This window comes from Saccostrea echinata, unplaced genomic scaffold (assembly GCF_033153115.1).
Source record: "Saccostrea echinata isolate AGI-Se365-2 ecotype Australia unplaced genomic scaffold, CSIRO_AGI_Sech_v1 ptg000028l, whole genome shotgun sequence".
Lineage (NCBI taxonomy): Eukaryota > Metazoa > Mollusca > Bivalvia > Ostreida > Ostreidae > Saccostrea > Saccostrea echinata.
In genome coordinates, this window is record NW_026889777.1 from 8,850,142 (window position 1) to 8,922,230 (window position 72,089).

The 72,089-nt window shown below is 32.3% G+C and overlaps 1 protein-coding gene and 1 pseudogene across 1 annotated transcript; one reads left to right on the forward strand and one right to left on the reverse strand.

Moving 5' to 3' along the window:
* Positions 1–11,328: 11,328 nt before the first annotated feature.
* On the forward strand, positions 11,329–54,305 carry LOC133193979 (T-box transcription factor TBX20-like). Its single transcript, XM_061329891.1, has 8 exons — positions 11,329–11,726; positions 24,574–24,841; positions 38,622–38,821; positions 39,654–39,697; positions 39,914–40,012; positions 40,520–40,606; positions 45,224–45,325; positions 54,094–54,305. The coding sequence occupies exons 1-8, from the start codon at positions 11,329–11,331 to the stop codon at positions 54,303–54,305; spliced, it is 1,410 nt and encodes a 469-aa protein (XP_061185875.1).
* Positions 37,349–38,566, reverse strand: LOC133193859 (uncharacterized; annotated as a pseudogene).
* Positions 54,306–72,089: the final 17,784 nt, after the last annotated feature.

The window sequence follows — 72,089 nt, forward strand, 5'->3', positions numbered from 1 at the left end:
AAACACAGCTCCTTCTGGCAATTTATGATATAAACTTCGACAGAGTATAGCTGACAGGACGATAAAACCACGCCATGTGATCTATAAGTTTCGCTCTGACCTTCTGTAGACACATAATTGAAGCCAATATGTGACAAAATGAGTTATTTCCCAAAGAATTTCTTTATTTTATAGGAAGCGTGTGGAACTCACCTGCTTTCACATTCGCATGCGGGATGTGTGACAGGGAAATGATATATCAAACTTGAATAAAAAGTATTTCTGACAAAAACCTAATAATCTTGGGAATGGATTGTTAGGAAAAGGTGTATATACGTTTTACATCACTGCAAATAAAAATATTTTCCAAGAACTCTTTCATGTAAAAGATTGAATTTTTGATATAATATTTTCATACTGAAATAATAATTTCTAATTTACACTATGTCTTGAGTTTAAACTGGAGGTTAAGCACCTTGAGTTTATATACTTTGTACTATGTGAACTTTTTTCATAACATGTGCAATAATCTAAGTTTGTTTTAACAATACATCAAGGTAACGAGTCAGTAAGGATCATAATAATAAATTTAAAAAACTTTATCTTTTAAAACAGTTCTCAAAATTTCAGATTTCTATATAAAAGTATATCTTATCTCCTCGAGAAGGGAACTAGGCTTCAAAACTTCAGAGTTTCCTATAAGTGTACACTTTATAGCTTGGAAGGGAGTTAAGCTACCAAAAAAAATATCAGAGTTCCCTATAAGTGTACACTTATAGCTTTGGAAAGGGAACTAGGTTTCAAAAGCTACTTCTAATAATTGCTATAAAAATGATGTACTTGTACTTGGTGAACCTCAGAAATGAGAAATGATCAAGGGAATGTCCTCATTATCAGATAATAAATGTTACCATGGTTACTGATTTGAAAACATCTTTAATTCCTATATATTTAAAGGAAATGTACCACATGCTCATTTTCTCGCGTTAATTGAATGAAATAGGATATATATGTGATAATAAAGGCTTCTGTTTGTTGAGTAAATTTCACTCCTTACTGGTAAGTAATTGAATAGTGTTTTTTCTAAAAGAAAGAAAAAAAGTTAAAAAATAATTACATTTTAAAATTCAATTTATTATAATTACCATTATGATTTTAAGCACCTATCGATTAATCAGTTGCATATTTAAAAATTTAGATTAAAAGCCATGATAAGTCTTTATATGATTTACTTATTATGTTGGGAAGATTGGGAACATTTTGTTTTTTACCCTGTTTATTATTATTATAGTTATCATCATCATCAATTTATTATTATTATTTCTCTTTGTGAAAATTTGCGACATCAATTAACCAGACTTGTAAGAGATTTATTTGGACCCGACAGTCCAAACCACGCTTGTAGTATATATGTTTTGTGCATCAAGCAGATTGCAGTAAAATTATGCAAGTAGTTGTAGTGAATTTTGGCGGTTAATTAATAATCCGAGAGGCTCTCCTCATCAGGGGTCTACCTTATGAAATATGCTGTTTATTTTAAGTGAGACAGGATTATCTCGTTACCTATGTTCTCGTTCATGCCACAAGCAATAATTGATCAAAAATGAAATAGCGTTTTGCATTCAGTATTTATAAGCATGATATTCCAGTATTTCAGAATTTGTTTTGTCAATTTTTTAATACGAAGTATTAAATTTGGTAGCCAATTCTGTAGGGTTACCTTATAGTTGTTTTGAAATTCTTTTAAGTATAAGCTTTGAGCGATTTGTGTTGATCATTTCTTAGAAAGTAGGATTAATTTCTGAGATAGAGTAATCTCGCTTTGATAAGTGCGTCTTGTAATCGAGTTTTGCATTGAAATTAATAGGGTCAGTAGTAATACTTGCATGTGTAATGCATTCTTCTTAAATGAATCCTTTAAAAATAGCTGAACATTTTTATATGATGACATTTTTTCAAAGTCCAAAAAACATTTGTCATTTGTATGTAGAGGTTCTCAAGCATAAAAATGCTTTAAATACTATTCTCACTGTTATTTTGCGGATTATAAAACAGCGTAAACTGACCCATCCAGGTTATGCTCGAATAATTTGGCCAAGAATTAGAATCATTCCTTATAATTTAATTTTAAAATCATTAAATAACTATGGGTGTAAAATTTCGTTGCTTTTTATTAGTTCAAATTTGCCGCTCAATAATACAACCGTAGTGACGGAAGTAACGGAAGTGATGGGAAGCGAGGGGAGGTAAAAACTGATGCATGGGCCTAGCAGCCTTGTTGTTTGTTTACATGTGGTAAGATCGAATTATTGTTAAGTTAAAGGTACATTTATTAAATCTGGAATTTTCCATGAATCCCGAGGACTGGAAATGAGAGGATTGTATGGATACAGATGATTCAGCTGGTTGTCGGGGGGGGGGGGGGAGGAGGGGGGGGGGGGGGGGCTCGTGTCCCCATACCAAACCAGGTTATTCAGAAATTATTTGTGTTCCTTTTTGGATATTAACCAATCAGAGGCTAGAATACAAACAAAATTAAATTATATTAAAATAAAAGTATGAATATCTTGACAATTTTTGAAATGTTCTGATTCTAGTAGGTCAATGCTGATTAAAAGTAGGTCAATGCTAGCTATGCTTGTTCTAACCATGATTATGCTTGATAATGCTGATCCTGAAAATGCTCTTTTTAATTAAACTGCTGAAACTGATGCTAACTGGATGCTGATGCTAATTTGCTTATGATGATGCTGATTTATGTGTCAAAATTATTTCTCTGCACTGTATCTTGGAGGAGGGGGAGGGGATTTAGGGGTCAAAGACATTTCTACAAAAAATCTGGTTCCTACATCTCTTCTCCTACAGCTTACACTGAGACCAACCCTTTAGAGAATGGTAGGTTGTGTTCTGTTAATGTGCAATAAGGTTTCAAAGTTATCATTTTCATCCTTAGGGCTAATTTGGGGTGGGGATGATCCCATCGGCACTTACCCAACATAATTCTCAGTACATCTTGAGAGGTACAGCAAGAATATATAATGTTTAGGGACGGGGTCTCAACACTGTAAGACATATTTGAAAAATTATTTAAAGAGGTATGTGGATAACCCCGGGACATTTGTTTAACAAAATGCGTAATGCATCATGACCCAAGCAGCAGGAATATATATAGTAAAGATTCGGGGATCAACCTTTTCAATATATATGAACAATTACGAAATGAGAAGGGGGTTGGGATGACCAGTGTTCAATGAAATTCGATATAAGTGGCAAGTATATGTTTGGTTTATGGATGGGGATCCCAACCGTATAAAAATAATTGAACAACAATAAAATGAGGGACTTTGGATGGCCCGTGTGCGCCACCCAAAGGAATATCAAATGTATTGTGAAATAAGCAACAAGAAAATGCATATGGGGCAGTTGACCGACCAACCACTTCATGTATCTTGTCATAAGCAACAAGAAAATGTATGGTTTAAGGGTGGGTATCTCAAATTGTTTTGACGATATATATATAATGAGGGGTGGGAATGTCCCTAGGGGCACTTATCCAACCAAACACTTCATGTATCTTGACATGAGTAGGGAAAATATATATTTCGCCTAGGGGTGTTTTGTTTGTTTATTTTTTTGTTTATTATTATTATTTTTTTTTTTTTTTGCAATGAATTATTTTAACTAAATTGATTACTCCTAAATACAAAATCCATATATTGATATGGAAAATAGAATGTTACATTCAATAATAATAATCCAACATAAAATTAAAGTTGTCAAATAGCATTTTATATGTATGTTAGTACACTGTGGACTTATCGTGACTGGTCGAAAAGGGGTGCTTACTCCCCTTAGGCACTTGATCCCACCTCTGGATATTTCAGGGGCCAGTGTTCTATGCCCTTTTCACAGATATGTATTGTTTGTAGATTTTTTGACATCAATCACCTTTCGTTATTTTCATCTTTTTTTTTAATTAGAAAAACCATCACGCAAAGTTAAACGAAGCGAGGCAGATGGTGAGAAAGGAAATGCAACTCTTCTCTCTTTTTACATATCATTAGAAAATGAGAAATGTACAAATATTATACTTTCATGTAAATTTATTCATCGAGGAACATGTGTAAAAAAAAACAAAACAAAAACAAAAACTAACAAACAAACAAACAAATAAAACACTATTACCTTCTGAATGATTAAAGAACGCCCTCCGGTGTTATAGAATGTAGCAACAATCAACATTGTTTGACGATGCGTGATATTCCAAAAGAATGCTTACTGCGCAGAATTTGTGCGCGCACGGTTCATTGTTATATATTTTCAAAACAAAAAAAAAATAGTCAGTATAATATAATTTATATCATTATTACTCTGCTCGGTTGACAATGGTTTTCTTAGGGTGAAAATTTTCAGTATTACCCTCAATAACATACAGTATTTATATAATATCTCATAGAGACGAAAAGGTAATTTGTATTGAATATCAAAATACATGAATAAGACGAAAGGTGTATCGATTTCAGATTTAAAGGGAAGAAAATGGAAAAAAAGGGGGGTTCTATGCCGCGACTTTTAGTGGTTTACATGTATATTTAGCTGTTGTTTAACGTCCCTCTCGAGAATTTTTCACCCATATGGAACATGTACATTTAGAGTGGATTTAGAGTGGATTTTTAAAATACGTGGCCCAATGAAGTCAATGACAGCTGATTGATTGATTCGAACAGAATTCAACCTGTTATGAACTTCACTTTCGTCAATTTGTTGAAATCGTAATCGTAAAAGGTTTCTTCTCTAAGATTAAAATCCACAAAATGCTGTAATATATTAGGATTACATTGATGTTTTGGAATTCCAAAAAAAGTTTGTAGGACACATCTGTAAAATATGTATTAAAAGCACTTACTATATTCTGTTAGTCATCTACAAGTGCCTCATTAGTAAATACATGAGAGGGAGTTACGTTTTTGGAATTATATGATAACTGATTTAGATACTTCCAGATTTCTTTTGGAATGAAATATATGGAGATAACGAACAGTATTCAAGCTCAAAAGTCCATTATACAATACAAAATAGGAGCAGAGCAAACACGGACCTCCAAACATCAGAGGTGGGATCAGGTGCCATGGAGGAGTGAGCATCCCCTGCCGACCGGTCACACCCGCCATGTGCTCCTTGTCATGATCGGGAAATAACGGAAAAATCCTTAGACAATTCAGTGTGTAAATAATGGCCTAACAATTAGTATGAAAAACGTCAGTCAGCATTTGACTCAATGATAAATTGTATTTGCTGACAAGGTCAATCTATCGACCATAGAACTTACGAAATGATGACCGAATTAAACCATCTTCAATTGACGTTCTGAAATATGAGGATTTTGATTTATCTTTAAGAAGACCCACTTTGTTTACAGTTTCCCTTTTATCTTCTTTGTGAAAAGAGACATGTAAGTGTCAAGCATTACTGATGTCTTGTGTTAGCCATTTAGGTCAGATCTCCTCTTTACTCTTTTTTGTTTCAATTTTCGCATGTTGGTCTACTACAGTATTAAATAATAATAAAATTTTATGAGTCCTTTATTTGATTCATCAAGATTGAGGATATAATTAAAATCTACATCTTGTAGGAAGTTATTTTAACAGACTTTTTAAATTTTCTATATTGAATCACTGTGTAACTTTCTTGTTTTTCTATTTCCTTACATAGAGTACATTAATGATCAGAGATAGCAATAAAAGAAACATTAATTTCACAGATCTTGTCTATTTTATAAATGATAAAATAAAGTATAAAAATGATCTATAAGGATACTTGAAATCATAATTACTCAGGTTGGTGCTGTGATCATTTGCGAGAAACCAAACTCTTCTAGAGCACTAGAAAATACACGTCCACTTTATTTGGGGGTGGGGCGGGTCTTTGAATAAATCTCTATTCAAATCACCACCTCTTTTGAGAATTTTTGCATTTTTAAAGCATTTTATATCTTATTCAACCTAATTTTAGGTTTTCTGCAAACAAGATCATTGTGTGGACCATAGCATTTATTTGGTAAGTGTTGACTTTAAGACAATAATGTTGATACCCTTGTAACATCAGTTTTCCCCCTTAGTAACCAGCTCTTTGGTATCGAGTTAATTCAGAAGCATAAACATCAAAAGCTGCTGATACCGTATATTGCTACATAAATAAAAGAAATTAATTTAAAGTTTAATTTACATTTATCATAAAGATTAGTTATTAGTGTGCTATCAATGTATCCAGTAATTAAAACATCCAAGTATGAAATATCTGTGGACTGTGTGGTGTCTTTCATTGTGACGTCAGTGGGAATGTCCAATCAACGTATGAGTAAAAACAGATATTGTTTATATAGCAAGGGGCTTGTTAGTATAAACAGGACTGCTAATATAAGGCCACATTTAGTATCCAGGGGAATTCAAACAGATGTTGGAAGGTCCTTATCACCAAAGATTGCATAAATATTTTCAATGAGGAACTCAAACACGTGTTTGATGTTTTAACTTCAGAGTACTTCTGTGTAAAATCAAAATTATTTTTAACAAAATAAGTTCGTAGATGAGCAATTACAATATATGAAAATTTCTGAGTTCCATATTTTGATAATTCAAGAAGCAGGTGTAAGTGGTGTCAAAAAGTCTTGTCTTTAATTTCATGTACGGGTTTGTTGTAGAGAGTTATGAAAAGTGAAAACTTTTGCTGCTATTAATTTCGGCAAAATTTTTTGGAAAAATCCGTAGACAATATAATGTGAAAATAATGTTCCAACAAATAGCATGAAAAACGTCAGTCAACATTTGACTTAACGATAGATTCTATAAACAAGGTCATTGTATCGACCATAGTTTGCAAAATGCTGACTTTTCATTGGACTGTTGATATCCTTGTATGATCAATTTATTTGTCAATAACTTGCCTTGTTTTAGAAATTGTTTGTACGTAGAACATGCTCTTGTGTATCGAATCAACAGGGGTACATTAACTCCATACGCAGGTAATAATAAGGAAAGTTGATGATAGCGAAGTTTATCGTAAAGTTTTGATGTAAGTTTGCTATTACTGTCTTTCTCTAGTAAAATATCTAAAAATGAAACAGATGTCTCAGTATCTGTAGCGTCTTTTATTTTGAGATGAAGGGGATATATCAAATCAACGTAGGAATGAAGATGAAAATTACTAATTAATAAAACGTCGTCGATTGATCAAAATGTCGAATTGAAGGCCACAGCAAGAGACTTTTTTCAGGTAGATGTTTTTTGAATGAATTTTGCTTCATATGAATACAAAAATAGGTCTGCCACAACAAGAGACTTTTTTCAAGTAGAAGTTTTTTTGAATGAATTTTGCTTCATATGAATACAAAAATAGGTCTGCCACAACAAGAGACTTTTTTCAAGTAGAAGTTTTTTAATAAATTTTGCTTCATATGAATACAAAAATAGGTCTGCTAATAACGGAGCGCAATAAGTACCAATGAGAATTCCAACAGATTGTTGGAAGACTTGATCTACAAAAACTATAAACATAATGTCAATCAGAAACTCAGGGATCTTTTTCATATCAACTTCTGAGTGGTTGTGTGTACAATCAGAATGTTTTTTTTAACAAAATAGTTTTGAAGTTGGTCAATGACAAGGCATGCATACATGTATTTACGAGTTCCATTTTTATTAAAAAGCAGTATTCTATAATGTCAAAAAGCCAGAACTTTAATTTATCATGAGGAATGGTTGTATAAAGTGTTTAAAAGTCGTACGTTTTGATACTATTGATTTTGATAAATTTTTTTGATTTCAAATTTTCTGAGTGTCTTGGAGTTTTAAAGTAACTACATCTGATTAACACCACTTCTCGAGTATGTAGTTGTACAGTAGTCCTGACGTTTTTCCTTCCCTGCTGTTAACATTTTGGTGAGAAGTGAAGTAAGAGGCTTGGCAGAACGTTAACTAGAACCCGCTATATATATTTGTTTGTAAGGATTTTTATGTAGTTTACGAATCCAGTATAGCTATGGAGAGAACAATAATAGACATTTATGCCTGCTGTTCAATTCATTTCATTGATTTGAATAAACTACATTTTGAACTAATCCAATATAGCTATGGTAATTCAAATTCATACTTGATTGGTGAGAATATTAAAAATATTTAAAGAATTTTGAAGAATTTTCTCCTTACGAAGGGACCAATGAATATAAGTTTGATTACCTCTTGAAGAATTTACCAAGTTCCTCTAAACTACTATTATAGTAACGGGCCTTACAAAGACAATGTTGTTACCTGCTTTGCCAGTTGGGACCAGTATATATTGATTATTTTATCTTTCTTATTCTTTTTTCACTTCTGAATTATTGAAGACAGAAGGGTATATGGTTTTCATATTGCCCCTCAACCGTTTAATCGAGAATTCAACATCCATTCGATGCTATTAATTTTTGAAAAGTGTCAATGTCCTCTTTTTTATGTTTGGCATATGGAGGATTATGGTCAACATGGGATGCTTACTCCTCCTAGGCACCTGATAACTTCCCTGGAATTTCCAGGGGTCCGTGTTCTATCCCTAACAAAATAATACAATAGTTAACTATAGTTTACTATGGTTTGAAAGTTTTTTTACTATAGTAAATCAAAGTCGTTTTACTATGAATTTCAAATTGTTATATTTTTTGTACTTCAATTCATACATTCACATTTTTTATATTAATTGGAACTATTAATTATATGTGCACATATTATTTCCCAATTTTACATCAGTGTTACCGAATTTAAGAGAATATGAGCTTTGAAAACTCAAAAAAAGTTCTAGAGAAAAGTTTCATATTAAATCAAAGTATCAAAGTTTTTACCATAGTTAACTATAGTAAACTTTTCGTTTTATGCGAAAAGGTGTTTTCAGTGTTGGGCAATTAGTATGATAGTAGATCCATTTTAGATTTCTAACTTTCATGGACAAAATTGAATGATTAGGTTAATTAAAATGTTTGTAGAGAAGCTGCTGTCCCCCGCTGTTGATTTGAACTATATGCCCCGATATTCTTTTATTAAGTGAACCCTAGGTTTTACCAACATAAATAATCCCACAAAAGGTAGATTCTATTCTGTAGACAACATTAGAAGATTTGCAGTTCAATTTTCCCAAATTTTGGTATAGAAGCTTTTTACTAGTAAAAGAACACCTTGTAATCAAAACATCACAAGTGTTCCAGATTTTTGCAGGGCATTTAGAAATAGATCTAGATGAAAAAGGAAAAAAAAGACTGGCCCTTCATATTTGGGACGAAACAGTACCGAAGTTTTTAATTTGTAGTCTTTAGTGATCAGTATTTTCTTATACATTACTGAAGCAACAATGCTCATCTTAAAATCTCCAACGAAAAGTTATGATATTTTGAACATACGTTACCTCAATAAGGGTTATCTAGGGAAAACTTATAAATGTCTTATCACGTATATCGTGGAACTTGAAATATTTTGAGAAGTATGTTGAACAAAAGATGTTCAGATTAATGTTCTTAAAAACATCCGACTGAAATCAGTGATAAATTCTTTGTGTAATTATTTATAACCAAATATTGCAGTGCAAATCATAACATTTCATCAAAATTTTAACGGAAAACTCACCCATTGCTCACATTCGCATGTGAGTTAAGGCTAGGTATAGGCGTTTCTATGCAAATGAGCTAAGAAAAACGCATAAGAGGTATATTTATTATGTAGAGAAAGTTCTGATTTAGTTTCTTTAGTACCCACGATATGTTATAGCAAGAATACATTATGACGTCATATTATGACGTCACTGATCTTACCTATTGGAGGTAATAAAACACTTCAACAAAACAGCTTCGGCGCAAGGGATTACCCTATTCATTTTTCCATAAAAATTGTAAAATGCTAAGAAGAATATTCTATAGATTAATAAAACTGCTGCACAAATCACAGGCATTTCCTCATTCAATCGGAATTTGAGGAAACTTATACCGGACGGTACATTTTTACCCTATTCAACTTAAAACTTTACAAATAGAAATTATACAACTGAGCTGTTGATATTTGTGCAGCAATACCAGCAAACTTGAGAATATTTTGTTTCTAAATATGTCTTGTCTCAATTAAATAAAATAGAGCATGCCCTTGCTCCGAAGCATTTTTGTTGATGTCCATTATATTCTTGTGTAGTAAAGAACAATGACGTCCCTGCAATCATAATGTGTACTGGCTATCTCATGTCGTGGGTACCAAACATGTATTAGACAATAAGTTTTAATTTTCTTTGTATAATAGATATAGTCCTTAGGCATTTTAATTTGATTATTTGCATAGAAATGCCAATACCTAGCCTTAACTCGCCTGCGTTGAGATTGCATCTAGTAATTTTTTTTAACCGATTATGTTCCCGCGATTTTTTAAAAACGGCTTGACGGATTTGCTTAAAACTTTTAGATCTTATATATAATCGAAATATCCAAATTTTCCTTTGTTTTCATGACGTCATTTCCGGTCCTGAGATATTTTTTCTCTCGATTTTTTGGAGGTTCGGTTTGTCAAAAAGTGATCTCGAAATCATTTAAGATATCAAGTTAAAACTTTCAGTGATTACAGAAGTCTTTTTGATGTGTCATTAGGTATTGCCATTAATATAGTAATCAAAAAATGATGGGACTCGATAGGGCTCGAAAAAAGGCTCAGCGATCAGGACCAGTATTCTAAATATCCCCCCTTCTATCTCGAAATTGAGAGAAAGATGAAAGGCTGATCCCAAGCTACCAAGAGCTTACTGTATTTATATCAAAAAACATAAAAGTATATTTAAAACACGAAAAAAAAAAAAACAAAACAAAAGCAAATAAGTAAAAAGGTGAGGAGGAATAAGGACAAAGTTCTGCATGTTATAAGGTATTTTGGACGGACAAGTATAACCTCCATTACTTTAAATTTTTTTATATTGCATAAATAGTGATAGTTTAAAAAAAATGAAATAAAAAAATAAAAAAAATTAAAAATATCGGTTCTGTTTTATTATATAAATCATTGTTATAATTATTTAATCATTAAATGGTACTCCTTGTATTATCTAACGCAGATGATAATTATGGAAATATAAATTTATGCTTTTTTTATTTATAAAAAGAGAAAAGTTTTATTTGCAACAATTACTATATTTTTTATGAGAAACTTCTCTGCTCTCAGATATAGATATTTACCCTTTATTCAGTGTTCTTCTGCTCTCAGATATAGATATTTACCCTGTATTTAGTGTTCTTCTAAGATAATTTTGTGATACATGTATTATAAAATCTATGTTTTCCTTTCACATTATCTAGGTATGGATTGTCACAATAATACTCACCAAAACTCTGGAGAAGCAAATGCAAAACAGCAAATTTTGCAAAATGAAGGAAAGAAAAACTCAAATGAAAGAGTTTCATCAAACATATCTTCATCTCCTTCATCATCGTTCGAATCATCATCATCAGAGATGGAGATGAGGTCCTCTGATATGGACACCTGTCAACTGTACTCAATGTCCAGTGGCTCGTCAGCCTATTCAGACGTGCAGAGTTTGTCGACGGACGATGGAGTGTCCAGGGGTGATATTGCTGAAAAAAATGACAACTGTATTCAACTTACCAATGGACTCATTACGATGTCAATGACAGACGCAAAACTATGGTACAAGTTCTTAAAAGTGGGAACAGAAATGATTATCAACAGAAATGGAAGGTCAATATAATTTTTCTTTTTACTCTGTGTTTTAATTGAAGTATCAAAGGCATAATTTAATATATTTATACAACATTCCAATCTTGTATGCACAAATGTAAGGTTATGATTTCAAGGTCGATTGATTAATGTTAAAAGGTTGACTTAATTTCCCAAAGTTTGTGCATGTTGAACAATAATCAATGATTGGAATTTGTTTTACTGGATTACTTATAGTGAATGACAATCTTAACATTAGACAGTAAATGTTTAAATTTTACAAGATTACATGATTTACAAGATTAAATAACAACACCACCACCCCCCCCACCCCCCCACCCCCCAAAAAAAACACCAACAATAAAACAACCCATGAAGTCTTTTAAGGAGGGATTCTCGTCTGATTTTTGACTAGATGAAATATTCCAAGTATATTTGCTTGTATGTCCTATAAACTTAGCTGTAATGTATTTAAAAGATCATATCTTTCTTTACTCATCATAATTGTACAATTTTAAATAGAAATGGTAAACTGAGTTTGAAATCCATAAGGAACTACATTTTTGGTGCAACTGCAGCGTATGAAAATATCTCCTTCTCCTTATATATTCAATTTTATTTAAATTGTTTCCTTAGATTTTAAACTGCGATTAAAGACGATTAAATATATGTCAAATATAGTAATAGATATGTTGAATATTACAGTTCAACTATGGACTCATACAAAATAAGATTATTTTAGAATTTCTAATTCATTGCACAAAAATAGATTTAGGAAAAGAATACAAAAACGATTATACATAAAATAATCCAATATTAGTATCTGAATTCAATAAATTGTCAAAGATCTTGCTCTTTTTCTTTCTGTAAAATCGCTATATATCTGCGATAAATATTTTCACAAGCTTATTCAATCTAAGTGTTAAATGAATAAACAATAAGTCAAACATGAAAATAGAAATCGAGGATGTCGGTGATATTTCTTTTAAACAAGAAAATTCTATTTTAAAAAAAAATCAGCTCTAATTAAAGTTTTTTTTTTTTTTTTTTTTTTTTTTTTTTTTTTTTTTGTCCATCTAATGTGGTTTGATTTTATGGAATTTTTCTGAGTGAAAGCAAAGACAGAATTAATTAATTATTCTTCTTGTGGAAGTTATTTTGAATCGTTGAAATCAAATGATGTTTTAGATAAAAAAAAATAATTTTAAAATTATTTAACGTAATTTTCTAGGAGTAGAATTTGTTTTAAAAAAAGTAGGTGTCCGTTGCCGATAATTGTCATTATCCCTACAAGAAACGTGGAATAATTAGTCTGCCCCCAAAATCTGCGCAATTTACATAGAATATACAAGATGTAAACAAGATTTATACATATTGCCAAGCATCAGGTGACTGTGTCACGATTCGATTTCTAGACATTTATTGATATTAATGGATATCGGTATTGATTAGTCGCCGTGGTGTAATGGATAAGGTAACGGTCTATCAAATAAAAGATAAAAAATGGTAACAGCCTATCAAGCCTTAAAAACAGAGATCAATCCCAGGATTTGTCACGAATTTCTTTTTTTTTTTTTTAGATTCACTTTTATTCATATTTATTATTCGAAAATATATAAATTTGTTACCATTATAACAGGAAAAAGTAAAATAAAATTGCTAAGTTAAAAAACTAGTAGATTATTTAATAAAAAGGTATAATGAAGAGACAACAGAAAGGCCACTGTCATTCAATCAACTGAATGGTAACTGAAAGATCACAGAAAAGTCACTTACAGGCTCCTTTCAGTCACTTTTCAGTGACCTTTCAGTGAGCATTCAGTTACCATTCCATTGATTGAATATTTTTATTTCATCCTGTGCTTTAAGAAAATTTAAAATCACAAAATGTGTCTAAAGTTGGTGACAAAAATTAAAATATGAAGAGAAGGAAGAGTAATCAAGCTCAGATGTCCATTGGAACATAATACATTTATTGACTGGGTTCGAAGGTAACATGCGATTTGTCGGACCCAAGAACCAAACTGTTTGCCTGAGTAGGCCTCAGGCAAAGAGTTTGGTACGAGGGAAGTCAAAACGCATTTTACCCGAGAACATAGTCAATAAATGTCTTGTTATAACTTTATTTTTTTTTTCTTGACATACGGGTATCTTATGCTGGCTTCTTTGATATAAATTTCCTTTACTAGTATTCAGGTTAAACTCGGTCAATTCCGAACACCAACGAATACAAATGCTGATCCCGCCCATTGTGTGACGTAAGCGGGCCAATATCTCATCCGCAGCTAGGTTAAGTACGCCCATGAAATATACGCCTTAATATATTCAGAAAAAATGAATACAATTTTAATATTTTTTTAAAAATCATTAATTTTGATGAATGTGAATTGTGGTGTTGGCACTTGTACATATCGGGTCTCTGCTGAGTTTGGCCAAAGCGACATCGCTTACATCAGCTCTTTGTCAGGTGACAGGTTTAAAATTAGAACATATATGTATTACTACAAAGATCGTAAAAGTTCAACGATATGCTAGTCTCTTTCCGCTATTAAATTTATTCTGTTTTGTTTGAGACGAATTCTTTAACATGAAAAGTGCTGGGAGCAACTTCCTCCTGCTCGAGAATTGTGTAAAATTTAGCATTTTTTCATCGAGATTCATTTGTAATATTTTAATGTGACGTCATAATAACTTTCCCGAACCTCTGCATAGGCTGACATAAATATGGGAGTCCTTAACCTAGCTGCGTCGACATGTCCAATCTCTCCCTCCGCTGACAAACATCGATTTTTTTATGACAGCTCAGTAAAACATTGGAAATGTTAGACTTTTTTAAAGTAAGATTTATATAGGAACAATTTTTAAAGGTATAAGAATACAGATTGGTAGCAGAATAAACACGGACCTCTAAAAACATCAGAGGTGGGGTAAATTGCCATGGAGGAGTAAGCATCTACTTCGACAGGTCACACCCACCCTGTGCTCCCTATCTTGATTGGGCACACGGAAAAATCCATATATAATTCAGGGTGAAAATAATGGCCTAATAATTCGTATGAAAAATGTCAGTCAACATTCAACTTAACGATAGATTGTATTTGCTAACAAAGTCATTGTATCGATCGTAGAATTTGCGAAATGAGTTTAGACGGAACTGTTGATATCTTCTTTCATCAACTTATATGTCAACAGGAAAACGTTTGAATTTTCTACATTTAATTTAACAATTCCTTACAATAAATTAAAAAATAGGCTTTTTGAAATCACAGGTAATTGCTTCAGGAAATTCGGTTTCAAGGAATTCGGAACTCGGAAATTTTTATAACTTGTGATTGGTCAACAACAGAATAACTTTGTTAAAAATCACTCTCATTCTATACACAATTATTCTGAAATTGACATTAAAAGGATACTGGAGTTTCTCATTGACAACATCTTTGTACCAGGACTTCCAACAATATTATATTTTGGAATATTATTTGGTGGGCACTAATTGTGCTCCTCTATTTGCCAGAATCAAAGCTACAGGGTACCTGCTGATTAGGCAGGGGGCAGTGGCATACACCTGGATCCTTGGAATTTTATAGGATAAGACTTAAGCCTTTAAAGTTGACTTAATATTTTAGCTTGAATTGAAAAAAATAAGGGGGCGTCGGGTTTTCCGCCTTCCCACTCCATCTTTAATCTGCCACTGAAAATAAAACAGGCATTATTATTACCATTGATCAGATGAAGAGATGGGCGTCGTCACGTATTGTCTTATCTTAAAGAAGGATTTTCTTTTTACTTTTGAAAAGAAATTTTTTCAGGCCTTTTAGTGTGATATGAGCCCCTTAGTCTGTATAATTATGCTTCCTCAAACGAGGTTTGGGAGCATATTGTCTTTACTCTGTTTCTTATTAGGGTCTTCCATCTTCCTCTTGTATTATTCTACTGTTTCTTTTTAATATTTTTTTTAACAAATTTTATTTTGAAGATTTTTTATCAAGGCACTATCTATAAATGTAATTGGTTTTTAATCGGCCATGCATTGTAGTTCTTATGTGTATCTTGTTTTTCCTCAAAAACAACCCAAAAACAAATAAGAAATAAAACTCAATTTTTGATAATTTCAACCAATTTAATTTTTAACTAAATGTATTTTTTAATAACTTATTTATTAGTTAAGGTAGGTCGCGGTTCTACTACATAAAAATTCTTATGAGAAAACATATCCTGTAAATTTGATATAATGTTCTTTAGAATTTGCAGAATGTTATCTATATTTTTTTTTATCAAATTTGCCTACGTACTTTTAATATTATATTACTGTAAACGCGGTATTGTTTTTTAGAACTATTTCTACGATTTAGTATTGAAATATATAGGAAAATAATGTTTTAAGGCAGTTTTACGGAAAGAGTTTCTTTAAAAAAGGTTGGATAACTTTTTAAATAAGTAGACGAATGTCAGGAATTTCAAAATGTCAAGATGAGGTAAAATTAACACTATTGAGATAAAAAGAAATCAACATGTCTTCTCGCTAGTTTTTTTTACTAAACGTTTGCTTTTATATTGCCAAAATGTTGCGTTTATGGTGTTATTGATGACTACAACGTCATATGTTGAACGTAATCGCGTTGATATAGATATCTTTATATTTGCAATACGCAAGATCTAGAAGGTGACATAGATGTATACTGTAATTTTGTTCATAATTTCACAAAATGCAGAAGCATGTTAGGAAGGCCGGAATCTTATCTACAGTAGTAATGTGAGTATTCACAAACTGTCCACGAAGTCAGAATGAATGGTATATTGATACAAACCATTCTTCGTGTATTAGAATTAATATATGCAGCGACAGTGTTAATATATTAATTCATGTATGAATGTTCATACATGAATGTTTAAGATGTTCATGTTCATTAAGATTTCAGGCATAACACTTCAATTTCACTTCATTCGAAAGGGTGAAGAAAAAACACTCCATTACTGAAGTAAGGGGGGGGGGGGGATCGGAAATTTTCTTTTCATATCAGTCGCAAGCCAGTATATCGCCCTAACTCTCAAACATTTGTTAATATTTCTTTATCAAATTTTCATACGCATAATGTAAAATACTTGCATTTAGTTTGTACACTGATAACTTTTGTTATATAGAAAAAAATATACTTGATACTTGTATATTATTATCTGTCATATAGGTCCGATAGTGTTTGTATACATCTATTTCAATGCATATCACAATTTGCTAGCCTGCATATACATACTAGCGACTTCACGAAATTCAAATACAAAATAAACCAAAAAAATATTAATTATAAATAATACATGGAAAATACACGGAATTAAATTTCACCGGTTTCTAGTGTTGAGGATTAATTCCATCCTAAAAATATACAAATATTTTCGCTCGGTTTTGATTGACAAACATGGTCTAATATGTACATTCTCTTTCTACTGCAATTTACGTGCGCGCACTACTACCCTTCAAGTTTTGGCTAAGCAATTTACAATAACTTTCTTTTTGCATACCATAACTTTTACACTGACTCATTTTGATTTAACTTTAACAGTTAGTATCACTTAAGATATAAATATTCCTTGCATTAGGTATCGTATTTTATTATGTTTTATTAGTTTGTTCTAAAATATTACACATAATCAATGCATAATTCAGACTTCTTAAAAATAATCTTGGTTCTTACATGTACGAGGTTTACATGTACGCACAATAACTTGCACTGTGTATGAATATACGAATTACGTACGGACTATTTTCAGATAATTAAACGGGAAGCAATGCAACGTCGCCTTTGTGACATAACTGACGTCATAATCAAATATGCACAAAACAATCGCTCGAATCGTCGAAATTGTGTACCGAAATTGATGACAAAAGCAAACCTGCGACCTACCTTAAAAATTAATCCATGAAAAAATCAACGACGATGAATTATGGACATTGAATTAATTATATAAGTTTTATTTTGAAGCGGTGAAAAAGATGGCAATGAACGTTTTCCCCTTTGCGTGATAGCAGCTTTTTCAGTTTAAAAAAATCGCCTTGAATATCTCATTTTGATGACATGATTGCTTCCTTCTTTAGGACATGTAACATTAAATTTATATTTCTGATTATTTCTGATTAATTCTACACTGCAATGGTGTAAAGAAATCTTCCGAGATCGGTGGTTTACGTACATTAATATCCCATCTTTCTTCAGTAACAATCCATGACTATCCGTGCATATTAAAATTTTATGAGAAATTCTTGTTGTTTTTATTTTTACAACTTCTCTGCTGAAAGTAAACAAAACAAAAAAAGGGAAGTTTCAAATTCCGAATACAACAGGGGTGGGGTGTTTTTGTCACTCAGAAGCCTTTTCGCTCATGGGTGAACAAAGCAGTCCCAGAGACTGCTGGGACTGCTATTTTTGCTTTCTAGAGCAGTCCCCAGCGGTCCCAGAGCAGTCCCATAGCAGTCTTAAAGCAGTCCCACAGCAGTCCCACATTTTGAGAAAGCATTCCCAAGGACTGCTTGGGTGTCAGGTTGGGTCTGGTTGGTACTGTAACACAGACAACAGAACGTAGACATTCCTTGACATTTGTCGAATGGCAAGTGCACGAGTTGTGTGATTTTCGGAGCATGTGTTGTTTACAGCAATTTTGTGATAAAGTAACGTTGAGTAACTTTCAGGCTTTTATAAAAGAAAATTTACTTATTAGAATGAAATATATGGAGATAACAAACAGTATTCAAACTCAAATTCCATTAAAAAATACAAATTTTGGATCAGAGCAAATACGGACCCCTAAAACATCAAAGATGGGATTAGGTGCCATGGAGGAGTGAGCATCCCCTGCCGACCGGTCACACCCGCCGTGTGGTTCTTGTCATGATCAAGAGGAAATAAAATAAAATTCAGTGTGGAAATAATGACCTAACAATAAGTATGAAAAACGTCAGTCAGCATTTGACTTAATGATAAATTGTATTTGCTGACAAGGTCATTGTATCGACCATAGAACTTACGAAATGACGACTTTAAACGAGACTGCTGATATTCTTGTTTCATCAATTTGTCAATAACTTACCTCATTTTAGAAATTGTTCATACGTAGAGCATGCTCTTGCGTATCGAATCAACTGAGAGATATAAACCCCGTATGCAGGTGATGAAGGTATATTGCTGCATTATTACGGAAAGTTGACGATTGAAAAGTTAAAGTCATCACGATTATCATAAAGCTTGGTTGTTAGATTACCATTCATGCCTTTTTCTAATAAAATATCCAAATATGAAACAGATGTGTCAGACTCTGTGGAATCTTTTATTTCAAGCTCACCGGGATATATCGTATCGACATGAGAATGGAAATAACCATTGTTAATTGACAATACATCGTCGATATATCTAAATGTCGAGTTGAAGGCCACAACAAGTGTTTTCTTCTTTTCACATATAAGGTTTTGAACAAATTCTGCTTCATAGAAATACAAAAATAGGTCTGCTAATAACGGGGTGCAATAAATTATTATCGACTGAAGTCAATTGAGCTTTTTTTGAATATTATTTCAAGAATGCCAAATCTTAGCTTTATATCTATTTTGATAAGTTATTTTAAACAAAAGATGTTCAGAATAATTTTCTTTGTCATATGCAACCTTTTCATTTTCTCAATGAGGAGACAATGAGCAGCCCCATTAAGGACTTAGAGGGCTGGCTCTAAAATTTCTTTTCTAAATATATCAGAAACGAAAAGGAATTTCTGAATATACTTGTTAAAGAGAGAAAGTGTTCAAATTCATTTGAACTTTCATTTGATAACATGAAAAAGACACCGTGTCCGCGAATTAGGGGCCTAGAGGGACCAAAATCTTTAATCTATCCCTTATGAACGATCAATATTTTGCTGTACATTATTGAAGCAAAAATTTTCATTAATAAAACGTATGTTTATTAAAATTTAGATCATATTTTACGAAATTAGGCGCAGTAAGGGGCAAAACTGCTAAATCTTTGGGGGGGGGGGGGGTTATCTCTAAAAATGAGAAATATTTTGATAAGCAATATTGAACAAATGTTCAGAACAATGTTCTTAATTGTATGCAACCTTTTAGTTTTGCAAAACGACACCATTCATGACTTGAAGGGCTGGCCCCTAAATATTTCTAAACTATATATTTTGGAAAAGATAATAATTTTTTGAATACGTGAGGAACAGAAAGTGTTCAAAATTAGTTGAACGTTTGTTTGATATCAAGAAAAGGGACTGGCCTCACGAAGAAAGAGGGGCCAAATGTTTTCAATCTTTAACTTTTTATCAATAAATATTTTGTTATACATTACTGAAGCAAAACTGATTATCTTGATTTTCAATTATTTATTGCAATACTCTGATTATATGTAATATAATTAAGTGTTTTAAAGGCCCAGGTTGATAAATTGCTTATCCTTTCTGTCTCAAAACTGGATACATTTAAAAGAGCAATGTAGAATAAAAGTGTTCAGAATATTTTTAAAAAATCACCAATGTATTTCATCTTATCAAAAATTGGATGAAAGACCCACTCGTTGCTCGCAAGGAGATCGAAACTAGGTATTATTTTTAAGACAAATTTTTGTGTACGCGATATCTCGAAAACTGTTCAGTGATTTAAAGTTGATCAAACTTACAAGGATAATGCGCTATAAAATGAAGTTGTTACATTTGAAAGAAGTTTAGGAAGAGATTCAATTCCGGTTCCAATGGACAATTTCCTTTTTAAATGAAAATATGTCTGCACGAATCATCCAAAACGGCTAAAGATATGAACTGGAATAGAATAAATATGATAGACCATTACTTCTAGATGTGCATCATGTTCAAAAATGCAATTAAACAATACAAATTATAATTCTTATAAAACAATCATATAAAATCATGGGTTTATGTGTTTGTTGGTATATCTATTAAAGAAAGAGCGCTCGCTGTTTTTCACATGCTCGCCTCATGGCAGCCGATAACCAGAAGTCTCTGATGAGACTGTAGCTCTACTGGTCTGTACATATACATGCAACAAAGAAAAAGTAGCACTTGGACTTGAAACTTTGCAACATGCAGCAATAAATAGAATTATGTATCTTAATATAGTCTAGTTGTGTGCCAAGTTCAATTGAAATCAAATAAATACTGTAGGAGGTGTAGCGTTTCAAAAATTGAGATCAAATAAAAACTGTAGGAGGAGTAGCGTTTTAAATGAAATTCACAGAAATTTCTATTTTTAGTAACCATGGCAACATCGTTCATCGAAATCAAAAAGCTCTGAATTATGTATCTTAGTGTAGTCTACTTGTGTGACAAGTTATATTGAAATCAGACCAAAACTGTACGAGGAGTTTCGTTTTGAAGGAATTTCAAAGAAATTTCTATATTTAGTAACCGTGGCAACATAGTTCATCCAAATCAAAATCCGATGCACTAAATGATGTATTTTAATAGAGTCTACTTGTATGCCAAATCATATTGAAATCAGACACAGTCATATTGAAATCAGACCAAAACTATGGGAGGAGTAGAATTTTAAAGGAATCTCAAAGAAATTTCTATTTTTAGTAACCATGGCAACACCGCTCATCCAAATCAAAAAACCGATGCACTAGATTATGTATCTTAGTATAAACTACTTATGTGACAAGTTATATTGAAATCAGACCAATACTGTAGGAGGAGTAGGGTTTTAAAGGAATTTCACAGAAATTTCAATTTTTAGTAACCATGGCAACACCGCTCATCCAAATCAAAAACCGATGCACTAGATTATGTATCTTAGTATAGTCTACTTGTGTGCCAAGTTATATTGAAATCAGACCAAAACTGTAGGAGGAGTAGGGTTTTAAAGGAATTTCACAGAAATTTCAATTTTTAGTAACCATGGCAACACCGCTCATCGAAATCAGAAACTGATGCACTAGATTATGTATCTTAGTGTAGTTTACTTGTGTGACAATTTATATTGAAATCAGACCAAAACTGTAGGAGGAGTAGCATTTTGAAAAGTTGTTTACAGACAGACGGACAGACAGACAGACGGACAGTTATACAGACGGACAGACGGACGGACGGACGCCGGACACCTTACTATCGCATAAGCTCTTCTGGTCTCTGACCAGTAGAGCTAATTAAAAAAAAAAATCATCTTTTAAAGTGTATTTTTCAATACTTAATTACATGTACCAGGGCTGTTAGGAATTTATTGAGACATTTACTCCATAAAGGAAAGAGATAAATTTATGAAAATTCGTCAACACATCATCAAGAAAAAATAAAACAAATGTGCAAATTTCTAGTTTATAGGATCATTAAATAAGTTCCGATGATATTATAAATTTGCATATGCCCCTTGGCCTGGAGTAGCACAGCTACGTCATTTTAACGTAACGTCAGCCGTAGATTTTTCTCTCATGTTGAAACGATCAAACAGCGTTCACTCTTCTTTTCTGTCATCACTTATACAACATTCTAGAAATCAAGTTCTCTCTTTTCTTAAAAGATTCTTTAAAAAATAAAATGTGTGGTACCCCAATATAAAATTGCATAAAATCGTTTATACAGTTTGACTAGCATCATGCAGAACCGACGTTTGCACCTCAGGTCAACGTTATTTAGTTCGTAATATTTGATGGTTGTTCTACTCTGGTCGAATAATTTTTGAGGGAAAAATACCAATGAAAAAACAATCTCCTACACATGTTTCTTCGCATTGTTATTGTTATTGTTTTCGCGGGTCGTTCAGTCTGGACAGGAGTTCTCCTCAGCGCTACAAAAAAATATTTAAGTATGCTTGCTGCTCCGCCTTGATGTCAAATTCATTTTGCCGTCGCTACAAGATTTCTATACCGTCATGAAAATTATTTATGATCTTCGTATTTCTTTTCTAAATTCTATCTTGCATAAATAAAGTCAAAATAAAATTTAAAAATTACATACATAATTTAAATAATATTTCCACTTACTACGGGTCCATCAGAACTTAGTAAACACTTGTACATGTAGTAGTTACTGATTTTCATGGTCTGATTTCGTGACTGCCGGGTAACCCTACCATTGACTCATTAATATACCATAGAAAAGAAAAAAAAACAAATTATTTTTTAAATATTACTTGCTTTATTTATTATTAGTGTTTGTTGATTAAAAGTATATGCAATTTTTCGCCAAAAGACGTTCATTATATAGGAGAATAAACACAATGCCTCAATAATTTCCGAACAACCTTCGTATATTAAGATGCTAAATGATCAAATATTGGTTTGTACTATATTGGTGTGATAAGTTGCTGTATTTTTTCCCAATGAATAATGTCTAATGACTGGAGTAAAACACCATAATTTCATCTCGTACCCATAAAACCTACTTCCCCTTGGTACAAGATTTTCTTGTATTTCATTTTTCCCATTGTATGAAATAATAAGAAGATGGAAAAGGCGACGATTACGAAGTGTGGTCAATCTCAAAAAATCTATACACAATAGGACACCAGATACAGGGCAAACGCCGATCACTGACAACATCAGTGTATTAAAGCAATTAAAACAATTATCATATAGTCTATTTGTAGTCCCTATATAATCTATACAAAAGCAAACGGTTCATAACACTGCATATTTACTTTTCCAAATGCCTTTCACCGAGATAAAACTACAAATAAGGTAATAGCTTTATAACCGCATAAAGCGATTTGTTCAGCACGTCACAGAACTGCATGCTTTCTCTGTGTGTTACTTAGTTATACGCTGGGCGGGGCTTGCTAAGTTTTCTTATTTAAGGAATGAAATTAATTGCTACCCAATTTATGCGGTATAAAGTGAGTTGGGGCAGTTTACGCTTTATAAACCGCGAAGCGACGCGAAGCGGTTTATAAAAAAGTGTAAACTGTTCCAACCCACTTGATACCGTATAAATTGGGTAGCTATTAATTTCATTCCTTATAATTTAATTTTCATTCATTTAGTATAAGAAATGATCGCCCTTAAAAATGACTTCATATTGTACAAAATTTAAATGTAACGTCTGGCACATCGATACGTTTTTGACGAAAGTCATTGTGACGTAGGCAACCCAATTTATACGATATAAAGTAAATTTATTATCCAATCAAATGGCGCTTTACAATCAGAATTAAATTATTATTTAATAAAAATACTTTTTATTGAATCATGTATCGGGTAAAAATGTAGATATAAGGAAAAACTGTCTGGGATTCTTATTCATGATGATGAGCAATCAGTTTGCTAGCATTATCACTCGAGCAAACTGATGGATCACGTCATTAAACAAAAAAAAAACTAGACAGTTATTCCTTGAATATTCATTGGAAGCCGTATTCACCGGAGGGTTAGTGGGCGTGCAGTGGCGATTGTTACGTCACAAAAAACACCTCAAACAACGATGTAAACATTGGTAGCAACGGTTGGAGCGAACTGTGTATCTGAGCAGGAAAAATGTTTTACAAGCCTGTCGCCGGATTTTTTTCCAAACATTTCCATGTCTTATACACAACGAAAGGAAAAGACGGAAGTTATAACGTAATCGTAGAAGTTCGTTCATGAAAATCGTGTCGTCGTGAAGCCTGCAATGTCTTATTCATTCTATATAATAAAATAATTGTGGACTCTTTCGGTGGTGAATATGGTTTGTTCTTCACCAGAAAAATATCAATATTGACCTTCGTCTAGGTCAATGTTGTTATTTTTCTGGTGAATAGCAAACCATATTCAACACCGCAGATTTCCATAATTGTATGATATTGAAACAATATTGTTTAATAAGAGATTTTCTTGATAAAAGAATATTAGTTTGTTACCTTGTTATAAATTTCCAAATGCTTATGAATTTTCAGGAGGATGTTTCCATACGTCGAATTTTACTTAAGAGGCCTAGATCCTTTTGGATTATATGACGTCATTTTTGACATCATCCCCGCCAGCAACAAAAGCTTCAAGTTTCTCAACAACAAATGGATTCCGATTGCGAGAAAAAAAGAAGACTATAAGAATCATCCCTTCAAACATCCGGACTCTCCTCGGATTGGATCGGAGTGGATGACTCGAAAGATTTCCTTTGAAAAAATTAAATTGTCAAACAAACCAAGCACAAAGCCTGGGATGGTAAGTGATTTTTTTTCTACTTTGTAACATAATCTAACAAGAAAAAAGGCTAAGTTGGCATAGTAATGATTAATCGAACTAAGAACAGACAAAACGTTTTAAATCTTAATGGAACTTGTGGAAAAATTAAGAATGGAATATTATATAGTATTAATTTATTAGAAGGGTACGAAGGCAAAAGCAATTTGTCAGCTCCAATGTTAGAAATTGTCGTCTTCGTACCTAGGACTGTCAAAATGACCATTGCTTGAAGTCCCATACAATAATTGTTTTATTATACCCAAAATCAATCATGCTTAACTTCTGAACAGACCATTTATTCACCATCAACAATGGTCATTGCTTAGACATGTAAAGCAACAACTCTTGAATTGATATAAATTTAAAGAATAAACGAAATAGTAATATTTACATGTAGTGTGTTTAATTACATGTATAACTTTAAATCTATATCTTATTTTACTTTACTTTGTTTATGAATATGAAATCATACTTCGTTAATATTTTAATGTCCCCGTAATCGAAAATTCGGGGGCATATAGTTTTTGCTCTGTCCGTCTGTCTGCCTTTTTGTCCACACAGAATTTAACCTTACGCATAACCTTTGATTGGTAGGAGCTAGGGCTTTCATATTTCACTTGTGCATTCCTTTGACAAGACCTGTGTTTGGGTACCAACATATTTGACCTATTGACCTTAAAGTTAGACCCACTCTTGCAATATTTTAACAAACTTTAACCTTGGACATTACTTTTGAACGGTTGGTGCCAGGTCTTTCATCTGTGTATTCCTTGTGACAAGACCTTGACCATAATTCCTGAATAGTTGCTGCAAGGGCTTTCGTATTTCACAGCTGTATTCCTTGTGATAAGATCAATCTTTGGGAACCAACATTTTTTATCTCTTGATTGATTGTAAAATAAATTTTATCGTATTTAATGGTATATATTTCATAATTCTACGTACTTCAGATATATTTCAGAAAATAATTTACAAATGGCATCGATATGTATATTGAAATTGAGAGAATTATAAATATGGATTCCAAAGATTTTTGCATGTGTGACACTCTCCAGACAATGATCTGAAACTTGTAAATAGAGATTTTGGCTGGTCAGCTTTGACCGTCGTTGGTGTATGCCTTAAAACCTAAAAAAAACACACACTTAGTTTTACTAGTGTTCAAAATCAGCTGATTCTGGGAGTACCATGTTTCTATATTATTTACGTCAGAGGATATCATACTTTCCCTTGAAGAAACATTACTGTCTGAAATGTGCAAAGTAGTCTCATCGGCAAAAGTCAAGTATCGACAAATAATGGGAAATCATTAATATAAAAAATAGAGAAGTGGACTTAAAATTCATCCCTGTGGTACTCCCACTGTGACTAACTTTTTTTCCCAGATTTTATGTTACCAAGGTAGACACTCTGAAATCTACTGTTAAAATATGAGTTAAACCATTGTACTATTTTGGGGTCAAAATTGCAGCAATGTAATTTTTTGATCAGAATATCAAGATTAACTAGATCAAAGGCCTTACTAGAATCAAGAAAGGTTATGTCAACAAGTTTACCATTATCCATTGCTTGTAACCATTCATCAGTAAGTTTAGTGAGACCAGTTTGGCATAAGAGATCAAAATCTGACACAAAGTTACGAATATATTTGCGACATGTTTTACAATGATTTTTAACAAAGTGGGGAGGGTGGATATTGGTCTATAATTATCAGGGTCCAGTCTGTCTCCTCTTTTATATAGGTGTTAGTTTTGCAAGTTTTAGTTCATTGGAAATATTCCCGTAGAGAAATTAATATTTATTAAATGAGTGATTTATTTGTATATGACTGGCGCAGTGTGTTTTAGAAGACATGGACCAATAGTACATGTATCAATACCAGTCGACTTATTTACATTAAGTTTGTTCAATAATAATAACACTTCGTTTTCATGGGTAAAGGGACTACAAAATTTCTCATCATGTTCAAGTTTGGTTTAGTGTAAACTGCAATAATTTCTCACAATCAAAATCTTTCCTTCTCAGCGATATCCGAGATAAGTTTGTTCGATATATCTGTAAAACTAAAACGATTGTTTTGAGGACACCCAAGAAAATTATTTGTATACTTTTGTAAGGGGCATTGAATTTTTCATATGCGTAATTTTTTTTTTACAACTAACTTGCCAGTAATGTACAAATAAACACTTGGAGACTAGAATTCTGAGACTTCATATCAGTGATAATTTCCACAAGATCATTTTCAATAGCCTCCATATCAGGGTTGTTTCCGACATCATTTCCTCCAGCAAGAATAATTACATTAATGTAGAAGGAGACATTTATCTTAGCTAGTTTTGCACGTATATGGGAAACAGCATCCTTTTAATATCAACTTCAGAGTACTTATGTGTATAATCAGTATGATTTATACAAAATAATGTTGTTGATGACCAATCACAATATACCTAAATTTCCATTTTTCCATTAAAGTTCCATTTTTATAGAAGATTATATTTTCATAGAATGATAGCAAAAACCTAGTTTTTAATTTATTATGAGGAATGGTGGTATAAAATGTGTAAAAGTCATATGTTTTGATGATACTGACTTTTAAAAAAATATGATTTTAAATTTTCTAAACGTTCCTTGTATTTTTAAGAATCTGATTTATACCACTTCTAGAATATGTTGTAGCACAGTATGTCTGAAGCTTCTCCTTTACAGTAGATAATATTTTTGTGAGGAGTAAAGAAAGGGGCTTGGTAGATCACTTGCTGGACCCGGCAATGTATCTTAGTTTGTAAGGATTTTATGAAGTTTAGGAATCTAGTATAGGTAGGGTAGATCGGACTCACCTTCGTTGACTGAAATGTTAAAAGTATTAAAGACTGGAATACGATTTTCAAGAATTTTATCCTTTCAAATGAACTGTGAGTATAAATAGGATTTTCAGATGTAGAACTAAAACCAACTTCTAAAATTCAGTTATAATAATGAGCTTTACAAGAATAGACGATATTGTTACAAGCCTAGACTGCTGGAACATGACATATTTTTCATGTACTCTGTTTAATTTTTTTTATCACCTCTTTTTTAGTGAAAACGGAAGGATACGAGGGGTGATCAAAAAGTTCGCGAACTATCTCTATATTTAAAAAAAAACGCCATTCAGATCAGAATGCCATTTGGCACACATATAGTCAAACACATGTTCTATAAATAGCAGATGTTAAATAATGTTTTGCTCCGTGTTTGTGACGTCACAATATGAAAATGACGTCAGTATGTAGGTCACCTTGTGACCAAAAAAATGGTTGACTCAGTCGTACTCGAGCAACGAACGACTGTAAAGTTTAACGTATATCTCGGAAATTCCTTTGCAGTAGAATATAATAATTTGTACAAGGTTTATGAAGACAAAAGACTTACCAGATGTTCAATCATTAATTGGATTGATTGTTTTAGTGAAGGCAGGGAGATGGTTAAAAATTATGTTTGTTCTATTGCCCAGCGAAAGCAAGCCGGTAAAAAGATGTCTCCTTAGTTGATGTATTTGTTTTGAAAGATCACCAAGTTACAGTAAGAAAAAATAGTTGAATATCTGAGCAATAATATAATTAATAAATCCCTAAAATATCGTTTACTTTAGACTTTAAACATATGAAATATTATGAAAAAAGAAGGCGCCCATACTTTTTCCACATTGGATAAACGATGCTCCCAAGACAGAGGACGGGGGTTGTGATGGTCACCATGCTCATTTTGGGAAGGGATATTCTTATCCACCCATCCTATTGCGGAGATTTGGCCATTTCTGACAGATGGTCTGTTCTTGTTATAAAAAAAAAATACTTGCATGGTAAGAAATATAAGACTCAGAAAAATCTCTTAGCTTCTGTGAACAGACCGCCACGAAGCATGTCACGTGACTGCCTGGATCACGTGATTCGTGATTGGACAGAACAATGACAGATGTGCATTAAAATCGGACAGGACTACTTTAAAAAAATAATTAACACTGAAACCTTATTTTATTTCTTTTAAGGTAGTAATTCAATTAGTTCGCGAACTTTTTGATCACCCCTTGTAGATGTTTCGCATATTGCCATTTAACAAACACGACTCTTTAATATATTTCTAAAACACTTAATCCATTCTGACAAGGTGTTCAGGTCTTCTCCTGCATTTTCACTCAACGTCTGACATAATCTTCAACAGAATAGAAATGAAGTTCTGCTGCTAATTGAAAGATTTAGGCTTTCTGTATTAAGGATCTTTAAAATGATTGCTTAAAGGTCGTCATTTATATCTATATTAAAGATCTTGTTGCATGTTTCTCAATTACTTGGAATTAAAAGCGTATTTCGGTCCTCATGATCATAGTTTATACATTTTGTGTTTTCATTGTGGAAATACCGCCATAAATATACATTTATTGAGTCAAATAAAAAGCCCCGAAGTAAAAATCCAAGTTAAATTAGATAGCGATCACGTGACCGTGTGACGTCCAATGCGACAATGGATGATCAGCTGTTCACGTTAATCTTACTAAAATATACGCGATACAAACTGGTTTCTTCTGCGTTATGGACGACCAAACTGCCGAATCTCTGCTTTTGTCGATATGAGGTTGGATGTCCAACCTTATAAGTTTGAATTGTTATCAAAAGAAAATCCGCAAAATATGAAAACATGGTGAATAAACCTATTAACAGCGACATAGTAAGGGGGACGCAGCAAAGACGATACACAATACAATTTGATTCGTCGTCTAATAACTCGTATAAACCTAAGTTATTCACAAATTGAACATTACATTTTTATTTAATGATCTATATTTATTTAATAATGTTAATCAAATTATAGTATGAATAGCGACGAAATAATCGTTGAAATCAGAAAGGGGTGGGGGTAATTCAAATAATGGCTGCAGTTTGAAAAGGTGACGGGATCTATACTAATTATTTTTCCTTCTATAATCATAGAGACCGTTCACGGTAGCTCAGTCGGTAGAGCGCTCGCTTCGTAATCGGGAGGTCGTGAGTTTGAATCTCGGCCGCGACTCACTTAAGTCGATAAAAATGGGTAGCAACTGTTCCTTTGCCATGCGCTCGGCACTTTGAAGTGAAAGTTGCGGGTTCTTCGGATGAGACCTTAAAAACCGAGGACCCGTGTCAGGGCACGCGTTGGTACGATAAAGATCCCTCAGTGCTCAATGGCCCTGAGTGCCGAGTAAAGGTCAAAATTTGAAGTCCTTCTCCGGTATATGGTGATGTCTCTATATGAGTGAAAAAATTCTCATACAATCAACCAACCTATAATTATAGACTACAATTAAAATGAACACGCTCTGCTAGGCAGTACATTTAAGGTGTGCAATGGAAATATCGGCAATTTTTGTGATTTAAAATATATTCTTAATCAGAATGGCGATTCTTTTTAGTACTTTATTTATATCGGACGAATGTAATTATAGTTAATAAGTACATATTGAGGGCGATTAGATATTATATTTAGACTTGACAGGAGAATCGGCAGTCACATGATTTTAGCACATATACTTGCAGTATTGAGGTCACCTATGAATTTCAGTAGTGCAAGGGCATAACCAAGTTAAAATTCCAAGTTTAGTTTAAGAATATTTTCAACACGCATTGTAGTTTCTGAAAAGTGCTGCGATCCTATACAGATTCTGCTATTTCATGGTTAAAATCATATTTGTTTGACCGCACGCTGCATTTCAATGTCAACGGCATTATGAATATAGTTAATTCATTTTCAAGATTTCACCAGGATTGCAGTACTTTTCAGATACCTTAATACTTCTAGAGTTTATTTGTAAAAGCTTACTGTGATCCATTGAGTATATGCCCTTGCACTAGATCAATTTATTAAGACCCTTACAATACCCTCCCTATGTACTGACATACAAATACACGGCAGGTTCAATTAAATAGGAAGTGTACGGAAAATATATGTAAAAAAACATAAAGAAGACATTGCATTCAAGTTAATGGTCTCTTAAATATCCGTAAATAATATTTTCTTTAATTATAGAATACGCTTTTCATTGTGAAAATATTACTTAATCCGCCTCTCACTGCAGACAAACTGCGTCGTTTTACGAAATGACATCACGTAGACAAGTGCTTCGCGATCAGTGAATTGTTTATACCTTGCTTTTCTGGGATTTATCTAACGACAAAAGAGCATGTTATAGTAAGTTTTGATGTAGTTTGATTGTCTCCTACAGTTTAAAATAGCAGATCATTTCATTTTGTGGTATCTTAAAGAATTGTTGGCTTTGTATGATGTCATAGTTAATATTTCCCGTACAAATTAGGCTCCGCCCCTTTTTGTAGCTTTAACTGTGCTGCGTAGCTGTAAATTAGCAAGTTTCTTCATGCGTTATTATTTCTGTGTCTATTTTTCTTACTAATATGACTACACTATGTGCACCCACACCGTTGTCCGGTTACAATGCATGTATATTTATAACGTCATCTTGTAATCAATGTTAATACCTTATATTAGAACTCGTTCATATTTCTATAAAAATCGGAAAGCATGTAAGGAATTAATTTTTTCGGCACTTTTTGTAATCAAGTTGCATTTGTCGATGCAAAATCACTGAATTGTCGCATATGACGTCACATCAATATGGTGCCGAAATCCGATGGAAATATGCATTTCGTCGTATTTGAATTTCAACTCTAAATTTCTCTTAAGACATGCTTTCATCAACGTTTATTATATGCATTATTTTAATATACAGGGTTGTAGATGATATTTTTCATAAAATTACTATTTTTTAAAAGTATGCGACAAGTCCTTTAACAAAACCAGTAATGACTTATCCATTGGGACTGTAGTTGAAAAAATAGGAAGTACACATAGAACGATTTTGTTTAAGATGTTCAATATCTAGGCACTGTAAGGTTTTGTTTATAATTGAAAAGTTCGGAAGCAACAGTTTTGGAGTGTCTGTTGGAAATGCTGGGTGTATACTTCAGCTTGAAATATGGTGGAATGCAATGCTGCATTCCTAAGCGTTTTATGATTAAGAATGTTACTTGTCTTCAAGCATCTATTCCTTTGTTTGTAAATTTAAGTTTATACGAGGGTCCCAAGGGTTAGGGCGAGGCTACAACAGGGGATCAGAGATTTACAAGGAAATATGTAGGAACAAGTAGAAAATGAAGGTCGTGCTATATGTATATTAAATATATGTATGCAAAAAAATTCTTAAGTATAGTTGATTCATTTTTTAATTCAAATTATGGACCCTGGAGTTAGGGTTGGGCTAAAGCCGTATATCAAATTTTACAAATATATGCTATTGCACTGGGAAAAAAATCTATAAAAAATCTTTCAGAGAATAGCAAGGCCATGTTAGGTTAGTCCCATGTCAGTCATATTGATATTAGAGCATCTTAATGTTGTGTGGTTCACGCTAGTTAAACCATAATTCCATGAGTCTAAGTAAGGGACACAATATTGAATCAGTTTTTTTCTTTTGAGTAAAGAGTAGAAAAATCTTCCTCTTAAGAACAGCAGGGCTTAAATCACTCATGGCAGCGTTGTAGCCCATTGGTCTCTTGTCTATTTCTGTCATAACATATCATTTTATACGAATATTACACAAATGCAACAAAATTGCAAAAATTTATACTATAAAAATAAAATCCGCTGAACAATGTTGAAAGATGTAGTAACTGTGACATATTCCTTCATCGAGTAAGAAATGTTTTCAAGAAATCCAACTAAGCCTTATTGTGTCTGGGTTTTTTTTTCTTCTGAGAGAGAAAAAAGGAGAAAATAGATCTATAGTTCTATTGAATTTAAGTATTTCCAAGCAAGCATGAGAAGTTGGGGTTATACTTTTCCATTTACAATTCATGAAATGCTTATTATGTTCATGGCTCTGAAAGCAGTTGGATGAGAACTTTCATATCCAAAATTGATTTCTTCAACATTAAGAGTAATTAATAAACCACATGCATTTTGAAGTCTTTCTTTTAAATTAGAACATAAAATAACGGGAAAAGGACACAGGCACAATAGATGAATGATACTTTCCTTAATATCATAACAAAAAACCAAAATTCTACTTCAGCTAATTTGCATTTCGTAAGTTTTGCTGTTAGTAAAATTTACTTCTTACAAAATATTAAACTTTGTGTCATCTGTTATAATATAAGGTAAAGTGAAAGTCTTTCCATTCATTTTCAGGGATTTGTATAGAAAGTTTTTGCTCCCATTTTCTTAAAGCTATTGAACGTTGCTCTGCTATCTTATCAACAATTTTTTTTTTAAGTCCTTTGTTACTTTCAGATTTTTTATGAAGTTCAAGGGCATTTTCATTTTTAATTTCATTCAACTTTTATTGATGTTTAATCATTTATTTCCAGTGATTAGGAATTGTTGGTAATAATCCATTACATTCCATAAAATTTGTGTATAACGCATAGATATTTTGAAATTGATTGAAAGTCATTAAATCAGCATTTTCTGTAATTAATTCATTGGTGAAAAATTAACTTTCGTCATCCACTATCGCTTATAAACATACTCTTTTTCGACTTTAATATCATTATTAAGCCACTTTGGTTTCCTCTTTTTCGAAGTGTTTCTTAACTTCCTTCAGCACTTAGTATTTATATACGTGTTCAGTGATTGATCGCCCTTTTTGAATAGCAACTTGAACTACAAGACCTTTATTGTTAAAAACAATTGTGTTTGATACTTTTTCTTAGTACTTTCATATCTTTTTGTGATAGCAGGACGTTTTGCCTTTTTAGCCAACCACATCTTCACTGAGGTTCAAAATAATGTATCCACGATTCATCACCTGTATTTATTTCCGGCAAACGTCGTGCCTTGCATTTTTATAGATTTTAAGTATTTCTTAGACAATTCAACACTCAATCGTTTGCGTTTTTTTTTTTCTGTTAAAAGATGGGGTATCCGTCGCGCACTAACCTTTCGGAGGCCAAGGTGTTTGTTTAAAATTGTAAAAACTGTTCCAGATGAAATATCTACCAAATTTGCTGTCTGTTTAATAGTCAGTTGACCATCATTAATAATTATATGGGGTTTTTTTTTGCAAGTATTGCATTAGTAGAAGCCGTTTGAGCAAATTTAGGACGTTGCTTATCCTTCAGGTCTGTTTGGCCTTTTTTTGAATTTGCTCACACACCTGTAAACAAATCTTAATGACATACACTTCTTACTGTACACATCACATAATTCTTTGATGATGAAACGTGATCAGAAAAACGGCCATTAATAGATTATGAACTAAATCATGCGTAAAAAAATCCGAAGAATAATTGAACCCTGGGTTTCATGGAATCTGATTGATGACACTATTTATTGAACGCCCTCGTATTTCTTTCCTTATTTAGGAGATGAACTTAATTTTTGAAAATTCATGAGGACATGAACTACGACGCCTCACGCCTGCATATTTCATGAAGCGCGTTAGCTTCATGTGGGGGAGACTAAACATATAAGATTGATAAATATGTACCGTAACATTTTGATGTCATTTAAAATCTTTTACAGGTTTTTCTCTGTTTTAATTATCAGAATCTAACAAATTTACATCAACAGAAATCTCCAAAACGACAAAACTTTTAAAAAATTTGAAGCCAGGAATTGTTTCAAAATAGTTTTGGCAGAAAGTGTTGAATAGAGCATAGCTTTTGCCTATAAAACTGGGACTTACATGTACAAGATAAACTACGAGGGTTGTCCCAAAATTCCATAGACTGAGCTCAGATCTTTTAAAGAAATTTATGATTCTTTTTTAAATTTTCTGAGTGGATAAAGTTTGTTGTTGGTTGATAAATTACGAAGTTTTAAAATTATCTCTTAAGAACAGTAGTGCTATCGTTCCCTAAAACCCGGAGCAATCTCCGACGTCAAAAAAGAAAAACATTACCAGTTCAGATTTTTGGGGGAAATACACTAATTACAAGAATCAATTTCTTTAATTCATCATAAAGGTTATAGAAATAAATGTGAAATATCTTCATCATTATATGATTTAACATTAAAATATATGAACAAAGTATGTAAATGTACATGTATCAAATAATAATAATAATTTGAGAAACCTATGTTTCTATGGGTTTTTCGTCTGTCGTCTCTAATGGAGTTACACGGTGTCACTCCTGTCCAATTCTTTGGCCGGTCTCTTGTTTTTAGTTTCTCTTCTTTATATACTAAGAAAAACTGTTTCAGTCATTTTCATATACCAAGGACAAGAAAACATTGCCATGTGTACCAAATATCTATGACTTATGCGTTTCTGTAGGATTAAATTCAAGATCAGAACACTTGATTACAGCCTGTGTTAACGCAGCCGCCATTTTTCAACAAGTCAGATTTCAAAGCTGTGGATATAAAACGTTATAAAATTCATATTCATTAAAGCATATACACGAAAATATGAGGAAAGGTAGATAACAATATAACATTAAAATTTTTTATTTCGATTTCCGAAATACTGAGTAGTAACTACTTTTTCGTAGGATTTTAAATATAATATACCGATTTTTAATTGCAATTTTGGGGAACTGCGCCGCCATCTTAAACCCGACAATCAGATTGAAATATTTTATTCAAATTTGGTTAATCTGTGTAATTACTCCATGTTTGTCCTTAAATTTCTTAGTTCTGTTGTTGATCTATTTACAAAGTTTCATTAATTATGACACCGGGTTTCTACAAAACTACGTTTGTCTACGTAATTTTGGGACAACCCTCGTATGTGATCAATTACCCTGAATTACTATTATACTTTTAGACTTTACTTTAGTACTTTGAATTTCAAAAAAATTTGTCTTGAAAAAATTCATGGATATTAATATCTCCTAATAAATTAATGATGGATGACTTAGAAATAATGCTTACATAAACATGTTTCATCTTAACGTTGAAAAAGAAATAATTAAAAATTAAAATAAGTGATTATGATGTAGGAATCTTATTTACCGTAGTGACAACTTAAAAAAAAAATTGGCTTGTTGAAAAAACACTGTTCTACTATGAGAAAAACTAGTGATCTCTGATTAACAAAAACAAGACACCAGCTAACTTTCGTAGACTAAGACTACTACTATATTGATTATATGATTGACAGACGGGCACTCTATTACTTGAAATAAGCCAATAAATGTGTAAATGGATTATTTCCCCAATCTTAAGTAAAGTGTTTAGAATTATATTCTGATGCAGTTCCTACCATGTATTTAAACAATCAAATCATTTGAAAGATTGTTAGACGACATGCAATAAACAAAGAAATACACAATAACTGAAAAAGAAAACTTTTGTGTAAACTCACCATTTCTCAGCCTTCGATGTCACACCTCACATTGTTCTTTACATTTTTTTTCTCTGCACAATCTATACTCCTCCAAGAAGTCCAGATACCTTTAATATGCTAGATGGTTTTACTTTCAATAGCCTTAGAAAAGTACTGGGCAACATATATATGAATTAAAATTATTAAGCTTTTTGTCTGTTGTACTTTATCTAGGAATATAAAGACATGAACTTTATTGCTGAATTTTGAAGACACATATTAATACCTTGAGAAACGTCATTTAAGAATAGATAGGTAGACAGACAGACAGACAGACAGACAGATAGATAGATAGATAGATAGATAGATAGATAGATAGATAGATAGATAGATAGATAGATAGATAGATAGATAGATAGATAGATAGATAGATGGATGGATGGATGGATGGATGGATAGATAGATAGATAGATAGATAGATAGATAGATAGATAGATAGATAGACAACATTCTCGTTTGAAGTCAACATATTAACCGATATTGGTCAGAGAAGCTGAAACAGCAATGGCGACCCTGTCTCTAGATCGTAAATGATATCAAGGAAAATTTCACTGACATGTCGCCTAGAGGTCAATCAATGCTTTGGCACCCGTTCCATCACACTTCCGGTTGCCATATTTTATAGTACAATCTAGCAATAATCGTTTGGTATCTATTAAATTTCGTGTTTACCCAGAGAAGACATTTTTTACATTCCAAAATCTAGTTACAGTACTTTTCAACCAATAAAAGCAACAAATGTTGATTTATTTCATTTTTTGCATAACCGGTCATGTATTTCTGAGTTTTAATGAAAGCAAACATAAAGAATACATTTTCAAAAAATAGAAAGGTGTCAAACTTTTGAGCACAATTTCTATTAAATAGTTAGGCTTTGGTTATCATTTATTTATATACCAGTATGGGCATTCAAACATCTTACATTTAATCATAGTTACATATTTTATATATCGGATACGTCTTGAATAACTTTTGAAAAGTTAAAAATTATATTTCTATGATGGTGCAGTAGCAAATTTATCTAGTGTACACTTATATTGATTATACAAATACAAATATTTATTGGCACAAACACAATTACAATAATTGGCAAAGGTCCATTGAACATCATTAGATAATGTTTACAAAATTTATGCAGTATTAAGTAATTGACTTCTGTGTTCAAAACAGTCTCTAATAAATTTCACAGTAACTTTTAAGATATTATGTATATCACTGTTTACATATAATTGTAACATGTATCTTTCATTGTCCAGATTAATATTTTTCTTTGTTATATTATAAATTTTTCTAAGGTGTGTGTTTCTTAGCTTTGAATAAGAATTACAGTGAAAAAGAAAATGAATTTCATCCTCAATCACACCAGTATTACAAGCATTACAACATCTTTCCTTTCTTGATGTGGAAATATATCTACCACTTTCTATTGCAAGTTTATGTGCACTTAATCTAATTCTACTAAGAGAGGATCTCTCAGATCTTTTTCTGAGTAAATCAACATATGAACTTCTTTTTCTTGTGCATATTTTTTTATAGAATTCAATTTTTTCTGAACCAAAGATTTTTGACGTGCACTTGTCAATGATTCTTTGTTTTATGTTGAGTAAAAGGTGTTGAATGGAACTTTTATATTTTGGAATGATTGAAAATCCCAGATTATCTAGAGTAGAAAATAATTTCTTAGTCCAAGAATTGCACTTACTTGTGGATTGGTAAAGTTTAAAAGCCAAAGAATCAGAAGTTTTCAGGTGATTCCAATATTTTATACTGGAGAATGAAATTTTAGACCAAAGTGGTAGTCTCTTTAGTTCTGCTAGACAACCAGCATTGGATGTTTTGCAGTGCACTCCAAGGATATCTTTAATAAATTTTAAGTGAAATTTTTCTATTTTTGAAATATCTTTGAATGAGAGATCCACTCCCCATATTTCACTACAATAAAGAAGAACTGGAAGTACAATAGCATCAAGAAGTTTTTCTAAAAGCTTACATGGGTTATCAAAACCAATAATTCTTTTCATTTTAAAACATGCTTTTCTAGCTTTTTCAATAAGCACAGCTGTTGATAAATTAAACCTCCTATTACATTTCATCATAATACCTACATACCAGTATTTTGGTACAATTTGTATTGTATTACCATTAAACTAAATTCATTCCCTTGACGTTTGCCATTCGAGTTAAATATCATAACTTTAGATTTATCTACATTGACTTGCAGTTTTCAATTCGAACAATAGTTACTGAGAATATCAAGGCTGGTTTGTAAACCACTTCTGCTTTCAGAAAAGATTACAATATCATCAGCATATAACAGACAATTTACATGAATATTGTTTACTTGCACAGGATCACATTTCCATGTTTCAAGACACTGACGACACCATCATATTCTTATTTCAGTTTACGCTTCACACATTTCAAAAATACCTGGTTCGCATTTCCTTGGTAAAACGTGAAAAAGATGATGGGCTCTCCGTTGTTGAATTTCCTATTCAGGCCACAACTTTTATAGCAGTTACTGCTTACAACAACAAAGACGTGACTGTGATGAAGATTAACAGCAATCCGCATTCAAAAGGATTTCGTTTTCCAGTGAAAAGGTACCTTATTTATTGCTAAAATATCATTTGAATGAAGAAAGAAACAGAAAATCTAATCTGTAAAATTTTTCAAATTTTGATATTATTATTATTAAAACTCTTTATAAAAGTACAAATATTAATGAAAAAATAGGCATCAGAAAACAATATTAGTTTAGGTTTGTTCAGAAAAAAAATGAATTTAAATTTTAGACTAACAAAACAAGCCCTTGAACAAATTGATTCTAAAGCATTAAGAATGATGACACGTGAAGATTGCCGGAAAGGTTCAGTGAATAATCACATCAGGAAGGAGGGACCAACTTTTGCACAGTAGGTGCTCGTATTTTGAAAATTTATGCATTTCAACAATATATGGCCAACTCAGCAAAAAAGGAATACAAGAAGTAGTGTCAGGTGCCTAGAACTGTAAATTTTCATTTTTATTTATGTAGTACGTATATCCCAATGAACAATCAAACTAATTTCGTTGATAACCTCCCATTGTCAAAGATGGAGTTGTCGATGATGTCAAAAAGTCTGGTCTTTAATTTATAGTGGGAAATGGATGTATGAAGTGTTGAAAATATTATTACTAAGTGTTGAAAATGTGTCTACAAAATCTACCAATACAATAAAGGACCTTTTATCAATAACAATAGAGATCTAGAGAACCACGAAATCTCTTTAAAGAATAGCAAAAATGTTAAAAGATACATTAATGATGATTTCCTGGTACATAAATCAGCTTAATCGTTGACTTCATGCAAAAAGCCAAGAGACACCAAGAATAAGAAGTTTTTTCCCTTTCCTGTTTTTTTTTATGATGATGCCTGACTTTTAATCTTTATAGATCTCCACTAGATTTATCCGCCAATAAAGACAGTCGTCAATCAAGTGAGTCACAAAGAAAACAAATCATTAATAAGCCTACTGTTATAAAAAATCATGTTAATTTACTGTCATTCAATAAATTAGTAATGCAAAAAAAAATGACAAGACTCCATTCATGTCACTATTTTGCTTAATAAAATACATTCGAGATTTTATTGTGGACTTTATTTTATCATGGACTATATTTTATCATGGACTATATTTTATATTTTATTACAGATCATGATTCAGACTCTGAAGGCAGTGCTGCAAATGATAAGCAAATACAAACAGATGTTACAATGGCAGACATGGATTTTCACTTCTACTTACCTACATGTAAGCAGAACTATCGCTATATCAAATCGGATTTGATAGTCATGCTTTGTAACAGAAACTAATCATTGAAATCAAATCCAATATCCCCTTTTCAGATTTAAATAATACAGGAACATATGAGATTAAAAAAAATAATAATAATAAACCATTCTAAGTAACAATCAATATATCGTATAAGTGGAATTTTTAGCGAGCCGCAAAATTAGGGATTTATCCCCCCAAAACGGGTATATATTTTTAGCGAGAAGTAATTTTAGCGATTTTATAATGTCAAGACAGATATCTGTAACAACTGATATGGAATGAATTTTTAGCGGTATTCAATTTTAGCGATCTCAAAACCCTCGCTAATAATGCTAAAATCAAATACTCACTAAAATTTTGTTTATACGGTATTGAAAGGAAAGGTTATTCATTATAAATTATTCAATATATAAATGAAAAGCATAAAAGTTGGGTAAATTGTTATGCAAAATGCATTATTTTAACATTAGTCTTTTGTTTAAGATTCTAATCCAGAGAGACACATTGAGAGGATTAGACCCTGTTTTTGCCACATTTTTGGACATTTCCCCAGAGGTTTGTGGGAGCCAGGTAAAGGAATATTTATAGATAAACCATTATTTTTCCTTATTCTCCTAAATTTGAGAAAAAGATATCATGTATTGTTCATTGATAATTTTTATATACGTCCATCTCTTCCTTTTGTTGAAGAAATGTGCTCAAGTCATATCATACAAAATAATAATAATCTACATTTTGTGTATCTGTGTTGTTTGATTCAGAGGGTACTTATACATACTTTGGTCAGGTTACTATTCTTCTGGAGGTCTCTCTGGAAGCTAGAGCATCCCATCTCCATACGATTCCACTTTATATGTATTTGTAAAATGAATTTATATGTTTATTGAGGGAAAATATATATAAAATATGTACGGCAGATCTGCAATCAGTCAACGTGACATGTGAGCATCTCCATAAATTGAGGATTCGTTTTGATATGAATTATGACTCCGACCCCAATTCCTGGGGTCTGTTCCCAATAGTGGATCAAGGTTTATATATAAGCCATATATAGAATCATATTTCTCAAGAAAAGGACAATGATTGGTCATAAATAGAATTAATTCTGCTGTCAAGGGACACTGGTAACCAAAATCCGAAATCTAAACTGTATATGAAAGTAGGAATATTTTCAGAGGATGAGGTTACACATTTTATTTGTTGCTGAGAGCAACTAAGTAGCCAATAAATGTCAGCTGCGTTTCTATGGTCATTCGCTGTCCATCCCGTTTATTCTTTTAAAATTGTAAGGTGAAACAATTACTTTACAAACATTTCATTTTTATTTTAATGATGTTGATACTGTTAAATACGGTTATAGCTACAAAAAAAAATGTTTCGCAAAAAACGTAATTCATTTATACATGTATCTGATAAATGAGCATGATAATAATGATATAAGCATGATCAGTGTAACCGAGTGTTGCTGTATCTCAATTCAATTCGGAGCTTTAAATTACTAGAAGTAATATTGCTTAAAGAGTATATTTCTCTCTTTTTTTAAATAGTGACTGTGACGGAATTTGATACTTTGTACCATGTTGGTTCCTTCGAAACAATTTTATTAATCTGGCATTCCTCCATTACCATTTGATTATTAAGTGAAATAATACCACGTCAGGAATTTTAAAGCAATCACATCGGGACAATATGAGCAATTCTCTATATCTGTGGAGAAACTGAATCATGTGCTTTTGTTTACATTCCATTTCCAAGCGATTTAAATGTCTCCGCCTATTTGCGAGTACCTTAAATTCAAAAATGGTCCAGTTCAAATTTCCGGAATTCAAGGCAAGCCTTATACATGTTCTTTTTCCATGACGTTGTCTTTGAGTATAAAAATATGTATGAAAAAAAATCAAGGCATAAATATCAAAAGTAAACATATGCATCTACAATAATCATAGATTAATGTAGCGATATATTGTATTTTAAAGCTTAAAATGGATAGCCGGAAAGGTTCCAAATGACATACTAAAGTGCAGTCATTCTTTATCGAAACTTCTATTTTATAATCACATGTTTTATAAAAAATGAACTATAATGAACAACAATGTTTGTTAAAGACAAGAAAATATTCAACATACCCCATAGAAACGTCAAATTTTATCGATATCATGCTGCAATATTTAATCCCTTCCCTAACAATTGTCTGCATAACATGGTCTAGCAGATAAGTTGTTGATGCTAGGTTTGACCGTGCATGAAAGTCTAGTCACTTTCTACATTGCCTAAATTATATTATACTATAAACATATTATTTACATTTAATCAATACGTAACACGTCTACACAATATGCATGACAATCCTGAGTAAGCATTATTTGGTCCTTCTGTCTGTCTGTCTGTTCGTATGTCATTCAAAAATCTTTAACGAGGTTGGATCCTGATATTTAGAGTCAAACTTCTTTGTCAAGTATATTTTTAGTTTGTACACACATAGCTTAATTAAAAATCAAAACAAAATGGGGGTCAATATGCTTTTTTTGGCGCTACAGTACATTTAATATGACCTTTTTGCACTGAAATTTGTGTCTTAATCAAAAATCACATCTTCGACATTTTCCCTCTAATGTTTTTATCCAAATAAATCATGGGACAGAATAAACTATTAGTCTATTTAAAAAAAAGACACATTAAAATTGTTACTAAGAAAGAGTTTCAAATTGCTTTGCATAATCATTTATTTGACATTTCTGCACTCATAAAATGTGATTTTTCTGGCATTAAAAATTTAACAAGCAAGAAAATTATCTTAAAGTCTTAAACTTTTGCTGATTTAAGCAGATTTATCAAAGCTATCTTACACATTCAGAAAAGAAAATCAAAAGTGGAGGTCAATGATGTAAATTTTTAGATATTGCTAAAACGGTGTTAATTTTATGTTAAAATATGTTCAATTTTTTCCTGGACTTTCAGAATATATTTACTATATTTGTCACAATATGATGCAAGAATTCATGAGAAATAATTTAATAGACACTTCAGAACCAGCATAAAACATTTGACTGTAAAAAAAACAGCTCTGTGTGCAACCAGCATGGAAAAATGGGAATCTAACCTTAAAAGTAGTGTATATATCTCAAAAGGGAAAAATTGATCAAAATTTCTTCTTAAAAAAAAACCTTTCGCCACAAAATATAGTTCTTGGCTTAATCCTATCTGAATGGATTTTAATCGCGTTTTTTTTTTTTTTTTTTTCATTGGATAAAGTTTGATTTGCATTGTAGAATCCAGATTTAATGTTAGAACTTAAAAATGATAAAGAATTTTAGAAATAAAGGTCCAAACCAAAATCTGCTCAAAAGCTCAGGATCGAATCTCCTAAACCGAAGTCATAACTTTTGAATGAAAGACGATATGGCTTCCATATTTCACAGATATATTTCAAGTGACGAGACCTTTCAGAATGTTCAACGACTTTTGACTTCTTGACCTTGGAGTTTGATCTACTTTTTAAAAGCAATGAACTTCCTCAATAACTTTTAAGTGAGAAAAGATAGTGCTTTTGTATTTCACATTTGCATTACCTATGATAAAACCTTTCCCAATATGCTTTCAATTTTGACCGTATGACCACGACCTTGAAATTTGACCTACTTTTCAAAACATTTAACCGTAGTAACTTTTAAATGAGAATGGATAAGGCTTTTCATATTTCACATGTGCATTATCTATGAGAAGGCTTTCTCGAATATACTGAAATTTTTGAACTCATAACCCTGACTTTGAAGAATGACCTTCTTTTCAAAAATTTTAACTATATTAATGGATGTAACTTTTGGTTGAAAGAAGATAGGGCTTTTATATTTCTTGTGTGCATTACCGGTTTAAGACCTTTCTGAATGCACTGTTGTTTTTGACCTTGAAGTTTGATCCTCTTTTCATATTTTTTAACCTTGGCCGTAGATTTTGTATCTGAAGAGACAGAACTTTTGTATTTTTACTTGTGCGTTACCTGTGTTAAGATTTTTCCAAATGTACTATATTTTTACTTCATGACCTTAAAACTGTTCAAAAAGATTAACTTGGCTGTAATATTTGCACCAGGAAATATTACTTCAAAAATATATAACATTTATAGCATGATGAACAGAAAAGATAGCAGAGACAAGATAGTTACATTATTCCAACAGATTCAGTGCACCCAAACAATAAGACAGAAAGCGGGGGATCATAAATATCTGAATTTGCATGTTCTTGAAATATTACAACTTCCAGTTAAAAGTTTATAAAAAAAAAATAATAGTCAACATATTTGTCAAATATGTTATAAAAGGTGCAACTAACATCAAGTTATACATGTACCAACTTATCATAATTTGTATCTACAAAAAAAATTTCTTTCGGCATGTCAACGTCAAGAAGACTACGTCATCGATTTCAGAAATTTATCAATTTTATTGTTTTATGTATTGCATTCTCTCTACATACAAAACGATATACAAAATGTAGCTAAAAAACGTTGAGGAGCTGATAAGCATTTACACAAACAAATCGTCATTTTTCCTTGCTTCAGCAAACATATATGATATAGTTTAATTAAAGATCGGAATTATTTTAAACATTTTAAAACAAAGATTGATAAGGAGATTACATCAGGCAGAATATTGGGGCCATTTTTACATCTTCCAATATCAAACTCATAGGTCTAGTCCCTAAGAAGCAGGGCGATTGGCGGATGATTACTAATCTATCATACCCCCCCCCCCCAGGATGCAGTTTTAATGACTTCATAGATCCTGATATTTGCTCAGTAAATTATTCAACTTTTGATGATGCAATAGCATTGATTGTTTCCAAGGGCCAAGGTGCATTACTAGCAAAAATGGATATTTCAAGTGCATTTAGCCTTTTACCTGTTTCCCAAAAGGATTTTTGTTTGTTGGGTTTCAGACACTCTGGGGCATATTATATTGATAAGTGCTTGCCAATGGGGGTGTTCATTATCTTGTGCATTATTTGAGAAATTTTCTACATGATATAGTTTTATTAAAGATCGGAATTATTTTAAACATTCCTTTTTACTTCTCTTTGACATTTTCACGGTGTGAAAATGACAGCTATAGTAATACCAATTGTTATTCAATAGATAAATTACAGTTTTCTGCAGTTGAAAATGTAATTAAATACAATTCTTCTTTACAGCAAGACAAACTGAAAATGAAAAGAAAGTATTGTGCACAGTGGATGACCGTGAACGAGAGAAACTGGAGGAGAGACGGATGGAATACAATGCCAGAATAGAGAGTACGTTAAGACAGTAATTAGATGTAGGTGTTGTTGAAAGTCAAAGAATATAGATAAGCAATTTTGTTTTACCTTTTGCTTAAATATTCAATGTCCTGTTGTCCACATCATGGTCTAATCATTGAAAAAAAAATGGATAGATATATGACACTTTTTGGTTTTTGTTTGTTTGCTTGTTGTTTAACTTCCCTCTCGAGAATTTTTCACTCATATGGAGACGCCACAACTTGCCGGTGGAGGGCTACCTACGAGGGGTGATCAAAAAGTTCGCGAACTAATTGAATAACTTCCTTAAAAGAAATAAAATGAGGTTTCAGTGTTCATTATTTTTTAAAGTTGTCCTCTCCGATTTTAATGCATATCTGCCATTATTCTGCCCATGCGCGAATCACGTGATCCAGGCGGTCACGTAACATGCTTCATAGCTGTCTGTTCACAGAAGCTAAGAGATTTTTCCGAGTCTTATATTTCTTACCATGCAAATAATTTTTTACAGCAATAACAGACCATCTGTCAGAAAGGGCCAATGTGGAGAGTATGGGCGCCTTTTCTTTTTTTCATATCTCATATGTTTAAAGTCTAAAGTAAACGATATTTTAGGGATTTAATAATTTTATTGTTGCTGAGATATTCAACTATTTTTCTTACTGTAACTTGGCGATCTTTCAAAACAAATTGCTCAACTAAGGACACATCTTTTTACCGGCTTGCTTTCGCTGGTCAACAGAACAAACATCATTTTTAACCATCTCCCTGCCTTCATTAAAACATTCAATCCAATTAATGATTGAACTTCTGGTAAGTCTTTTGTCTTCATAAGCCTTATACAAATTATCATATTCTACTGCACAGGAATTTCCAAGATATACGTTAAACTTTACAGCCGTTCATTGCTCGAGTACGACCGAGTCAACCATTTTTTGTCACAAGTGACCTACATACTGACGTCATTTTCACATTGTGACGTCACAAACACGGAGGAAAACATTATTTAATATCTGCTATTTGTAGAACATGTGTATGACTATATGTGTGCCAAAAATCATTCTGATCTGAATTGTGATTTTTTAAATATAGAGATAGTTCGCGAACTTTATGATCACCCCTCGTATACTCGCAACTCATGGCCATTGAGTAGTAAGGGATCTTTTTCGTTCCAGCAACTACTGGGACATGGGACCTTGCTTTATACGGTCTCATCCGAAGGACTAGTCTCCACGTCCCACAGTGTGATTCAAACTCGCGACGTAAGGATCAACTCCTTACTACGCGACTCTAGATCAAACGCTCTAACCACTGCGCCACGCGGGTGACACACTATTTCGTGATATGAAGTTCTAGACAATACCAATCGTAAGATATATATCTGCATTTGTAAATATTATATGTATAGAAATTATTTCGTCAGATGACGACAAAGTCATTGTTAAGTCATAAACGGTCGACGTAATTTCACATCGACATCATGAGTGGTGGATATGTTCAATGGTAATAAATAATAATAAGCGAATATTTTTTGTAAATCAGTCACAAATGTAAATATGAAAAATATAAAGTATCAGTTTAAAACATCTATCGGGGTAAAATAATATAAACAAGGATTAGTAGGTGATCAAGCCTACTGTAAAGTGCTTCGGGTTTAATGAGATTTTATAACGTGACCAACCCTTATTTATTTAAAGAATGAATTTAATAGCTACCCTTGTAAAAACTGTTTAACTTAGGATGGGGCTGTTAACACTTTATAAACCGCGAAGCAGTAAAAAGCGTACTGTGTTGCAATTGAAGTTCTGCAGGGATAATTGGATAGCAATAAATTTATTCCCTATAATTCAATTTTCTTTATTAAGTAAAAATAAACAAGAATTCTGAGAGTATTGCATTAGCAATACTAGTCCCCTACCGGCAAGTGTAATCTGGTTCCTGTTAAAAATTGAAAATGCAATGATTCCGTCAAAAATTAGTGAAGCGGAACGAAATGCATACTTGATCTATAACTCATCAAGGTAAAGTCAAATACCAAAAATCAGCTCAACATTTGTGTTTAGTGTTTAGAAAAGAAATTGCGGAAAACCCTGAAAATTGGAAAGGTTGTAATTCCGTCAAAAATCATTCAAGCGGAACGAAATGCAAACTTGACCTGTAACTCATCAAGATACACTCACAGACCAAACATCGGCTCAATATCTGCAAGCGTTTAGACAAAAAAGTGCGGAAAACCAAGTGGGACAGACTGACAGACATAGGGACAGCTAGTAGTGCAGTGACAAACCTAGAAAAAGACGCTTATTTTTCGAGTTTAATGCACCGACTTACGGCTGAAAGTTATCTATACTTATAAATTAATAAATTTTGCAAATAAACTCCGAAACGGGTGCACCAGAGTTCTTACTTACTCCTCTAAGAATACGCACGATACAAGATGATGTCCGTAAACTATATTTAGATTTCACTTGCATTGCAAGTATCGTACATTAAATTAAAAGTCTACTTTTATTTTCTATAAACAGCCATGAAATAGCAAAAACGTGAGTACGGTGGCGTTTCCGGTTGGCGGATCTAAGTTACTGGCAATTTTTAATGAAACTGACAACAAGCAATCGTTTATTTATTTCATTAAACGTCATTACTGAATTATTCAATCAAAACTTGATTGAAATAAGTTGTGATAACCGATTAAAAAGGAAAATGTGCAAATTATTTTCGCCATTCACCGATCGTAATATTGAAGGAAGCTTCTAGAACATCATATAGCATCGAGCCCGATGTTAAAAAGAAAAACGAGGCGATTATAGCTGCTTTACATAAAAAAAAAAGTTTTTGTGTGAATGGTCATTGAAATAATGGTAAATCATTGATAACACTGTAAGTTGTGAATATATTCATATATCGAAAGACTATAACATATATGTAGTAGGTTTTCCTAATAAATTTATCTGTAAAATTTGTATATATATATTCCTCACTGAGAGCATCGTGGCAACGATCCCGAAGTACAATTTGTGCTTCGTAATAAACTTGCTTACATGAAAAGAGAATATTAATGAATAAGGCATTATTCAAATACAATTATGCTGTAAAATTTTGTGCTTTAATAATCAATACATTTAAGTTTTTCCTGAATAAGTCTTTTGTATCAAATACTCGGCCTATTCCAGTGGCAGATCCAGGAATCTTGAGAAGGGGGGGACCAGTTTGGGGTTGGGGTAGGGGCCCACGGACGCACCAAAAAAATTGATTTATTAAATTTTATGTATATTTTGGACACAAAACGGGAGGGGGGCTGGGCCCCCTCTCTAAATTCGCCAGTATATTCATAGGGCGTTATATAATACCTAATTTTTACACAAAAAAAATCTATTTCTCAGCAAAATGTGCATATTTACCGCTTTTTTTTCTTGACGGAAATGAATAAGAGCATCTGAAGTACAATATTAACATAGTATATACAATATCCATAACATATTATATAACAGGTTTCACAATAAACGTCAATTAATGATATTGTTATTTAAGTTTTACAAAGGGGGGGGGGGGGGTTAGAGACGTACTTCTACTTCATGCGGGATTTTGAACAAAGTATTTCTTCCTGCTATAAGCCTGTAGGCTGTCAGTAGAAACTACAATATATATATTATTAGATTTTTTCTGTCGGTAGTGGTATAAATTCAATTCCCCGCGCTTGCGCGGGATTTCATCTAGTGTTTTATGAAAGAGACATCTCTTCTCATGCATTTTCGCCCGATCGTAGAGTTTTCTCGAGTCAAACTTTTTTTAATTGGGAATAAAAGTGAAAATGGGGGGGGGGGGGGCGGCTAGTATATTTTGTCTGCGGATATTATTCTTCACAAGTTAACATCTGAATTACATGAAAAAGTAAATCTTTGTACGTGATAGGATACTTATAGCTATCTAAGTTAATATTGTCCAATTAATTATGAATATTATTGTTTGTTTGTTTGTTTGTTTGTTTTTAAGAGACTGTGTGTTTCAACAAAATACATTCCACGTAGTTACATAATGTAAAAAATTACGAATATTTACCTAAATATTTTAAAGATAATTATTCAAACGATATTTTACGATCAAATTAGACCTAAGAATTTCTTCACACTAAGTATTTTTTTCTCCTTGATCTGAAATTTTAAACGTTTATTGTAACTGGAAACGAATTATTTAGAATCCCAGCACCACCTGTGATAATGGCACCGATTGATTGCAGATCAAACTATTGTTAAACACCTCTCTTAATCAAAAAAGGCTAAAAAGTTTCATTTATTCACCTTAAAGTTTAAAAAGACAAAAATCAAATCCAAATGTACTCTCGAACGAAAGCACTCAATATCCAGAGAAAACATGCGAGTTTTGACAAACTTTCAAATTTTCTCCTTAAGACACCAAATGAAGTCTGGATTTCAATCAATAAGCATTTGAATGTAATTATTCTGTTTTATTTTCAATTAAAGAAGACGTAAAGGTCAAGCATGATACTTTCATTTCATGTTTCTATTTTAACAGTGTCTTGCATGATTAGAGATTGCTTTTCTTCATCGTAAGCAGTGCAAATGCGATGCTAAGTTGTATGAAATAGAAAGAGAAGAACGATATAAAGTGTTATTGACACATACCTAAAATATGTAGGAAATATTTGAGCATATCATTGGAAGGACTATATATCATAAAGATAATGCATCACTTACTTTACTTCCTCTTGAAAAGTGGTTATTTTACGCTTCCATCGGAATCGGGGTTTCCCAGTATCCATCTTTTATTCTGAATCCTCCTATACAACTGAATAAAATTTTATTAGATTTTCACATATTTAATCTTTATTTTAAAACGTTGTGTTGTGCACTTTTAATTTTACGTCTTGATAGAAAGATATTTGGGATTTCTTACATCAAAACATGGAGTTTGCTATTATTCTTGTCAAAGGGGGTATCCATTTTGTTAACGCAGTTCCTTCTCAAACCCCGAATGAATATCGATGATATTTTTAAAGAATCGCCTTCGACCGTACGAAAACTCCTATTAGAACGGGAGTATCATTTTGTGAGCTCAATCAAGTTTCTATTCTGCTTTTCAAATGAAACATATCCTTGTAAAGTCATGTAGTAGTGAACAAGATAGAGAAATTACAGCTCTAACAAATGCATACCGTCAATAATATAAAAAAATGCTTTCTTTGTCCCGTTTCATAGAATTGCTACTACAGGTATATCACCGATACAAGTCCAAAATCTTTCTGCTCCTAAATCCTCACAACCGAGTATATAACAGGCAAAATTTACGAGTTAACGCTTATTCGAAATCTCATCAGATTATCATAATCAAAAATCAGTAATATATATATATATATTTTTTTTTGGCAAATTGTAAGAGGGAGACAAAAAATATCAAGAGTTTTAGTACTCGGTTGGCTCTTGTCTGAACAGGTGTGGCCCCTAAAAGGCCGCCATATGCGCCGACATACACCTGTATATTTTGAAGTATAAGAACCCTTGATAAAACTTTCATATTCATAAAGTTGTTTAACGAATGTATAATTATAAACGAAACAAAAAATGTTAATTATTATGCTTTAACGTGTATGACGTCATATAGATGATTATAATATGCTTCAGGAACAGAAAAAGTCTTTTTAGAGTTCAATATATTCAAAATTATTGATGTTTGAATAAAAATTTCACTTCAAAGCAAGAAAACTAAAAATATAGTCATATTTCGAATTTTGGGGGTTGGGGTGAAAAGCGGGGGGGGGGGGGGGGTATTGTCCTTTTTTGATTTTTTAATTACTGTTTACAAATGCACCTGATTGTACTTAATGAACAAAAAACCTGTGCATCAGCACTGAATTAAATCTACTCCAAGACAACTAATTTTACGGAAAAACAGACAGACGTTATAGTTCAAATTTTCCTTCTTTTTTTTATGAAATCGATATTATCACTGTAAAAATCAATTTTCCATACAAATTTATTGCAAAATCCGAGAAAATTTATGAATTCCTTAAGCTTTTTTAAAATTTTCATTATCATGGTCAGACTTCAATCATTGATCTTTAACCTCCTATTATTTTAAATTTTGACCATAGACTTTTCTACGACCGGACGAAAAAAATTGCTTAATAATATACCTTTCCAAAAAAGTACAAATTAGCAGTAGGGTAGGGTGGTGCATTAATTTCAAAATTTTGATGGTCTTGTCACTCCACTATAGACGGACGGACAGACTCAGAGGAAACCTATAGTCCCCTCCGGTTTCACCGACTGAGGACTAATAAAACAAAATCAGTTCAAAAATGACCAAGTTGTACTAAATTTGAGTTTAACGTCAAGCGGATTGATCCGTATTTGACGTAGATCAACACAGATTTTACGCAATAAACTAAATTGTCAATCAAATGACGTGTTACAAACAGAATTAATTTAGAAACGAATAGATGTTTAAGTATGACACCTTACTCCTTAATTATTTTAATTGTTAGTCTTCAGTAATAGAAGTGAAAAGTATGTACTCTTCACATATTTGATTTAAAATGTAAAATTTTAAATCAGCAATCAAGTCAACTGTAAATGACATCCTTAAATTCATTTAAGGCACATGAGCACTAAATGAATCAAATTTTATAGGCAGTAAATTTCAACAGTGACGTACATAAATACCGTAACTTGAATGCACGAGATCCTTATCAGAATTCTGGGGGAACATATAAATCCTTAAAAATAAAATATAGAAGTTTTTTTTCAATTTGTTTTACAAAACATACGTCATGTATGCCATAATTTCTCTTAATGAGCATTGTTCAAACCAAATAGAATTTCTTTTAATCATTTACAAAACAAAGTAAAAAAGGGAACTTAATGTTATACTAATTAATTAGTCATCTTTTCTTTAATCTTTCCTTTCCTTTATTATCATCATCTTAAACATAGCCATCCGCCAAAAGAACTGAGCTTTGGAAAGTAGTTCCCTCACAATCATAAAAATACATACAAATTCAGTAGCGTTATGTATGCAAAGTGTTATATACGAATAAGTTATCATCCAATTTTTCCTCTAATTTTATTCTCAAACAAAACTATCATTTATTATTTCTATAGATTTTAAGTTGATAAAATTATTTTTTTAATGTATCGTCTCTCACTATGACTGTTTTGTGCATCGAAAGCTTCTGTCTTGGCGCTGTTTAGCTTTTTTTTCTGTTGTGTAATTTAAAGTAAGAAGGCGATTGGTGTGTGTATAGCCAGGAGTTTGCATTTAGCTAAGCCCGGCCAAAATGAAATAATGGAAAGGAATAATGACTTTTAAAACACGTAATATAGCACGGTTCATAAGGTCAAGGACTCATAGTTTATTGACACCATACAATTTGCTTTCTAAATGTCCATGTTTAACTTAGTTTTTTAAAAGGAATATGAATTTTCAATCTGTGACCAACATAGCTCCAACTCAGGGTATGTATCCATGGGCCAACCCAGGATAGGTACCTCGGTAACATGCATTTCATAATTTTGTAAGAGTTTTAGACATTAATTGAAATCATCTACACAGTTTATCAATTAGAGTATCATGAGTAAAGACTTTCAAAGATGTATTTTCAACACAAAACCAACTTATATTCATTAGACTCACCCTGGGGATCTACACTCTTGATCTGTGAGACAGCAATCAAACAAACAGAGAAATGTCTTATTCCTCATTATGATACTGTAAACCAACTTTTATTCTCGAGCGAGAGATATACGCGAGTTTCGCGACCTTCTCTTACTCGCGAATATTTCTCGTCGCGAATCAATTATTCATCTACGTATTTTGTACAATGTTGCCTCGATCGCAAAAATTAGTAGTCGCAGATAGATTCCAAACTGAAGAATCGCGAATAAAAGATGTCGCGAATAATAGTTGGTTTACAGTAGTTTACAATTCGCAGCTACATGTATATGTCGAGGAAAAAGATGTTCCGAGCTATAATATATGTCGCCGTACATATTTTTGAAAAGTTGAAATAATACTTTTTGAAAAGAATAATAATCACATCTTCTGAAAGGCATACTAACATTTTTGGCGCAATTAAACCTTTTCAATTTTCCTTTTTAAAGTTTTAGCCAAATAGCTATCGTACCCTATATTAGTACATTGTACATAAGTATTTAATAATAAAATTTTAAATTTTAAAACTTATCAAGCATTAAGAGTAATATCTTTTTTTCTTTCTCAACAGTGTGGAGAAGAGATACAGAAAACCCATGTTGTGACAGTCTATCAGAGATGTCATAAGTATAAACAAATCGAACTTTTGTGTCTTGATGTGTCTATCTTCATATGTTCTGTCAATCTTGGAAGCTGCAATTCACTACTATGTCTGTGTGTATGTATGTTGAGGTGGGGTGGGCGTAAGGTCTTAGTATCAGAGTCAACCACCGTGAAGGAGAAGGTTATTAGATCTCTATCCCACAGCCAATCTCTCTCAAGGAGAAGGTGATGAGATCTTTATCCCACAGCTGTTCATTTTCAAAGAGAAGGTGATGAGTTCTTAATCCCACAGCTGATCACTTTCATAGAGATGTTGATGATGTCTTTATCCCAAAGCTGATCACTTTGAAGAAGAAGGTGATGAGGTCTTTATCCCACAGCTGATCACTTTCAAGAAGAAGGTGTTGAGTTCTTTATCCCACGCCCAATCTCTCTCAAGGAGAAGGTGATGAGGACTTTATACCACAGCTGATCACTTTCATGGAGAAGGTGTCGAGGTCTTTATCCCACAGCTGATCACTTTCAGAGAGAAGGTGATGAGGTCTTTATCCCACAGCTGTTCACTCTCAAAGAGAAGTTGGTCTTTATCCCACAGGCGATCACTTTCAAGGAGAAGGTGATGAGATCTTTCTCCCACAGCCGATCATCTGAAGCAGATGATGATGAGATCTTTATCCCACAGCCGATCACTTTCATGGAGAAGGTGATGAGATTATTTGTTTGAGTCTCCTCATCAGATTTTCAATAATAAAACTGATTGATTTTATTATTTACTACTTATTAAAACGATTTATTTTGCAAAATTACATAATTTACTTTTTTATTTGTTAGCAAAGAATTATATATACTTGTATATATGTATGAAATTGTATTTCGTTTGTGACATATTAGGTGGAAAACCTAAAACATACAGGAGCAATAATTTCAAAATTAATCTTTTTTGTCGTACATGTACAGATTACTAGTACATTTAATGTAAAACCTTCAGACAATCAGAGAGTTACTTCCTTAATGTTAATTGATGTATGCTTCAAACAGAATGATTTGAGATTTCCACATGCCAAATTGATATAAGTGAAAAGGGATAAAGACGACTTGTAGCCATTGTTATACTCAGTAAACCCTGTAAATGATACGAAAAGTGAAAAGGGTAAAACAACGGACCTCTGAAACACCAGAAGTGGGATTAGGTGCTTAAGAGAAGTGATCACCCCCTCGACCGACCACATCCACCTTGACCCATCTGATCAGTGACCGGTCGTAAGGTGGTGCTTACTTCTCCTAGGAACCTATTAAAACCTCTGGTGCTTCCAGGGGTTCATGTTTTTGCCCTGTTCATGATTCGTTTATTACTGGATTTATTAGAATAATCATTGTCATATGCATCTTTAAAATTAGGCAAACGGGATAATCCGTCTTCAAAATGGCCTTACAATTGGTGTGAAACATGTCAACCAAAAATATGTAAATAATCTGTAAAAATTATTTGCCTATATTTTTTTCACGTATCTTTTGCATGTATGTATTGTATTAATTTTTCTTGAATTTCATATTAAGGTTCGTCTCGTGTTTGATAATTGTCAAATGAGTAGAAATATTCTACTTTGAAAGTGAAGAGATAGTCTTCATTCTACAAATTGTTCTCCTTTCCGAATTTGTTTTTCATTGATTAAGAGTCTAAATCCAGATTTTGTGCATAGTGTATGTTGCTTGTTTCTTTTTTCCTTGTGTTATGTCCCATGGTCAATTAAGTCTAATTATTTTCTATTGTGTCATAAAAATCGTAAATTTAGCAAATAGTACTAATATCTGAAAGAATATGCTAATTTAAGTGACTCTTTATTATATATTTTAAAACAACCAGCAGGCCTGTAGAAAGCAATTTCATTGGAGGGGGGATCTTACAAATAATCCTTGACAAGCAAGCAAATGGTTATCAGACATTATTATTCAAGGGTTAAAGTAGGAAGTTAATTTTGTTCAGGTCTTATGTTGCAAGAGAAGCCCTTTTAATGGTTGTGTCATTTAAGATTACAAGGGTCTTCAGCAAATCACTTGTTATCATGCTCTTATGTCTTCAGCGAAATTTATTATTGTAAGGTTTCTTTTTTCTTATTATTAGGTCCTCCCTCACCAGGGGAAAAACCTTCAATTATTCTACCGTTTCTTTTCAATTATTTTTTTTTTCTAACATGTTTTCAAGATTTTTCATCAACAGCTCAATCGATTTTATTAATATTTTCAGGCAAAGTATAACGCCAATTTACCTTTCTGACTTTATTTTTTTAAATCAATTACGTTTGATTGCAAAATTAAAAAAATAACTTTAAATTTGTTGGCGAATCTCCTTCAAAGCTGCTGAAGATAAAGGTTTGCAATTTCAGGATTAAATTATAATGATTCGTAAATGTTATAACTGCTGAAGATAAATGTTTACAATTTCAGGATTAAAATATAATATTTCGTAAATGTACATGTCTTTTTTACATTATCATATGACTTAAAATTATTGAAATGTGAAAATTTTATTTAAGATTTATCGATTTTTGACAGGCATGTTAAAGTCTCTTTCTAAAACATTGAAAGAAATATGAAGATAACGAATAGTAATCAAGCTCAAAAGTTCATTAAAACAATATAGATTTGGAGCAGAGCAAACATGGACTTTTAAAAACATCAGAGGGGAGATCAAGTGAGGTAAAATGTACCTTGCTTAGCGACAGCCACCCTTATTGAACCGACGCAGATATTCAGAACTTTTTTTATTTCTTAGCCGATTTCAAAACAAAATTATACTGTCAAATAGATCTTAACGGGACCTTTCTAACAGTATATAAGGTTTTATTGCAATTGCACTAATATAGAAATTTTTTTTTTAAACTTCTTATTTGAAATACACAATGTAATAATACAAACATAAGCAAATAAAATGAACATGATGTTGTCATTGTAGTATTCATTTTTGTGAGAGAAAGAGAGTGGTTGAGTGAAAAAGGAAAGAATGGTTGGAGACAGAAAAAAGGAGGGAGTATAGCTGATTAAAAACAGAGTTCATTTATGTTTAGTTTGAAGTAAAGAGGACCATTTTTTTCCAGAAAGTGTCAACTGCATTTATTTTATTGCATTCCATAGCTGTGTATTTCAATGACTAAAGAATTTTGAAGTCATTTAGAAAACCATGGATAGAGAGACTAAGATTTTGACAATGAACTCTGTTCATGAAATGCTTAATAGACAAAAGCAAAATATTCAGCATTAACGGTCGCAAAAACCAAATTAGAAGAAGGTTATTCCCTTATCAACGAGAATGAAAGCTTTTCATTGTAACGTCATAGAACTTTACAAAAACACAACGCTCTTTGACGCATTTCATATAACAAAACTCAACAAAATAATACGTGAACATCAAACAAAATGCAACGATTGCATTAGAAAGGGAACAAGTATCTTCTAATTTGGTGTTTGCGACCTTAAATGCTGATCTAACGGTCGCAAACATCCGTTTCCTCGGCTTCGCTTACGCGTTGCCGGTAAATCTCAGTTTGTGACCGTTAAATCAGCATTAATGGTCGCAAAAACCAAATGAGAAGATAATTATTCCATAATTTAAAGCTTGTATTACTTATATCTTCAAATATGAAGGTTTTACAATTCAAATTTAATAAAATGTCTTTGGAGTAACACATTCTAAAAAAAAAACTTGCTGTACTTTTGAACACTGTCAAATTAATTGATATATAGTTTCTTTCTCTGCTTCGCAAAATGTACATAGATTAGGGTTTAATTTACATATTTTACACATAAGACTATTGATAGTTAATATACAGTGATTGATTCTACATTGGTGCCATTGTAATTTACTGTTTTGGATTGTTAAAAAATGTAGATAATAAATTGCTTTCCAGTGTGTATCGGTCAAGTGGAAGAAATTTTTCAATTTTCCCATACCTACAGGTTTGGAATTACTTTTTTATGAATGATCTCATTTCTACAAAAGTTATAACTTTTTAAGTCCGCCAGTATTGCTTGTCATATGCCTGTAATAGTTGAATGGTTGATTCGAATATCAAAACTTTGTTGAAGGTTGCCTAATGATAAGTTACTATTCCTAATGAAGTTATTATTCTTATCTAAATGACCATATACGTATTTTATTCCCTTTATATACCCTGATTTGTAGAATATTGTTTGATTTCAATTTTGAAATTGTTGTTCTCCAATAAGGATTGGTAGGCCTATTCCTGCCAATTTCTTATATCTATTTTTTCTAAAATTTCCTGGAAAGCTTTCAAAACATATCTCCAAAAATTATTTTGCACATTCTCCCATTCTCTGAATTTGACACATAATCTGATCCTGTATTTAAAAGTGTATTCATGTCAACATCATTTTCCAATAAAATTTTCCACTTGGGGTTATTGTTATGAATTATTCTTCTTATCCATGTAGATTTTAAAGCTGTTATATAAGAAGCAATGTCAACCATTTTAATCCTCCCTGTGCATACTTCTGAGTTACAGCTTTTCTTTTTATTTTGTCTACATTTGATTTCCATTAAAAACTAAAAATTGACTTGTTTAGATCTTTCACAACATATAGCTGTGAATAAATAAATTATTAAGCTGTGATATAAGTAGTAATTTTATCAATGTAATTCTTCCAAAAGCAGTTTTCTTTCTTTTTCATCGCTTAATGACGAACTTTACGTATTTTAACCATTTTTTGGTCATAGTTCAATTTAGTAATCTTTACTAAGTCAACATCATAATAAATTCCTAAAAGTTTGCTGTCCATTGAAATTTAAATTCAGGACAGAGTCTACCAACAGAATAATTCTTACTTCCAATCCAAACATTTTGGGTTTTTGATTGATTGATTGATTTTGAGACCTGACATTTTATAAAATTCTTCTGATTCTAGTATTGTAGCCTTTAAGGGTTTTTCAGACTCATCAAGGATTATCATTGTGTCATCTGCATATTGTGACATTAAGTACTCTTTGTCATTTATTAATTATTTTAAATCTTTGAAATTCTTATTATTTCTGATTCTAATATATAGTATTCAGCACATAAGAGAAATATGTATGGAGAAATCGGATCATCTTTGCAATAGTCCCGCCCTAACTAAAAAAAGTTGGATAAAAGTTGGGTAAAATTCCTGCCTGAGACACACATGGATTGATATTATTTTGAATTTTTTTATCCAGTAACAAAAAACATGGTCCAAAATTTTAAAAATATATATAAAATATAATGTTTCCTGAATGAGTCCATGATACAGAATCAAGACTTTTACAAAAACTAACATGACTGAAATTCCAGGAATATCATGTAATTCTGGTATATCAAATTATATACAAGACGTGTGTACTCGCCCATGTATCTCCCCGATGTAAAATCTGTCTAATCCGAATTTACTATTTTGGTTAAAACTTGTTTTAATCTGTGTGTTATACATCCTGATCCATCTTAATATTCTTTTCTTTATCTTCCCCCAAATGCTAACATTGATGATTTACAGCTTGCTTATTTCTAAACGAATTTTGCTAAAAATTCAAAGAATACTGTGAAATTATAAATTTTCGTGATGGTTAATCTTTCGTTGTTTTCGTGGTATGAAGAGACCCGCGAATTCATGTCCTCAATGAAATGTAATATTGTAAATAAATAACCACTTCTACATCCACGAAAATAAGTATTTGCAAACCATTATTTTTTTTTCTAAAATCAAGAAAATTTGACCACACGAAATTGTTTTTACAGAATATAGACTTATAAAGCATACAGAAAACAAAATTTTGTAAAACATTTCAGAAATTCCTTTCCTTTTACGAGTTATTCTCTTTTGATTAAAATTTTTGTGACTTTTCTCCAGAAAATGGATCGCAACTGTAATTGCTGGAGCAGTAAAATTAATGAATTTGTAAAACAGAAGCATTGTGGTTGTGCACATGTGTTTTGTTGATTACAGCTTAGCAAAATGGATTTAGAGAGGGGTCAACAATTAGGACACTAAGAAGAGTGAAAATTTGGATACATTAGTCTTCGTATCTTCTTAACTAAAGATATTTTATTATTACATGTTGAATAAAAGTTGTGCAAACTATCAAGAGCTTTCATATACCACCAATAAAAAGGGACTGCCCTTTAAAATTAGGGATTTAGGGTCTCTGAAAGCTTTCATATCATAACCCCCAAACGGTAAAGAATTTGATATACCTTTCGCTCGAAAAATGTTCTTAGCAATCTTTTGTTCACATGAAATTGTTATTGTTCAATTATCGCTTTATATGAGAGAAAAACGTTAAAGACCTGTTAACGTGTTTTCATACCTGAAGTAGAGGATATCTCTTTATACAGTCCAAATAATGTATATGATTACATGCTGCAGTTCTTAAGAATAAGATTTTTAAAATGCTCAATGCTTCCTTTTGAACTTTTGAGGTCTTTAATTTTTTTTTTTAGATTTATAAAAAAGAAACCTTCTAGAGAGAGAGAGAGAGAGTTTTTTTCTTCGTTTAATATTGAAAAAAATATTGAAAATACACAACCATTATAACTGCACGCACTTTAATTTACTTCGATCCCTGAGCTTTGTGTTTTCAACTCGTCCCTCGCACTTGACAAAGGAGATGCATTGTTTGTAAACCAGAGACTTGTACATACATCGATTTTATTACAAACAAAAGGATTTCTGGAAAATTATGTTTTTAATCATGTAATTTTTTTTAACTATTTCATCTTATCTTTGATTAAGACTTGATTCAAAACGATAGTGCATTAAATGTTAGTCAGTCTCAAATTTTATTTGTTTTGACTGCAAACTTTACCACCAGACTGCTTATTGGATAAAACAAATTCGCGATTCTGTTTTATTGTGTTTCAGTTCATATGTATATATTGGCAAAAATGTTACCTTAAATTATATCAAAATAGTAAGGGAATTTATAATTCTTAAGTAAGCTTATATGCGTGTTCTTCTAAAAAAAAATCTACAATACTTTCATTTTTAAAAACATTTCATTTTGACATCTACTAAATGTTAATAGAGTTGTTTTTTCTGCTGTTCCAATCCACATACCGGTATGCCCTAAATAAGCATCTCAAGCGTTACGAATAATTGGCTAATCGCAGATACTCCCTTAGGCCCCGTCCATCGCGAGAACGGTGAATAAGAAGTGAAAAGCCCGACATTCAAAGTAAACAATATTGCTTCTTTTAAGTTGTGAAAGGATATTCTAGACGAATTTTATGTGTTTTATTAATGAAACACGATGTTCAAATGCTAGAAAATAAGGCTGTTACCTCTATGAAAGACGTTTACTTTAATGTTGTCAATGTATAAGCACATGGAACTAAAGATCATCAAAGTAAAACCTTTCTTCCGAAACACAGGCACTTGTTTTTGTAATCAATGTTTACCCCATTGTATAATAATAACACAAGGTACCAAACACTTAATTACAAAGATTGTATCCCTCCTCCCCAGAGTTGCAGTCAGTTACACTTTCAGAGAAAAAGCAGTGAAAAACTGTTGGCTAACATTCTCTCCTACGACAAATATTTTACACAACCATATATGGCATGCTAGTCCTTATTTGTTTTACCTCTGTAAAAACAGGCTCCAAACATTGTTTGCTGACTGTAAATTCGTTTCACACCACAAACTGCTATATACTAATCTGACAGAATATCTATTTTGATTTTGATTGGTTATGAGCCTGTTTCTAAAATTACATAGTAGATTATTTTTGGAAAATGAAAAAGTAAAAACATTCAAAATATTCATTAATTGCAATATTCAAACATTGAGATTAAATTTTTAAGCCCACTTATTTTCATAGCACTTTGTGGTTTGAAACTAGTTTTCTAGTCAGTGAGCAAAGATTGAAGGTTGTTTACACAGATAGAAGACAATAAAAGCAGCATGCAATGCATGATGTTGAAGATAATAATCGTAAATATGAATGTTAAAAAACAGTTTCCCACATCATTTTCTCTAAAAACGTAAATGACTGCAATGTCTGGGGAGGTGGGTACTCAATGATATTTGGAGTAAGATACCTTGTATTATTTTTCTACAATGGGTTAAAAGAATACGGTAACAAGTACATTTTTTCCGAAGTCAGCGACAGTCAACATGACTTGAACTTGACAGATGCATGATAAAAAAAAAATAGATGATGCCAATTGCATCTGCAGAGCTGGGTATGTATAAAGTCATTTCTAGTTATTTTTTTTTCTTTTTAGGAAGTAAAGGAGCCATAGCTCCCTTGCAGAGGACAAGGCCGATTCAAGAATTTAAATGGAAATCACCCGTTCCTATTTATAGATACATGTATGTCTTTTCAATTCAAGATCAACCTGTGCAATATCATTTGTGGACGAGTGTTATATTTTCAAAAGTGCAATTATGTCATATAACACTCATTTCACGTGTTCATTACTCTAATAACGAGACAAAAGGCTTAGTAAAAATCAGTAAAAATAAAACAAATAGCTATGAATTTGTAAAATTTAATGAATTTGTAAAGTTTAATGAAATAGTGTAGCACTGTCTTTTCCCGATATATTTTTAAAGTGTTAACGTGTATATTATAACTTTTTAAAATTGTTTATTATAAAACATAATAAAGAAAACATAGAAAAGATACACAAAGAAAAAAAAATTAAAAAGGTATAAATGGAAAATGTTGGGCTCGAACTCGAAATCACCACATTTACATAACACTGCGCAACGAGATCATGGATGTCTAAAGCATAAATTTAAGACAAATGGCTAAATCTTAAAATAATATGAGAAGGAAAATTGAATATATATTTTCATCATTTTCAATATGAAGACCACCTTTAACCAAAATTATCTAAATGTAATGAAGTGCAGTCAAACACAATTTTTTTTTAAATTGTTTTACTGGTTAAGGGTGGAATTTGTCAACAATGTGTCATCGTTTAGGTAGATACTTCAATTTTTATATATACTCTACAAACTCGATGATTTACATATTCACCATATACGGGAACTATTAACATTTACATATCATCATTGTGTAATTTGAGTTATCTTAGAATAAACTAAGATTGTATGACAAACTTTGGGTTAAAAAATGTGTTTTAGAAATCATTACTAAAGTAGGCGAAATGTCTATCAAATGTGCTATGGCTCTTTAACGTTCTTGAAACCTATTAAAGCGCAATCAGTCTGTACTTGTTATAGTGGGGCTTTTACAACATCACTCGGAAAAGTTGAGTGCTACAAAATTTGTTATATAACGGCTCCTTTTTTGTAGTAATTATATGCCTTTTCTCAATGTTTTCTTCTTTTTTCTTTTTCTATTCGTGTTTTTCTTTCTTTTTTGCGAATTTAACTTGAGGATGCATGTTCTAATTCAATTCAGTGTAAACTTTATCAGTTTATGATGAAATCAGTCTCCTAATAAATAAATAGTGCTTAAAAATCATTTTTTGTAGAAAAAATAAACATTCACAAAATCATAACAACATATCCAGTCAAATTTAGCAGTTGTCTTTAATATGTCATGACAATTGATCAATGTAAATGTAGGAAGTGAACCAAAACTGGTCTTCAAATGCTATAAAATGACAGTTTCCCTGACATTATTTTAAACTGCTCTCTGTATCAACAAGAGCATGTTCCATATGTATAGTCCAGATGTTTGGCTATATTCCCAGATAGCAAGCTTACGTTGGGCCAACGCAAGCCCAATGGTGAAAATTGCGTTGGCCCTCTGTCAGTTTTATGCGTTGGCCCAACATCATCTTGCTCATCGGCCCTACGTTCAACCAACATGTTGGCTCGACGTTGGGCCAACATTCGATGGTTGGTTATCTGGCATTGGCCCAACAATTGCCCAACGTTTAACTTCCTGTTGGCCCAATGTTGGTTCAATGTTTTTTTAAAGCTAAGAATGAATGTTGGACCAACGTTGGCCCTACGTTCTATAAACATGTTGGCAAATGATCGGCGATTGAATTATTTTAGTTCAACAATATGAATTCCTGTAACCTTTTTATTTCCATAATTACGAGTAAAACACAATTGATTGAATAAATCCTGCATGGTAAATTATCTTGTTCCTCAAACAAATGTTTTATTTTTTTTTTTGCCACTCCTATGGAATGAAATCAACAGAGGGAAATAAAGGTAGTTCAATGTTTTCTTAAGTCTATCCCATATCACTTCAATCACTATATAATATTCCTCTAGAATAAGAGTCCCAGTGTTCATATTTGTGAAACTTTAGAATGTTCTCCTGCCCATATTACTTCTGAACCATTCACTCCTTTTTTCCTGTTCATGTTTAATATTGTTTCTTTGTCTGTAAAATCCATGTCTCTCACACTGATAATTGAGATAAATCACTCACTGTCCATTACATTCCAAACATCAATGGTCTTGTAACACAAAGGGTTTTCTCCCCACTAGATGCTATAAATGATATGAAAAATATATCAGTTTAATCCGTTTAAAAATGATGTCACTTACTACTTATACAATGTAAGTTATAACTTAAAGAGATTACTAGTAAATGTACATGCATATTTTGAAAATTGCAATTCTTAATAACTTGTTCAATTTTACAAACTATGCTCAAGTTAAAACTTTCAGAGATAAAATTCTATCAATCACACCTAAAACGACTATACTTACATTTCAAGGGGTAAAACAATCCATTTTCTCTGTCTTGCGATTCAAAACGGACACGCACATGTATATGCTTTGTTCAAGTGTTGCAAGTAATAAGATGTGACCACTCCGAGTTTACGAAACAGAGCTGATTAGGATGCCTGTTTCCTAGGAAACCGGCCAGTCACCTGCTGAGCCAGTGGATTTCACCACTGACCTAATTATTTGGAGCTCTAAAATTCAGCACTTTAAGTTCCATGATGCTAAATATAGAATCTACAAAATTATATACTGTGCAGAATAATTAAAACTTCTACATGTATTTGCAATGGTCTCAGACACAAATTACAAACATAAATCAGTATTAGAAATCTTATTTTCATAAATTAGGTTCTGGAATAATTTTTCATTTTTATTAATACATACACTGTAAATTATTAATAAATGGGCTATTAAGATAATCCATTGTTCATAATATTTTAACGAAAGATGAGATGTCTCTATTGAAAGAAGCTTAATTGGTTCTCAAAGATACAAATTTAATATGTGTAATTAACAGATCACCAACATGTATGTTAATGAAAGTTGATTTTATCCCAATATTCACTCCGTTGAACCAACGCTGGGCCAACGTTGAAAGCCATATCAATACCTCATTATAATCAAAATTTACTACGTTGGGCCAACATTGGACCAACATTATATGCCCAACACACATTTCATGTGTTTAATGTCAACATTACTTGGTTGGCCCTATGTTGGGCCAACATTACATCCCAACACACAGTGGCTTTGTTTTAAGCCAACATCTACTTGGTTGGACCTACGTTGTGCCAACATCAAATGCCCAACATATAATGGCCATGTTTCATGCCAACATTTACTACAATGGACCAACATTGGCCCAACATCGCATACCCAACACCGATGGAACAGCTTTCACACCAACATATCATCCGTTGGGCCAATGTTGGGCCAACATTTACCGCCCAACGCCAACACTATACCAACCTACCAACCATCAACCAACGTTGGCCCGATGTAGTCTTGCTATCTGGGTTCACGGTTTCTACTATCCATGGTCTTGCAGAAATACATAAACATAAGAAGTAAGTTCAAGGTTTTTGTCGGATTGATCCTTTATTAAGAATAATTTAGCGTCTTTAATTATGTGTTAGTACTAGAACCATTAAAGAACAATAAACCAGTCTTTAGAATTTTCTTCTGATTTTGACAGTTAAAATATCCTGAACACTTAAAAGAAATTGTTGGAACTCCAAATTAATTTGGATACTCTCTCTCTCTCTCTCTCTCTCTCTCTCTCTCTCTCTCTCTCTCTTCAGTGATGCAATACTTCCAGCGAGGGGATTACAACCTGCAAAATATTTCATTTTATATTTTACAAAAGAGAGAAAATACTATGCAGTACCTTTGTAAAATAAAATTATATTGCTTAAATATTACATGAGTTAAATATTCAGTTCCAATCTTTCTTCACATAATTTCAGGTTGGTAATATTTATTTTATCAAATACAGACACTCCGAATCAGCAGAAAACCATGGACATAATATATTTCCAAAGGCCCTACCTATTCGAGTTCATCTTGAAAGCAATCAAACACTGACACATGAATACTCTCCGTGGAACCAAGTGCAGGGAAGCTTCTTTCGACAGGAACTCCATTTTGTGGCTTCACTACATACTTTTATCAAGAAAAAGTTTACCAAAAACATGTCTACCTATAGATGTCGAGTCCAATATTTTAAGCCAATTATACATGTAATGCACAAATGTCATAGTAATCCATGATACTGATTTATTGTGAAAAGAGTCTACCCAAGAAATGTAAACAATGTATCTCCTGAATAAATTTGTCCTTTTTATAATGTTATTATGGTTCAGTAAAACAGAAAGATTTGTCAAAAGCTTATCTCTGTTACATTTAATACTACATATACGTGTATTTAGGTTTGAATGTATCTGGTAATGAAGTTAAAAAGAAAAAGGTTGAGATAACGAAAAGTGATCGAGCTCAAAAATCTATAAACAATACAAATTTGTGAACAGGGCATAAATCACGTACCCTTGGAAAATCCAGAGGTGGGATCAAGTGCCTAGTAGGAGTAAGCATCCCCTGTCAACCAGTCATACCCGCCACGAGTTCTATGTATTAATCAGCTAGACGAAATAATCTGTAATCAAATTTAGTGTAAAACAATGGCTTAACAAATGGTATAAAACTTGTCAGTCAACATTCGACAGAATGATAGGTCGTATTTGCAAACAAAGTCATTATAAGACCATAGCATTTTCGAAAGAACAATTGAAATCCCTATAACATTAGCGTATTTGTCAGTAGCCTGTCTCGGTTAAAAAATAAACTGTATTCAGAGCATGCTCTTGTGTATCAATAAGTTGGAAAAGATAAACACCATAGACAGGAAAATATGGAATATTACTTCATAATTAAAGTTGGCGATGGAAATGCTGAAGTCATCTCGTTTGTCATACATGTTCATTAACGTCTATAGTCAGTAAAACATAACTTTGTTGTACACTTAACATATTCACTCAATGAAACTAATTTAAGTTTAGCAAAGTTTTCTTTACATCATCTTCAAAAATATTAGAAACTGCATTTGGTGCATATATTTTATTATAACAGAAAACTGATGTTCATTTAAACATAAGATAATTACCAGAAATAGTTTTTCATATATTTCTGAAACAGTTTTATGGTGCTTGAGAACTTGCACCTGTAGCTAAAATATGTCGATTTGTAGATGAATTTGATCTGCAGATGCATGTCACCTCCCCGAAGTTTTATTGTGCTGATTTCTTTGAATTTAATACAAAGACACATAAATATTTAATTGAATGAAATCCTTCAAAAATGTGAGAGATACATTTATGTATTGTTTCAGATTGATAGATCTTGAAGTCAGTATTATAGTAGTTACCATAAGATGCTATACACTATACACATGTTCATGTACTAGAACTTACATAACTTTTCTGCTTAGATGCAGCTTTCACTAAGAACTTGACCCGCTTTGAGCTGGTGTTGCTAAATCATAGAGAATTTTTCAAATCATGGCTGTCCATCAACAAAATGCTATTAATAAAATTAGACATTTTAAAATATCAACTATGAAAATATCTATGACGAAAACTAACATTTGCTTTGATGGCATATACAATGTTGGGAGTTCAGAATAATAAAATAACAATAAAATAAACAGGTAAGTCAATAATAATATTATTAGTATTCTTGTGTATGCGGTAAATACAAAATGACGCAACTACACCTGGGGCCCGTTTCATCAAAGGTCGTACGCTCAGTCGTAGCGGTACGCCGGCGTAAAGTCGGGACTAGCACAAAGATTTGCATTTCATTGAATAGCGTATCTTTACAAAGGCCTAAAGTTAGGCCAAAATTTTGCGTCTACTCGTGGGTAGGCATAAGTTTCGGCATAAACATAGAATAAAGCGACTTTACTGATTTGAAAGCGATTTTGCCATTCCTTAAGAAGAATTACGATTCTAAGAAGTCTTTTTTAATACAAACGATGCATTGTTTAATTTCACAAACTATGAAGATTTGGGGGAGCAGAAACGGGGGTTGGGGGGGTTTACACCCACTCGGGGAGTGACATGCAGTATTCACATAACTTATTTTAATAAATTTCTTCATAAAAGATAGCCTTATTAATACCATCTCTTAAGTTTTGACACTCCTGCATCTATACACATTTGATTGTTGTTTTTTGAGTATGAGGTATTGTAAATCGACTATACGATATACATTTTGTGTCATTCACTGAAAAGAAACCTATTAAATATGTCTATTTAAAAAAAAATCCCAACATATTTTTTTTTCTGGAAGAAAGTAATTTTTCCACTTTCATCACAGTTATCTTTTTAGCTTTGGTGAATATCTATATTTAAAAAAAAACTGATTTTATAACTCATTTTATAACCAAGTAGGTTTTTTAAAAATGTATCATGCTAGAAAACTCCATTTCTTATTTACTCCACGTCCACATGCGTAGATCAAGATGGGGGTCAGGGAGGGGATCCAGTCCCTTTCGCTGCAATGAGTTCTTTATGTACAAATCTAGAGTAAAGTAAGTAAAAAATGAAAATGACCTTGGAAGTTAAAGAGTTAGGTTAATTGGTTGGTAGGAAGAGCCATATTTATGAAGTTAAAGAAATGACAAAAAGGACCCCCCCCCCCCCGAAATAAGGTTTTCAGGTTTGGGAAAGAAAATAACGATTTTGTAGCTTGTCAACATGTTTCTCAGATGGAATTTTCGTTCACTGACCCCCCCCCCCCCCTCCCTTGAAAAAAAACCACGTCTAGAAAAAGTTGTTAACGTTCAAAAGACGAAAAAGATTCCAGCTGATTTCGTAAATATACTTGAAAGTCAATATATCCTGATGCTGAATACAAATTAAAGAGGATTTTACCTTAGGAACAAGGGGCACAAAGTCACTCGAAAGTTTCTGCATGAGAATCAGCTGTCAGAGAAACTTGACTCGGAAATGTCTGTAATTTTCACAATTATTATGCCTATGTATGAAAATATATTAATGTTTAAATAATGAATGGTAAATTTCTGAAAATTTCAAAATGAATGTCGATAATACTTCCCTTTTTTATCGGGAAAAATAAAAGAATCCGCATTTTTAAAAATAAATATTTCATCCCTTGGAGGCTAACATAGTCAATGTTGCCCTCAACCCCAGTCAATATTTGTATATTATTTTATCTATTCTTAATAAGAGCAGTCATCATATTCCCAGTTACCATATACAAGTACATAAAATTGAAACAGATTCTCTCTCCCTCTTTCTCTCTTCCTGAATTAAAATCGAGAAGGGGGGGGTTAATGTAAATATTCCAAAATAAATATATATATTTTTTTCCATTCATTTACAATAACATTTATTTCTTTTCTCAGACCTTCAATTTTGGAGTTTAATCAGATGGAATGTTGAAAGTAGTTAATATTTTATAACAATTAGATTTAAGAAGCATGTTTTCTACAAGGTCCCTAAAAATTCTTGTAATTTTTTCATTTAAGTTAATGTATACATGTATGTGTGTTGTTCTACATACATTGTACACAATATGAATATGTATGTTGATGTTTTTTGCGCATGTGCAATGCAGCGTTGTAAAGGACTTAGAGTCCTGAGACTAAGCGTATCGTTTACGACTAGACTTACGCTACTTCGTGAAACGCAAATAACGCCCGACTAAATTATGGCGTAAGCCCCGTAAGTAAACACCTAAGTTAGATCTTAAATTTATAACTTTTGATGAAACGGGCTCCTGATTCCTAAGTATAGGTTTACTGTTAATGTGAGTGTAAAAGAGGAACATTTTACATGTGTTAGGCTCTAAACTAAATCTATCTCATGTATATATATATATATATATATATATATATATATATATATATATATATATATATATATATATATATATATATATATATATATATATATATATATATATATATATAGAATAAGACTATATACCCCAACGAGGGACAGGTAAGCTGAATTTGAGAATAAAAATTTAATTTGTATTAAAGCTATATGTTCCGTCTACATAATCAATACATCAGGACTCACAGCGGGTGTAATCGGTTGGAGCCAGCTCTGCAACTGATAAGGAAAAAGTTTTGCAAGCCTATCGACGGGTTATCATCAAATTAAACCGACCGGATTTTTCCGTTATTTCTCGATCATGACAAGGAGCACAAGCGGGTGTGCCAGGTCGGCAGGGGATGCTCACTCCTCCATGGCACCTGATCCCACCTCAGATGTTTTAGAGGCCCGTGTTTGCTCTGCTCCTGATTTGTGTCGTTTGAATGGACTTTTGAGCTTGAATACTGTTCGATATCTCCTTATATTTCAATTTAGCTTTGAGAGTTGGGGAATCATATTTTTATTTGATTGCCAGATTTTATATGAAAAAATGTTATTCTATTGGTCTTACTATCTGTGGATATTTTTTTTTTCTTTCCAGGTAAATTCCAGAACTATAAAGTTAGTAAGAAATAGATAGTTGACCACACTTAGAGTTATTTTAGTCTTTAATGATGCTACACTTGTAACACATGCGTTCCTTGGAACACTCTATTTAAGAATATCAATTATCATTCCTTTTCGAGTCAGCTGCACACGTTTTGTGTCCTTAGAAGAATATATTAACAGGGGATGTTTGCTCCTCTTAGGCACCTGGCCCAACCTCTGAAATTCCCGGGGGTCCATGTTTCATGCCCTGTTCACATATTTTTAGATCGATCACTGTTCGTTATCTTCACCTTTTTCATTATTCATCAGGTTTCTATCTGATGACACAGCTACGGAAGCATGTATAGGTCTAACTATGGCTATAACTATATATAGCAGTATAAATATAGTATACATATAACTTGTCCATCTTCAACGAGCAGGAAAATAATTTTTGTAATCATGCAACACTGTTACTTTGAGGGATTAGGACATTACCTTCGAACACACACTAAATTGTTTTCACTCTTTCGCTGAGCATATCTTCGTTTACAACTCTAAGTGACTAGAGGCAGACCATGCATATCTTCACCTTTTCCAAGTTTCATTGCACACGAAGTAGAGATTATGACGTTAAAAACAATTGCTGCGACGGTTGAAAGTGACATGCTCGTGTTAATTTCTGAGAGAAAATTTTCAAACTCCAAACATAGTGTAACCAAGTCAAATAGAATGTATTTATTGGGAAAAAGGCATCGTCATCACATTATTTTTTTTTTTCAGAAGTTGGGGATACAGACCAACCCAAGTGTGGCAAAATCAGCTTCTGGTGATTCATATTGGGCTAGATATAAAACAGAGAAAACAATGATAAGGAAAGAATTATTTATGGTTTATTAGACTTAAATGATACATAAGTATATTTTTTTCAGATGAAAAATATAAAGTTGTATACACTATACTAATGATGCGATACACCTTGGCTGTATATTCCTGAACGTCAACTTTATTTCATAAAACTGAAGTTAGGTATAACAATGTATTCTCCCTGGCTTCCGATAATCCCATTCTATTTGAAAAAGGAGATTTCGCAAGATCTCGTAGTCAGTAAGAGAAACATATCAATTTAAAACCGAATGAACCTCCAAATTATGCACGGTTTTCCAGTTTCTAATGCTAAACCATTAATTTATTCTCATTAGGCCCATTGTTTGGCTTGCACAAGCAATTATCTTCTAGACCTCGCTGGACACTTGAATGAAAAGTGAAAAACCATTTATCCACACTTCACGATAGTTGCAAATGGAATTTTTAATTTTCAATATAAAGTAATTCATGCTTTAATAGTTCTACAGATAATCACTTCTCTAAAATTGCATTGGCACTGCTAGTAAAAAATGGTACGTGTATCGTAATCATGTATTATTGTAATGTTGAAAAACTTACGATAGATCCACCAAAATATTATTTTAAAACTCTTAACTGCTTAAATCTTTAGACCGATAATTGCAAATATATACAGATGTTAGCGTGATTGTGTGACTGACTTACCAGAATTTCCTCTGTCCTTTAATGAAGCCTGTATAATTTACCTTTTGTAAACTTTTTTTAATTGGATTTAAATGCTTAAAACATGTTTGAGGTTTGGAATGGGAAAAAATAATAACCCGAGAACCAGATCTAGTGATAAAGACATATGCATCCACAATGGGATGGGGATTCAATTGCTCATTTTCACAAGAAAAATGGGGGGGGGGGGCAATGGAGCCACATAACTGCTTTAGAACTGAAAACTGCACACATTGCTGTAAGATCAATGAGAAGGAACA

Excerpts from the sequence above, each read along its gene's own strand:
- LOC133193979 (XM_061329891.1), top strand. The coding sequence starts at position 11,329 with ATGGATTGTCACAATAATACTCACCAAAACTCTGGAGAAGCAAATGCA. Across the intron at positions 24,842-38,621 it reads CAAGCACAAAGCCTGGGATG|TTTACGCTTCACACATTTCA; the intron begins GTAAGTGATTTT and ends TTCTTATTTCAG. Across the intron at positions 38,822-39,653 it reads TTTCGTTTTCCAGTGAAAAG|ATCTCCACTAGATTTATCCG; the intron begins GTACCTTATTTA and ends TAATCTTTATAG.